A 66,450-nucleotide genomic window follows, 5' to 3' on the forward strand; every position below is an offset into this window, starting at 1 on the left:
CTTTGGGTCACACCCAAATTGTCCTCTTAGCTACGTTTCACTGATGACGATAGCACAAGAATGTCTCATTTGGAGGATCATTCATCAAACTCATCAGTCATCTGCTCTTCTAATTCAGTCCATTAAAGCCAGGATTTTCAAAAACAAGATCCTAAAATTAGGAACCTACATCCAGAGTTGGGCACTAAAATAAATGCCCTGAGTTTTAAAAGTGCTGAACATCCAAAAGTTCTTATTGAGGCTAACGGGAGCTGTGAGGACTCAGCACTATTGAAAATCAGGTCTTTGTCGTGCCTAAATAAGGATGTAGAATAGTATCTTTAGGTTCCCTTTTTATGGAAATCCTGGCCAAAGTTTAATTCAATGGCATATTTGATCTTGAAGAATCCATTGAAAATGATTTTCTGCACTTTTTGAGATGAGCACAAATTCTTTTTATCTTACTACTTGGCACTCTTGACAATAATCACCTTTTACCTTAGAAGAAATGTGTTTTCATTATATCAGTCTATTCAACAGTTTGTTTCCTATCACTTCCTTCATTTTTAGGCTTGTTGATTTGGACAAATTAATACACTGATGCTGGATAATCACTAAACACTAATAGCCCATTAGCAGTATTGTCCAGCAGATTTCACATTTTCCACAGTTAGAATGAGATACTACTACATCGTGAATTCAAAAGCATGAATACTAAAAAATAAGATGAGCTATAGCCAGCTTTATGAAAGTTATCAGAACCCCTGCTTACCTTCCAGAAGTTTCTAGATTTTAGAAAATCAAGGTCCTCTAATTGTTCAGGATCACCACTACTCCCTTTCTTCAGTATCCAATGGCAATTGATTCCATACTCTAGCCTTGTCGTCCTCACCAGTCAATAACAACTCTCTCTATTCCCCATTCCACTCTGGGCTTCTAGCTATTTATATGCTTTTCTGCTTGTGTCCTTAACCTTGATGTTCTCATCACTTTCTATTTAACTTTTTAGAACAGTTAAAGTTTCTATTCACAGACTGACATTAGAGCTTAATCATGTGTCTAGTATAGAAAAAACTTTCAAATATGTTTCATATTCATATTATTTTCTTCAGTGACATAGAACATAAAAATTAAAACAAAAAGCCCACATATAATCTAAAAATCCCCAGTCATTTTATTCTGAAGAAAAATAAAAGAGAGGGGGAGGTTTCATAATCTGACAATGTAACATCTCTGTTTTCACCTGTGACATTTGAAACGTCTCCAGGAGACATAGACCATTCCTCTTCTTATGCAATTAAGCAATTTCAGAGTCCTGATCTACGTGAGAAACATTCAGACCACAGTAATTAATTCTCAAGCTATATAACCAACAGCACACTGACTGTGTACCAGTGGCTAGCTAGACAAAGCAATTTTAACACACGTAAACCACAGGCAAAAGTGTCACATCAGACCACACCAAAATGGAACCACTCTCACATCCCTAGGGTAGTTAAAATCTGCATTGGTCAGTGTTTCTTCAACACTATACTTTTCTATGTTTTATACAACCAAATTGTCTACAATGTGGCGGGTTGAAAGAGGAGTAGAAGAAAACATGCAAACATTTCCTAATGTTAGTATTGCTTTTCTAAGATGGGAAAGCACTATACAAAATTATAGATGTAATGAAACAAGTGCTTCTGACAGACACAGAAAAATCCAAACTAAATAGTATGGGCCATTCTCAGCTGCCGTAGCTGTAGCTTCTTTGAAGTTCATGGGGCTTTGTGGATTTACACCAGCTGAAGGGCAAAATAAATTATGTGCTAAGCATTATTACCATGCTTCTGAAATCCATCAGTATAGTTACAGTTATTCCATATATTACTCACAAATAAATGTAATAACCCTAATTTCCCTTGTTTTCCTGTTTGCAAATCATTCACAAACTATATTTGCAATTCACAACAATTCGCCAAATAATGTAGACTAACAATTTTCAGTTTATGTGTGGTTCACAAATTGTGTGCATTGAGCACATAAGTTTGCAATTATTTGCATTGGTCACATAAATCACATGAGACTATTTCTAATTAGATGACAGAAGTTTTTCAAATAGGAGAATAGTGAATAACAAATACTCCAATTTATGCATGAAAACCCTTCTTCACATACAAATACAGGTCTTTGTACAAACAACAAAATAAGCCATTCTTCAAATACTCATGCAAATGAAACCCTATCTCTGCAAATGTTTGTGAACAGCATACACGGAGAGGCAGGAACATAACATGAACTGCTACTCAGGGCTTGAATTGAACTTTATGGATACTGAGTGAAATCTTGGTCACACTGAAGTCAATGGCAAAATTCTCATTGATTGCAATGGGGCCAGGATTTCACACACTGTATTAGTGGTATTCAGCCAGCTCTACATATAAACGAAGCAACCAAATTTTATTTTCCCCAGTTACTAAAAATCAGTTCACATTATTACATTTCCTCTATTCCAGATACCTTCAGACCGGATCTTCAGCTGCTGTGAATCAAAATAATGCCATATGCTGATGTACCAGCTAGGGTTCTGATGCCCGGCATGGTCAGCTGAGTACTATTCCCCTGAAGCAGAAAGTCTTGGGTGTGCAACACACAAAAATGGCTAAGTAGATATTAGCAAAAGTAGCTGTGGGTTGTTCAAAGCTAGAATAAACTTTTCAAGACTTAACTGTTGACTCAACTGTGTAAACAGGAAAACACAGTTTTTGTAAAGTTCCCTACCCGAACACCATTTTTTCATTTGTATATGCATGTGAATAAATCATCAGGAAACTTCAAGATGCTGCATGTGTTGGTTAAATACCACTTCTGTGACGGTGTAAACCACTGCAAGATAACAAAGATGACTGGGATAGTTTCAGCAGACCTATATGAGAAAAAGCTTTATGTTAGTGGCAAAAGCAGAATGAGACTATGTCGTGTTTTGATTCAGAATGGTTTTTCCACTTCACATTGTTTAGTGCTGTTTACTGTTACATATTCAAATTAAATTCAAATGCTGTGTCGTAGTTTGAGATGGATGAACTGGTTTAGAGAAAACAGAAATGCAAACTTTAGTTAAAAACGCAAACCAAACTTTGAGATTCAAAAAAAAAAAGGGTCTAGTTAATTTGTGTAGAAGTTATGTGAACTGCTGCACTTTCCGGTTTTAACCATAAGAGCATAAGAATGACCATACTGGCTCAGACCAAAGGTCCATCAAGTCCAATATCCTGTCTTCCAACAGTGGCCAATACCAGGTGCCCCAGAGGGAATGAACAGAACAGGTAATCAAGTGAGCCATCCTCTGTCACCCATTCCCAGCTTCTGGCAAATAGAGACTAGGGACACCATCTTTGCCCATCCTAGCTAATACCCATTGATGGAACTATCCTCCATGAATTTCTCTAGTTCTTTTTTGAACCCTGTTATTGTCTTGGCTTCACAACATCCTCTGGCAAGGAGTTCCACAGTTTGACTGTGCATTGTGTGAAAAAATACTTCCTTTTGTTTGTTTTAAACCTGCTGCCTATTAATTTCATTTGGTAACCCCTAGTTCTTGTGTTATGAGGCGTAAATAACACTTCCTTATTTACTTTCTCCACACCAGTGATGATTTTATAGACCTCTATCATATTCCTCCTTAGTTGTCTCTTTTCCAAGCTGAAAAGTCCCAGTTTTATTAATCTCTCTTCATAAGGAAGCCATATGAGGAGATGGAAATGAAAGTTATTATTATTACATATTTTTATTAAGCACAAAAAGTGTGCCCAGGACTGTACAAAATATGGAAGAGAACATGAGGTAAAATCCTGGCCCTACTGAAGTTATTGGCAAAAATCCTATTGACTTCAGTAGGGTCAGCATTTCACCCAGGCTCTCTGCAGCAATGGGATTACTGCTAAAAAGGCTGTTTTCATGGAATTTCCAGCCTGGACAGAAGTACAAAGTACCAGATACCAGAAATTTCACATAAAATCTGTCTGACATTTCTATCCTGATTTCTAAACCAAAGATATTCAGGATCATTCAGATCCTCATCCATATTGTTAGATGACTATCTGAACTGAACCTTCAGGTCTTTTCAGATCTGGTTAACTCTAATTCTGAAGTACAAGCTAGTAGGGTTAGAAGAGAAGACTGATAGACAGGGTGTTTGGTCCTGCTCCATACTCAGAGTTAACGCCTCTGTGACTCAGTTCTCCATCTGTGAAAATGGGGCTAATGATACTTACCTATCTCACAAGGGATTCTGTATTTATTTACTCAGTGAGCTATATTTAGAGCTGTTGTAAGCTAGTGCAAACTCCACTTATTGTATATGTGTAAGGTATTTATATTATTACATCTATTTCTGCTTTGCTACACTAAGGCAATGTCTACACTGCAAAGTTAAGTCGACTTCATGTAAGTCGACATTGAGCCTCCAATTTAAGTCAATCTTGCATAACCACATTATGCTCATTGTTGTCAGCAGAATGCATCCTCACTAGCAGGGCTTGCATCAACGCACGGAGCATTGCACTGTGGGTAGCTATCCCATAGTGCATTTAGCCAAGTGGAATTTTGGGTTAGACTTGCAATGCCTTATGGGACCAAAACATTGGTGCGGGTGGTTATGGGAACCTGGTCTTAGCCTCCCGTGAAGCACTTACCTTCCTCCTTCCCACTCTGAAATCAATGGCAAACAAACAAAGCCTTTTTCGCACCTTTTTTCATAAGCCTAGGTTACCCATGCAGATGCCATAGCACAAAAAGCATGGACCCCGCTCAGCTGTACACTATTGTTGTGAGCATGACAAACACTTTGTGCCTTATCCTGCAGTATTTACACAGTCAGTACAGGAGCCACCGCACAGAACAATGCGATGCCATGCAAGCAGCCCTGCTGGAAGACATTGAGCGGAGCAATTCACATTTACTGGTGACAGTCATGCATCACCTTGACATGGTTGAGTGCTGTTTCTGGGTCCGGGAAACAAGCACTGACGGGTGGGACTACATCGTTATGCAGCTATGGGATGATAAGCAGTGGCTACAGAACTTTTGAATGCATAAGGCCACTTTCCAGGAACTGTGTGAAGAGCTTTCCCCAGCCCTGAAGCGAAGCAATACTAAAATGAGAGCTGCTTTGACCGTGGAGAAGCGAGTGGTGATAGCTCTGTGGAAGCTTGCAATGCCAGACTGCTACCAGTCAGTGGGGCATCAATTTGGAGTGGGTAAATTTATAGTGGGATCTGTTGTGATCCAAGTTTTCAGGGCCATCAACAGATTTCTGTTAAGAAGGATAGTGACTCTGGGCAACATGCAGGACATAGTGGATGGTTTTGCCTTGATGGGGTTCCCTAACTGTGGTGGGGAAATAGACAGAATACATATCTTGGCACCAGGCCACCTCGCTAAAGAGTACATAAACTGAAAGGGGTACTTCTCAATGGTGTTACAAGCACTGGTGGATCACAGAGGCCGTTTCACCAACATCAACGTGGGATGGTTGGGAAAGGTGCATGAAGCACGCATCTTTAGGAACACAGGTCTGTTCAGAAACCTGCAGGCAGGGACTTTCTTTCCAGACTGAAAAATAATCATTGGTGATGTTGAAATGCCAATTGTGATCCTGGGAGACCCAACCTACCCCGTGCTCCCATGGCTTATGAAGCCGTACATAGGGAGCCTGAACAGCAGTAAGGACCGGTTCAACCATAGACTGAGCAAGTGCAGAATGGTGGTGGAATGTGCCTTTGGATGTTTAAAAGGTTGTTGGTGTTGTTTGCTTACTAGATTAGACCTCAGTGAAATCAATATCCCCATTGTTGTTGCTGCCTGCTGTATGCTCCATAATATCTGTGAAACAAAGGGAGAAAAGTTTCCACGCAGGTGAGGGGTTGAGCAGATCGCCTGGCAGACAATTTTGAGCAGCCAGACCAGGACAATAAGAGGAGCACATTGAGGGGCTCTGCATCTCTGTGAGGCTTTGAAAACCAGCTTCAGCAATGAGCCAGAGTAATCTGACACTTATCTGTGTTGTTCCTTACCAAACTGTCCCCTCCATTGCATTTTATCCCCTGTAAACTCCAGACCCACCAACCACTGTGTGTTGAATGAGTAAAGAGCCTTTTCTCCTCAATCCATTAAGTTTTATTATGCACACAAACACACAGAGACAGCAAAGAAAAGTAAGATAACCTGGGTCAAAAGGGCTGATAACACTGTGGGGGGGGGGGGGGGGGAAAAAAAAAAAGCTTGCTTAAAGATGCCCTGCAATAACAGTCAAAGGTGGGGGAATGGGTGCTTCTGGTCCTTGTACCCTCCTCTGCTGTTGCGTGCTTTAACAGGGAGCGGCTGTTTCCTGTGTACCTGGCTGACGTGCAGTGGAGTTGAAAGTGCTCTCCAGAGTGGTCACAGTGGATGGCCCTGTAGAACACTGCCTGGAGGCCAATTCATTTGAATTACACAACACAGTGTCTACTCTATCCGCATGTCGACCCGTGGATGGCAAATCAAGTGCTACACCTCTTGTGAAGGTGGAGTACAGAAGCCGACTTTACAGGCCACTTAGGTCAGTGGAAGGGACTTGGTAGTGTAGACACATACATTATTAGATCAACTTAACGTGGCTTATGTCGACCTAAGTTTGTAGTGTAGACCAGGCCTAAGGCGTAAAGAATAAGATTAAGGCCCCTTCTATCTGCTGCCTAATACTTCTGACTTCTCCTTTCTATAGATGTAAGCAGAGTCAGAATGGGCTCTACCCTGACATCTGGTGGTGAGCTGTGGAAAAGGACTTCAGGGGCTGATCTCGTTTGCATGGGCACACCCACCTGCCTAGCATGATGGACTGTTTGCCCAGATGGTCACTTTGGCTGCTGTGGGATCCCCAATCTCTTTGTTATTGGGGCAGGAGTAATAAAGGGTTGTTATCCTGGTTATGTGAATCAAGGACAGTAGAACTGTACTTGGCATTTTATGATGGAGGGACTCACCCTCAACTAAGTAGCACTCGCTAGGCAAGGGACAGGGGTTCCAAAACCCAGTGAATTGAGAGAAGCAGGGAACAGGTATGAGTGCCTGGTAGTGTGCTCCCCTCCCTCTTCTGAGGGCCCTACACACCCTTTGATCCCTCCTCTCTCTACTGTGTAATAACAGAGCTAATTTTGATTCCATTAGTTGTCTTGTTACATGCTGATTCCTAGACCTAAGCATTAGACCTACTTTGAGTGACTGGTTCTGAGTGTGCCAGCACAGGGGTCCCCCTACTAACAGCTGAAATCACTAAAGAGCTGGAGTTACTAAGAGCTGAAATCACTGAGGTATGTGCTAAGTAAGGGGGGGTAGTAGGACGGCTAGCGGAGAGGTGTGGCTAGCAGGGCGGCTGGCGGTGAAGACTGCAGCAGAACCCCATGGAGAGGCCTGGCACTCGGCCATTGAACTGAGCTGCAGAGCATATAAGATGCCCCCCATACCCACCTCCACTTCCACCCAGGCTGGGAGGTAAACTCTGCAGATGAACTTCTGAACTCTGGGGACTGCACTGACCAAGGACAGAAACTGTGGGTGGGGTGACTGTTGGGTTGCTGGACTTAAGACCCTGAGGGGAAAAGGACACTGCCAAACTTACTTGGGGGGTGGGTCTTTTGCTCATGGTTTGTGTTATGAATCCTGTTTGTGGTGTTTCCCCAACATAATGCCGCATTGTTTCCCTCCTTTATTAAAAGGCTTTTGCTACACTCAGACTCTGTGCTTGTGAGAGGGGAAGTATTGCCTCATAGAGGCGCCCAGGGGGGAGGTATGTAATTGTCCCAGGTCACTGGGTGGGGGCTCGAGCCGGTTTGCATTGTGTTATTGAAACGGAACCCCTAGATACTGAACCCGGCCCTTGTTGCTGTCAACTCTGACGGGCAGAAGGGTTACATAAGGAAGACATTATTACTCATGATTTCAGTACACAGTAGTTCCAGATGAAACCACTACCAATCCTGGACATTGCTCATAACAACTGCTGTGTGTACAACTATTTCTTGTAACTGCAAAATGAAAACATATTGTTGAAAGTTACAATGACAAACTGCAGTGACCATTAGTTCTGCTACAAGTAGTTAGGCAAAAGTACGGTAAAAATATGGAAAGTGTTATTGAAATGATAGTTTTGCAAGAAACAATGGACAATATTTTCAAAAATGGGTTCCTAAAGTCAGGCTTCTAAATCCATATTTAAGTATCTAAATAAGTGGTTTAATTTTAAAAAGTACTGAGTACCCAGCAGCTCCTCACCCAGAGCTGTAGGATGCTCAGCAGTTTTGAAAAGTGTGGATGTCTAACTATGGAGTTAGGTGGGGTCCTCAAAGCACCCAAATGACCTAAGTGACTTTCAGTGCTCCTAAATCACTTGAACACGGTTGAAACACCCACCCTCAGACTTAAGAGCCTAACTTTAAATGCCCAGTTATGAAAATTCAGGCCTACAATATCCTAAAATATAGGTGAGACATTGAAAGTTTATACATTAGGAAATGCAAAGTTATAGTTCCCCCAGCACCTGTAACTCAGCCCCCTGTCTACATGCACAGAGCTCCCCGTGTCATTTAGGGCACAGCGAGGTGAGTGGTGTTGCATGGCAAAGGATGATGCTTGTGGGAGAAAGAAGGCAAGACACTGAGGAACATGGATGACTATTAATCTTTTACATTTGATTTTGTTTGTAGACAGACATGTCTCTTGGATCACAGTATCACAATTCTACAGAATACAGACCAGCGTGTGCAGCATTACAGCAGTGGCTCTTTTATCAGACACCCATGTCTTCTAGTGTTTAGCACATTCTGTAGAATCATCCTTTGAGCTAAAATTTCTCATGCTTCTTCTTAGCACAGAAGTGAGAGTTGGGGAAAGTTTGGTAAATTCTGTGCAACGTGACACTCAACTGGAAAAATGTAAAAAGGAAAAGATATGCAAATGCCAAAGATATGCAAATGCCAAGTTGCTGGTGTGGACATATTTGGATCTTGCAACACAACAGAATTTACTGGGGCAGGGGCGGGAACAGGGAAACTATTGTTTAACATGGGGAATGCCTGAGCTGTACTAGAATATGTTAGGTGTTGCTTGTGTGAATGGGACCATATAGGTTATAGCAACATTACAAACCTGTAATGACCCAAATACACACACCCCCTGCACTTCTCTTTGGGCTAGCTTGTATCACAACAATCCTCCTCCTGAGGGAGGAGCAGCCTGCACTGGTGGTGCTGAGTCACAATTCATTCCCTGGCTGCTCCCATTCTCCAAGAGAGAAGTAATCTGTTGCTGGTCTACAGCAGGTGCAGATTACTTCCCTCTCAGTGCTGGCTCAGCATCACTGGCCAGTGTGCTGTGGGGACAGAGCTAAGGCTCTGCCTAGCCCAGCCCTCACCTCTGCTTCTGTAACGGTGACAGACCCAGGGCGTCAGTGGGTGGGATCGAACCAGGGACCTTTGGATTTGGAGTTTAGTGCATGAGCCTCTACCGCATGAGCTAAAAGCCAGCTGGCTATTAGCTAAGGCTGTAGAGCAGACTCATTTAATCTCTCTCTCTCTATGTGGTCTCGATGCCACTAGATGGGACAGAACACCACACCCAGGAGGTGTGTGGGTTACACTTGCTCACTCCATGCCTCCCTATTTGGGAAGGGGAGTAGCAGCTCCCTGGAGTCTGCTCTCCACCCCAATGTGTTGGTAGCCATGTAGGAAGTCAGGGAGCACCGTATGCCTCCTTGCTCCCTTGTACAGGCATTAGGGCAAGAAAAAAACATTGCCTTTTGTCTTTCTTTTCCTACATGCATCTTTGAATTCTACTTGCCTGTTTTCCCAGCTGACTCTCACACAGTAATGAACATGCTCATTTCAACAACTCAGCATCTGCTGCAGCTTGTTTGGCTTTTTTCTTGTTGGCTGTTCACTTTTTATATGTTATTTCCTCACTTTCTCCTTTCTCAAGCTAAGGTAACACAGTGCAGTTTACTGGAACATTATGGTTGCCAATAGAAATGCAGAGCCATAACGATTGCAGAAACTGTAAGTTGGCCACACTGACAGAGTTGTGTGCACGCAGTCTTTGCAGTGAAAAGTGAAACCAGGTGAAATTTGCCTGTTCTCATGTTTTGTTACAAACTGTCTCCAGCTCAGACCAAGGTCACCAAAGGGTTGGCCAAGCGCCACAAACAGTCTGAGCCAACTTGTGCTTGTTGTTTTGCATAAACATTGCTCCTGTTTCAAATGAACTGTGTCCCAGATTTGAATGACCTGGATCAGTTTATGGGTATGCTTTGAGATTTCCCCCTTCATTTGAATTTGAAATGTAAAGCAAAACTCGGGGCACTCGAACCACCATGGATCGAAAGTAAAGATAATAAATATTCTTTTCACAAGAAACTCACTAATATTTACAGCTCCAAGTAGTAAATCATTGAACAGCATGTGCAGTATTAAAGATTCTGTGCCTGATCCTCCTGCAGGTACCTAGGCTAGAGGGAAGCAAAAGTACCTTTCCTGTGTAAAGACAAGGAACAACTGCAGTCTCCATGCTTAGGGGAGAACAAGAACTGCTCCCGCCACATGTCCCTGTGGATACACTTTGTCCCGGACAGGATAGGGAGGGGCTGGGGCCACTGGAGAACAAGAGAAGCAGTTTACGCTATCATAAATCCCCGTCCACATTAAGGAGCTCAGACAGGGTCTAGGCGTCCTTAGGCACACACTCTTTCTGAATAACCTCAGAGCAATAAGTTCTGCTGCACACTCAGGCAGGGGTGCTGGAAAAAAATGTGTATAGTGGGGGTGCTGAGAGCCACTGAACCAAGGTGTAAACCCTGTATATGATGGAAACCACTTCAAAGCAGGGGGTGCGGCAGCCTCCCGCCCAGCACCCCTAGTTCCAGCACCTATGCACACAGGCCCAAATACACACACACGCCCCACTGAGTTCATTTGTCCTTCCTTTTCCATGGGTAATTTGTTCTTTCGCATTTGATTTTCACTCTGCACAGAATCTACAAAACTGTCCCAAAAGAATCAGCCTTACCCTACAAGAAAGCACAAGGAACTTTAGCCAAATGATGATTCTTCAGAAACATGAGATAATAATGATAGTGCCACTTCACCCATAACAGTATTATTGCGGGTTATGCTGACGCACATACTGAGAAGTAGTGTGTAAACCGATTACAGCATGATTATGAGAAACATGCAAGCAAACAAACAAACTGAACAGCAACTCAACCCTTTCAACACCCTCTTTGTTTCTCCATTAAGAAATGCCATATTTTTTTTCATGCCCCCCCTCCACGCTTGGATTGCTTTCCTTATTCTGGCCCACCAAGCTACTATCCTCTACTCATTGACACCCCAGTTTAGCAAAGCATTTAAGCCTATACCGAATGTTAACCCTGCTCATGTTGTTGAGAGGGAACTTGAACTTGGATACTGCTGAGTTTCAATGCTCCCCTTCTGATAGTATGGTCTATTGGTAGCTGTTGCAGCCAGCACAATTTTGAGCAGCCTTAAGGTGTCTTCAAATTGTGCCAGGGCCAAACTGGCCCCACTGTATGGGTCCATTACTGGGGGCTAAAGGAATTGGTAAAGCTGAGGAACGAGCTCAATAAGTTTAGAAAACTAAGGTGTTTATGAAAGTGGCAAGTTTAAGGCAAACTCCCTGCAGCTTGGAACCAAAATGTCCTGCTGACCCAGTTAGCATCCGCCTGTGGAAGGGGTCCAGTCTGTGGTGGGATCTCAGGGGTGATAATACAGGATATACTGGGAGATTCGATCTGGGATTAGTGGCAGATGGTGGCTATGTGGGATTGGAGCACAACAGAGATAGAGGCAAATTCTGGCACTGACTCCCTCTTTTGCCTTTAGACCTAACCTCTTTTCCTCAGTTTTCCCATCTATAAAGGGAGGGAAATAGAAAGGAAAACCAACAGAGGTGTTGCAAGGTTTAATGAATTATCTAAAGCATTTTGAGGAATACAAGTGCTAATACTAGGTGGATGGGATAGGTCATTAGGAATCAGATTCTGTAATTTATTAGGGACAAACCCTGCCCACCACCATGGACACAGAAGATCCAGGAAATAGTAGAAGTAATGTGGTGTCCCCTGCTTCAAGGGCAGCATGCAAAAAGCCCATGCAGGGGGAACACAGAGACACCAGCTTAACCCTCTTGCATAGCGGGATATGTGAACTTCAAGAACTACTATAGTCTTTGAGCAACATTGCCACTCCATGAACTAATTCATAGGGTGGGGGCTATCCCCTGATCCCTATCGAAGAACCCCTGAGTCAGTCCATTTAATCAGGTTATACATAAGGACCCGGATTCCTCCATTAGGTAGGTGAATTGTGGGGCCTGAAATGGTCACCATTGTCCCTTTAAGAATATTGTTAAATGCTGCTATGATAAACTGAATGCTACTTCTGTAATTCCAATCCACAGAAAAGTGACAGACACAGAAAATAGGGAGTGAAGAGAAAAAAAAAAGAACCACAAAACAGAAAACGTTGAATTTCAGGAGAAAAGACTTCAAGCTACTGGGAATCCCCCAATCATCCTATGCATAGAGTCCCACACACTGATAACTTGCTTTCGCATTCCATTGGTGAATTATACACACCCCCGCAACCTCAATGAGATTTTAGGATTCCCACAATGCTCTCTGTTTGTTAGACAAGCAATTCCTTCCTGTTTCTATTATTAGCCCTATCAGTGGTTCAGCAGGTTATGTGACTAACCACAGCCAGTGTTGCTATGGTCTGGTCCCACTCTCCAGTCTGCAGGACCATTCACTATACAAAGTGGGCAGATCCAGGTGTCAGATACTTAACTGTGATCCCAGGTTTGATTTATACCAGTGTCTACACTTACCAGCGATCGACGCTGTGGCGATCAATGCACCAGGGATCAATTTAGTGGGTCTAGTGAAGATCGCAGCTCACTCTCCCATCGACTCCAGGACTCCACTGGAACGAGAAGTGTAAGGTAAGTCGATGGGAGAGTTTCTCCCATCAACCCAGTGCTGTGTAAACACCGCAGTAAGTCGACCTAAGCTATGTTGACTCCAGCTACGTTATTCACATAGCTGGAATTGCATAACTTAGGTCGACTTACTCTCATAGTGTAGACAAGGCCTAATAAAGGCCCTCTAGTGAACCAAGCCTTCTAGTGACTTTCCTAATGTTGTACAATAGAAACCAGTTTTTACACTTTTCCAGCAGCCCCTGAGTGAGCTTTTTTCCATGGAGAGAAAATAGTACCATTTCCAGTAGTCCTACTCCAGGCTGAAGATGGAGATTTTTGGTGAACAGTCCATTTGTTTTAGATTTAACTGCTGTGACATTTTTCTCCCCCCTTTTTAAATGATGAATTAATTAACAAGGAAATACTTTTAGATTTTTTGACACAGATAAATTGTAGTCTTTTTCTAAAATGGGGAGCTAATCTTATGCAGCTTGATTTATCACCTGTTTCAGCCAAAATGGATATTAATCTGCTAAAAAAAAATACAGACGAAAATAGGGAATGAAGAAGAAACTTCTCCTATGGGCAGGCAATACTGTAGTGGTCCACTTTGGGGCTTTTTGCTCCTTCCTTGGAAGCATCTAGACGAGGTGGACTACTGGATTGACCAATGGCAATTATGTGTTCCTCTGTAATTAACCTCATATTCATGTATCTATTTTTCCTTTCTGCTTTAGAAAGCAAAATGAATGGGGTGAAGAAATGTGATTTGTTTTCACTGTAAATATAGTTTAGGGCTGTCTTTACGCCCACTCTTTTGTTTATTGTTAGGGATGCTTTCTTAGTTAATCACATTTATTTTCCTGTGGTTTTCTCGCATAAGGTATTTACATTTAGTGACACCTCAAATTTTAGTACTATTTATATAATTTATATGACTCACATGTGATGTGATTTGAAGAGATCAATATCTAAGATCATGAAATTCTCATCAGCTCAAATCACATATGTGTTATCTAAATTATATACATTTTTACACATATACATGATATTGTCTGCTTACAATTTGGTATTTTCATTTATGACTTTTTAACTTTATTTCTCTCTCTCTATTTTTAACAATTATTTTCCTTTTCTTCCAATTCTTAGAATTTTCACCAGAGAAGAGTTATTTAAATACTGAATGATTTTTCTTAATTTAGTCTCCTTTAATTGTGACCTTTGCTGTAATTTTTATGTAGCTCTCATTTGCTTCAATATTTAAAATATTTTCAAAAACATTTTTTGGAAATTTTAAGAGTTTAGCTTGGCTGACTAAACTATATTCAAACCACATTACCTTAAGCAGTAAGCTGTGTCATCAAAAAATACCAGTGTGGCTATGCATTACAGAGGCGCTGACTTCCTGAGTTCCGGGTGGTGCTCAACCTTGGCTCCTCCCGAGACCCTGCTCCCACTTCCCCAGCACCTCTTGCATGCTCCTGAACAGCTGGTCACCAGCATGTGGGAGGCGATGGGGGGGTGGGAGAGGAGCTGATCGGCAGGGACCGCCAGTGGGCGGGAGGGCTGGGGGGGGGAGAGGGAGGAGCTATTTTTTTCCCCTGGGTGCTCCAGCCCCGGAGCACCCATGGAGTAAGTGCCTATGATGGGTTAGTTGTCCCCCTTGGTATGGGTTATCTTTCTCTCTATTAGCCTACAGTAAGAGTAAGGTACTTATGAGCCATGTTTTTTAATGAAACCAGGCATAGAAAGAGACAGAGTCAGTCAGGGGGATGGGTGAGACAGGCAAAATTCCCTTTGTGTTTTATGATGTGAAAACTAACATAGCTGGATGGAGCTTTCCTCATCCATCTGCCTCTTGTCACTTGTCACTGTCACACTTGTTCAGTGACAAGGGTTAATTTTTGAAGGATAATTATATTCATTTTTTAAGTGCTGACCTGCTTTGGCGGCTTCCTGCACACTCAGTCCCCCCCCACACCCAGCTACATGCTGCGGGCCCAATACAGCAGCCAGGGCCCACTCCAAGCGCCTCCATCCTCCTTTTAAAGGGACAGCTCTCACTTCTCTCCTTGCGTAATTTCTGTAGATGTTACCAAAAATGATAACAATAAACAAACAATAAACTAGTCAAACAACATTCACAATTATTACTAAACATCAACAATATGAACCGGTTTCTGAAACTATCTGTTCCAGGCACCTGGCACTCTGGCGGCATTCAATTAGCATTACATCTTTGTAGGTTATTTCCACATCAATATTTCTTTTTCTGCTGTCCCTGTTCTATCAGATTTTTGTTCTGTAGGGTAGAGAGGCTTTAATATTCTTCTCTCTTAGGGATGTTTATTCCTTTTCATTTGGAATTTGAACTGGAGCCCAGCTAAACATAATGACTGTGATTATTAATTGTGTCCTAATATTTACCACCAGCTTTGGTTCTGTTGGCTAGGGGCCTAGACCTTCGACTTTCATTTTTGACACAAATGCAGACTTCTGGTGACAGCATTGCAGAAGTTATCGGAAACATTGGCAAGTGGACTGATAGCCACAGTACGTACAATCGTCACTCACTATTGTAAGTCCTAGTGAAAATGAGGAAGTTGGAGGACTGGCTGGGAAGATGGCCAGCCACAGAAACAAAAGGGCTTTTCCATGTGAGTCAGCCTATTGCATTGTCATTTTGGACCACAGAAAGCACAGGTGAAAGATAGATATATACTCTGTAAGGGAGCGTTCTCACATGGACCAAAAGACTCTTGTCACTTTTTCTCTGACACAGCTCTGAATAAGAGAAAGCTTCACACACTTCTCTCAAACAAGAAAATTATGCAAAGACTTAGAGGTTTAAAATGATTGCTTTACTGACTCAGTGTTATCAGCTCTTGTGATTTTTATAGAGAGTTTTGCTCTATTTAATATTTTTCTTAAAGCCCCAGTTCAGGTGAGCTCATGAGAATCTCAGGTTTCAATTTTTTTTTCAGGAGTCCAGTTCTATCCTGCTTAGCTGTGGAAAAGAGGTTGAAAACGTGAGTCTGCAGGCACCCTGAAGATGCAGAAACCAAAATGCAAATAAAAAGAACCCAAAATGTATTATTTAAAAAAAAAACCTGATTATTTTAAAGCCAATCACATGATTTTTTGGCACTGGACTTGTGATTTTTATACGCTTTGGGTTGTCAATACTGCACATGGCACAGCATCCACCACCTCACCCCCATCTTTGACAGAAATTTCCCCTAGAAATGGTTTAGATAATTTTACATATTTTTACTGGTACATTTTTCTTTTTATCCCTTCATCTATATGATGCCAACCATACAGGCCTTAGAGGGAAAGGACAATTAAAACTTTACAGACTAAAGGATATTCCAGGGCTAGCAGTAGGTGTTACATGGAAAGTTGGGAAATTTCCCTTTTCAAAACTATGAAGCTCCTATTTCTATCTCTGCAGTGTCATGTGGTATTTGAACCTTAAACCTGTCACTGAATATTGCTCATCCTGCTCGTCAGAATAATGTATTCTTCTTCAACTGTTCAGGGGAGAGGGATAGCTCAGTGGTTTGAGCATTGGCCTGCTAAACCCAGGGTTGTGAGTTCCCTCCTTGAGGGGGGGATTTAGTTGGGGATTGGTCCTACTTTGAGCAGGGGTTTGGACTAGATGATCTCCTGAGGTCCCTTCCAACCCTGATATTCTATGAGTCATGTAAATTCCAATCAGGTGCATGTGCACAGTTGTCAGAAAGTTTTCCCTTAGCAGCTCCTGTCAGGTCAGCTGTGGAGCCCTCTAGAGTGGCGCTGAATATATGCCCCTGCCAACTCAGTTCCTTCTTACCACCAGTGACGGTCGTTCGAACTGCGGCGGCTTGCCTAGCAAGTGCTTTCCATAGCGTAGTTAGTTTAGTTGTAGCTACTGTTAGTAGATAGTGTAAATAGTGTATATAGTGAGGTTTGAGAGCGGGGTTTCCCCAATCCATAACCCTCCCCCCCTTGGACTCCGGGGCATGCCGCGAGCCCAAGGCTTTAAACCCCGTGGAACCTGCAGTAAGCCGATGCCAATGAGCGACCTCCAGAACTCGTGTGTGAAGTGCCTGGGGGAGGCGCACCAGACAAAAAGGTGCAAGATTTTCAGGGCTTTCCACCCCAGGACAAAAAAGGAGCGAGGTTTCTGACTTAAGCAGTTGCTCATGCAATCCGCTCTTCGTCCCGTCTGCTACAGACTACCAGGACCTGGCACCAACCACATCCGTATGGAGTGCCCGGCATCAGTACATGACACGGTGCCGAGGATGGGCTCTAGGCACCGGCGCTCTCCGGCACCGCACGCTGAATAGACAACCTGGCACCACTCGCATTCACCAGTGCCATACAAGCGGCATAGAAAAGCTGATGGGGGCGCTCCCCGATGCCGAAAGCAGCGGGACTGGCAGGCACTGCACCAGTGCGTCCCATGAAGGAGCACTTGGCGCCCAAGCAGCAAGAGTCAGAGCTGTCGACTTCGGTTCCCATGGGGGGACTGTCGAGTCCGGTGCCCAGTGACTCCCCGGATGGGCAGTGCCAGGCGGAGGAGCTGGAGCTACCCTCCATCCCGGACACTTTTGAAGCCGCCAGAGACTTAATTGCCATGACGGTCAGAGATAAGCCCCTGGCGCCACCACGACCAGCGCCGTCTAGAGGCAAGCCAGCCAGGATGCAGCGCAGCGGTCACCCTCTTGTGCCTGGCACCATTCGCCTCGACACCGCTCTTGATCGCCATCGCCAAGGCACCACTCTCCGGCACTGGATTCCATGAGGGGTTCCCTGACTCCAGCGGGACATCGCTCCCCTTCCCCAGCACTGAGGAAGGAGTGGCACTGATTCCCGGCTCCAAGAGAGGACTGGTACTGATCCACAGCACCAAACCCTTGGCACTGGTCCCCAGCACTGGACCCCTGGCACCGGATCCTTGTCACTGGTCCCCGACACCGGATTCTCGACTTCGGTCCCTGGCACGGGCGCCTCAACACCAGTCCCCCGCATCATCAGCTCAGCACTGGTCCTCAGTGCAGTTCCCTGCGGCTCCACCGTGGTCATCACGGTCAATATCCGTCTCATCGGATTTGGACGGTGACTCTTTGTATTCCTGTCCCAGCTGACACAGATCTGACAGGCGACGGAGGGAGGCACCAATGGCATGGCACCCCCAGTGGTAGCCTCTGGCACAATGGCCCTTTTGGACCCCCTGGGCTTACCATCAGGCCCAGGGATCCTTTTCCAGGGGCTCCCGCTTGGTGACCTCTGAGCATCGACCACCCCAGCCAGCTAAGGACAGACCTACGCCCCACGGATCCGAGGCAACTTTGACACAAGCCCCACCGCCGGCCTAGGTTGCCACTGAGGCAACTCCGAGGCAAGACCCATTGCAAGGCCAGGCTACCATCACCATGGCAACGGTCGCCACAGGGGTCCCAGACGCTGACCAGGTGGAGGTCAGGGAGCCGGAGGGCCAGGAGGACCCCGTACCACCTCTAGCCTTCTCATCTTCATCCCCGGATGAGGCGGTGGCAGGAGCTTCAACCTTGGACCCTCCCCAATTGACCACAGGGCCCATCAGGACCTCCTCCAGAGGATTGCCCACAACATAGGGTTGTAGGCAGAGGAAGTGGTCAAACCCGAGGACCCTATGCTCGACATTCTCGCACCAGAGGGACCGCCCCGGGTAGTTCTGCCACCAAAAAAAACAATCCAGAGCAATATTAAGACTCTGTGGCAGACCCCTGCTTCAATCCCACCTACCGCCAGGGGTGTGAAGTGCAAGTAATTCATCCCCTCTAAGGGGTACGAGTATCTGTTCTCTCACCCGCAACCGTGCTCGCTGCTAGTGTCGGCGGTTAATAAGAAAGAGAGATGGGGGCAGCAGGGGCCGGCCCCTAAATCCAAGAAGTCGAAAAGGATGGACCTTTTTGGCAGGAAGGGTTTACGCAACTGGTGGCCTGCAGCTGAGGATCGCTAACCAGCAAGCTATCCTCAATATATATAACTTCAACTCGTGGGGCTCCATGTTGAAGTTTAAGGAGCTGATTCCACCAGACTCCAGAGCCAAGTTCTCAGCTTTTATTGATGAAGGGAAGGCAGTGGCACGGACCTCTTTTCAGGCTTCATTGGACTCGGTGGACTCGGCAGCCCGCGCCCTTTCATCAGGAGTAGCCATGAGGAGGATCACATGGCTACAGGTGTCCGAGTTGCCCCTGGAGCTGTAGCAAACCTTGCAGGACCTACCATTCGAAGGGGCAGGGTTATTTTCGGAGCAGACAGATTCCAAGCTGCACAGTTTAAAAGACTCCCGAGTGACTATGAAATTATTGGGCATGCACACTCCAGAAACCCAATGAAAACATTTCAAGCCCCAGTTGCAACAGCAGTACCCATATCTTCCTCCGCCGAGGCAGGATTTTTATAGGCGTAGGGGCAGGAATGGCAGGCGCAAACCTTCCAATCCCCCTTCTGGGTAGAATCAAGGCCCAACCAAACCTTTCTTGGTCTCTAAGCAGGCCTTTTGAAGATATGCCCGAGAATGGCGCACCTGCCATGACACTGAATCCTTCCCCGTTTTATGTATTGTCTTGTAACCCTTCTGCCCATCTAAGTTGGCAGCAACAAGGGCCGGGTTCTGTATCTAGGGGTTCCGTTTCAATAACGTAATGCAAAACCGGCTCGAGCCCCCACCCAGTGACCTGGGACAATTACATACCACCCCCCTGGGTACCTCTAAGAGGCAATACTTCCCCTCTCGCAAGCATGGAGTCTGAGTGTAGCAGAAAATGTTTAATAACATGAGGTAAACGACATCAGATAAAATTGGAAAAACACCACAAACAGGATTCATAACACAAACCATGAGCAAAACCCGCCCCAGCAAATTGGGCTGTGTCCTTTCCCTTTGGTTCTTGAATCCAGCAACCCAAAAATCACCCAGAGTCCCCAAAGTCCAACACCCCCAAAGTCTCTTGGGTCCAGCAACCACCCAAAGTCCCAAAAGTCCAACAACCCCCAAAGTCTCTGTCCCTGGTCAGTGCAGCCCCAAAGTAAAAGGGGGGGGCACGCAGGGTGTTAAGGGGCACCTTACGTGATCCGAGGCTGGCCAGCCGTCTGTTTCTCCGTGGGGGTTCCGCCGCAGTCTTTACCACGAGCCAGTCCACTTTCCTGCCATCCCACGAACTGCTCCGCTCTACAAGCTGCTCCGCTCCACTCCACTCCGCTCCGCTCACCGACCTGTGAGCCGTTCCAGCCGTCCCTGCAAACAGCTCCACTCGCCGTTCCTTGGGCCACTCCAACCGGCCCCGCAAGGCTCCACGCCGCTCCTCCAGTCGTCCCCACAAATTGCTCCACCAGCTGCTGAGCAATATAGCTTCAGGCTCCCCCACTAGTTAACACAGCACTCAGTGATCTCAGCTCTTAATAACATCAGCTCTTTTGTGATTTCAGCTCTTAGTGATTTTAGCTCATAGTATAGTAGGGGAGCCCCAGTGCTGGTGCACCATTGGCCCAAAGTGAATTCAGCTCCGCAGCCTGTAACTAGACTCCTAAGGGAATCAAAGTTCACTCTGATATTCAACCGTGGAGAGAGGAGGCGGTGCAATTGGTGTTTCAAACCCTCAGAGGGGGCCCATCCCATCAGGTACAAATACCTGTCCCCATCCTCTCTCAATTCACTGGGTTTTGTAACCCATGCCCCTTGTCAAGCAAGTGCTACTTAGGTAATGGTGAAGGACTCACTCAGTCCTTCTGTCATACAACAGATCCACTGGCCTTGATTCACAGAATCAGGGTAACAAAACTTTATTCCTCCTGCCCCAATAATAGAGAAACTGGGGATCCCACACCAGCCAAAGTAACCACTTTCAGTTGCTGTGTTTCATGCCAGGCGAGTGGGTGTGCCTATGCAAACAAGATCAGCCCCTGGAGTTCTTTTCCACACTCGCCATAATTCACCACCAGATGTCAGGGTAGAGCTCATCCTGACTCTGCTTACAGTCTATCCCACTTTTACCATGCTTGGGCCCAAATAACATCGGACCGCTGGGTTCTTTGCATGGTAGAAGTGGGATATTCTCTCCAATTCTGCTCCTCCCCTACCTCCCAACCTCTTTCCCTGTCCCTCTTCAGGGACCCCTCTCATGAGCAACTCCTTATCCAGGAGGTGCAGGTGCTCCTCGCTATAGAAGCAGTGGAGGAGGTTCCTCAGGACCTCAGGGGCAAGGGATTCTATTCCCGCTACTTCCTAATCCCCAAAGCCCAGGTGGGTCTCAGACTCATTCTAGACCTGCAAGGACTCAACAAGTTCATGGTAAAGTTCAAGTTCCGCATGGTCTCCTTCAGTACAATTATCCCTTCTCTGGATCCCGGAGACTGATACGCCGCCCTCGATATGAAAGATGCGTACTTTCACATAGCTATTCGGCCTGCACGCAGACGATTTCTACGGTTTGTGGCCAACCAAAAACATTATCAGTTCACGGTCCTCCCCTTTGGCCTGTTAACAGCCCCCAGAATGTTCACCAAGTGCATGTTGGTCGTAGCAGCCTTCCTCCAAAGGAGGCAGGTGCAAGTATACCCCTACCTCGACGACTGGCTGCTCAGGGGCCTCAACAGGGAGCAGGTGGAGTCTCAAGTCCGATTAGTCAGATCCACTTTCGAGAGACTGGGTCTCCTCCTCAATGTGAACAAGTCAATCTTGTCACTGACCCAAAGAATAGAGTGGTACTGGACTCGGTACAGGCAAGAGCGTTTTTGATGGAGACCCAATTCCAAGCCATGACAGTCATTATTCAAGGCCTCAGGCAGTACCCGATCACTACAGCAAGGGGATGCCTGAGTCTCCTCGACCATATGGCAGCCTGCGCTTATGTGGTCTGGCATGTCAGACTGAGGCTCAGGCCACTCCAGGCGTGGCTCGCTTCGGCCTACCACCCCGGGCGCAACAGCCTGGACTCAGTGGTCACGGTGCCAGAGCAAGTACTTGAGTTCCTCCAATGGTGGCTCGACCCTCGGACAGTGTGCAAGGGAGTCCCCTTCAACAGCCCCCAGCCCTTCTTGTCCCTGGTAATGGACACGTCAGCTCTGGGATGGGGTGCGCATTTGGGAGACCTCCAAACACAAGGCCTATGGTCACAGGATGAGCTCCCCCTTCATATCAATATCAAGGAGCTTGGGGTAGTACGACTAGCATGCCAAACCTTTCAGGCCCGGCTGCAAGGGCAGTGCGTGGCAGTGATGACGGACAACACCACTGCCATGTTTTACATCAACAAGCAAGGTGAAGCCCATTCCTGCCCTCTAAGTCAAGAAGCCCTCCGGCTATGGGAGTTCTGCCTAGCCCTCTCCATTCACCTGGAAGCATCGTATCTCCCAGGAGTTCAGAATGAACTGGCAGACCACCTCAGCAGATCGTACCGCAATCACGAGTGGTCCATCCGGCCGCAGGTCATACACTCCATCTTCCAAAGGTGGGGGTTTCCGCAGGTCGACCTGTTCACCACCTGGAGCAACAGAAAGTGTCCAACGTTCTGCTCCTTCCAGAATCACAGCCCGGGCTTGATCACGGACGCATTTCTGCTATCCTGGGGAGGCCACCTGTTGTATGCCTTTCCCCTGATCCCTCTCGTGCACAAGGTACTTCTCAAGGTCTGCAGGGACAGAGCAGAGGTAATTCGGGTGGTCCAAGCATGGCCTCGACAACACTGGTACACCACACTCCTGGAACACGCTCAGTGGACGCCCCAATTGCATTACCACTCCACCCTGATCTGATCATTCAGGACCACGGTCACCTTCACTACCCAGACCTCCAGTCCCTCCATCTCACAGCCTAGAAGCTTCATGGTTAAACCCATGGAACTTCTGTGCTCCGAACCAGTAAGGGAGGTCCTACTTGGCAGCAGGAAACCATCCACCAGGGCAACTTATGGAAAAGGTGGAAAAGGTTCACTTGCTGGTGTGCCCAGCAGCACACACCTCCACTCCAGGCACCTATACACTCATTCTAGAGTACCTTCTGTACCTGAAACAACAAGGCCTGGCAGTGTCATCCATCAAGGTACATCTCGCTGCTATCTCAGCCTTCCACCCGGGAGCGTCCAGATGTTCCATATTCGCTAACCCCATGGTAGGATGTTTCCTCAAGAGTCTGGAATGGCTACATTCTCAGATTAGACAGCCTGTTCCTTCGTGGAACCTTAATCTGGTGCTCTCCAGACTAATGTGCCCCCCATTCGAACTGCTGGCAACTTGCTCCCTTCTCTACCCAGCATGGAAGGTAACCTTCCAGGTCACCGTCACATCAGCTAGGAGGGTGTTGGAGTTAAAGGCCCTTACCCCTCACCCATTCTACACCGTCTTCCACAAGGATAAGGTGCAACTCAGGCCTCACCCAGCCTTTCTCCCCAAGGTAGTGTCACACTTCCCTGCTATCCAAAACATTTTTCTACCTGTCTTCTATCCTAAGCCTCAAGCCAGTAGTTGAGAGCAGAGGCTACACTCATTGGATTTTCGGCGGGCGCTAACATTCTACATCGAGCGCACTAAGCTGTTCAGGAAGTTGAACCAGCTGTTTGTAGCGGTAGCAGCCTGGATGAAAGGACTCCTGTTCTCATATCAAAGAATATATTCCTGGATCACGTCCTGCATCCGCATGTGCTACGAGCTGGCCAAGGTACCAGCCCCAGCACTTATGGCACATTCCAAGAGGGCACAGGCCTCGTCAGTGGCGTTCCTGGCCCAGGTCCTGATACAAGAAATTTGCAGGGCAGCAACTCGGTACATACGTTCACCTCTCATTATGCCATCACCCAGCATGCCGGAGATGATGCAGCATTCCGCAGAGCTGTGCTCCCATCAGTGATTCCTTAACTCCGACCCCACCTCTGGGGTGGAGCTTGGGAGTCACCTGATTGGAATTGACATGAACAAGTATTTGAAGAAGAAAAAATGGTTACTCACCTTCTTGTAACCGTTGTTCTTCAAGATGTGTTGTTCATGTCCATTCCAATACCCAGCCTCCTACCCCTTTGTTGGAGTAGCCAGCAAGAAGGAACTGAGGAGGGGCCGGGTTGGCAGGGGAATATATTCAGCGCCAGGAAGGCACCACTCCAGGAGGCTCCACAGCCGATCCGACGGGAGCTGCTAAGGGAAAACTTTCCAATGACTGTGCATGCAGCGCGCACACACCTGATTGGAATGGACATGAACAACACATCTCGAAGAACAACAGTTACGAGAATGTGAGTAACCATTTTATTTTGGAGATGGAAGAAGGAAAGAATTATCTGTCAAGTTGATTTCTTTAAAAAAAATAATGGTAGATGTTTTGAGGTTTGGAATGTAAGAAGTAATCCCATCAGAGATGGATTAGTGAGAAAAGTGCAGGTTAGTCAAAGGTACCTGTTAAATTGTGTCTAATCACATAAATCTGCAATTTATCAGAGGGCTATCACCACCACATGTGTGGGTCTGTGAACATACAATGTGGCACATATTGTCAAAAGTAACTAGTTATTCTGGGTGCCACCTCTGTTCTTGACCAATCTGAGACAATTTGGGAGGGGCTGATTTTCTTAAGGTCCCCCTAAATTTTCTCATAATGCTGAGCATGTGCACATGCACATATGAGCGCACACAGTTGGTCAACAAGAAATTTTCAAGAAATGAGAAAAATATATGTTCTGCAAAGCTTTTTTAAATTATTTCCTTCACCACCCTCCATTTTTTCTTTAGCCAGTCAGGAGAGTTCAAGAAAAAGAAATTCTGCATATATGTAATTCTATGGTCTGACTGAATCCTTTTTGTATAGGTTACACCTGCTTACCAAAGACCATTATTAATTACTATTACTGATAATGATCCTAGCCCCAATCAGGATTGTGCTAGGGACTGTACAAACACATGTGAAGATTAGCTCTATGGTGTTCAGAATCACTTTGGAACAAATGTTCTTGAAAGCAATACGCTTTATTCAGTGACACAGTTGCCAGCTGCCCCTACATAACAGAGCATGGGCTTCTGTAGCACTCCTCTCCCAGATTTCCTGTCTGGGATCTTAAATCACTTAAAGGTACAGTTCCCAATGCCACAAGCTTCCTGCCCAGGAAAGTTTACTCCACGCTGTTTTCCCGAACCAGCTCAGAACTGCATGAATTCCCCCACATTTTTTTTCCACCTTTTAGCACTCAAAGACCCAGGATTTAAGTTTGTCTCAAAAAGACAAATTTTCCTTTTTCTCAAAGAGTTTTTAACTTTTATCTTGAAGCTTCACTTCAATGGGACTTTGGCAGATGCTTAAGTACATATTGAATAGGGATGGACTTAAGTAGTTGCCTAAATGTTTTGGTAGATCAGGGCCTTAGTGAAGGGAGACAAAGTCCCAGAGCAGATGGCTTTTGAAGCACAGCTCAGAAAGTGAAACAAAATAGATGTTTGGTTTATTTCTTTATACATTTTTTTTTTCTTTTCTTTGTGGTCCCCGGCTTTCCCACCCAGAGAAAATACAACTGTGACAGACTGGAAATCCCCTGAACAACATTGTTCTGATAATAAGATTGCACAAGTTCAACCAAAATATTATGCCTAAAAAGCCTTTTTCTTTCAGTTTGCTTTGCCGAAGAGAGAGAGAGAGAGATGATCAAAGTGATAGTCCACTTAAATGATAAACAAGTAGAATTTAAAGAGAGATGGTGTCGTTTTTGTGTGATTCATGATCAGAATACAATTCATTTGTGAGGTCTGAGGCTTTAATAGTTGCATCTGGAAATGCAGCAAAAATTGGTATTAGTGAAGGGGTTCATGTTCTTCTAATTTTGTGCCTATTGTTGGGCCAGATTCTGGAATCTTTACACAATGTTTCCTAAGACAAAACACCCTGGACCTGGGCTGCATGTAGATTGGGGTTAGAGATATAAGAGGTTATCTCATCCAAAGGACCCGAGGAGGGGAGATTGCATAATTCAAGGTTGCTTGATTCAAAGACCATCTGACTTCAGTGGGCTTTGGATCAGCCCCATGGAAACCCAAAGGAGGACCTGGAATAATGGCTTTGTTGTCAAAATCCCACCGTGAATGAACTGCTGAGGCTGGTGACATCGCCAAACGGGGTGGAGACTCTTGGGGGTTTGCCAAAGTGACAATTGGAGGGAGGATCTCGAGGAGGGAGATCTGGGAATGGGAGTTGGAGGGTCAGATAGAATGGCTGGCTAGACTTGCCTGGAGAGGGGGTGTGACGTTATTGACATGAACTGGGACCGTATAGATCATTGTTGCAACCAAAGTCCTGTAGTGGCACCAAATCTTTTATAAAGGGGGTCAAATGAGGTGTCTAAGACAAGGTTATGGTTTGCTGGTTATGATTATGCTGTCTATATGTGTGTATCATTTTTGTAGTTGAAGTTATGACTATTGGCTCTATACTGTCTGTATTTCAAACTTATGCTATGCTTCTGGGTGACACCTCAGACAAGTTGGTGTCAGCTCTGCCTAGCCTGCTTGATGGCCCATTAAGGATCATCAGCTATACAATTGACTCATTGAGAGAAGACAGATACGCCTTGTAATTCAGCAAAGTATGCAGGAACTTGCCCATGTGACTCTAGACTCCATTTTGCTGTAATTTTCCACAGTAAGAACAAAGAGGTGTTCTTACACCTGGAAAATACTATAAAAGGCTGATGCCACATCTCCATCTTGTCTTCAATCCTGCTTCTTACCTCTGGAGGGACTTTGCTACAAATGGAAGCTCTACACAAAGGACTGATGACCCATCCCTGCGGGGGATGTACTCCAGAGACTTGATTTGAACCTGTAGTTTATTCTATCACTACTACAAGCCTGAACCAAGAACTTTGCCATTACTGTATGTAATTGACTCCATTTAACCAATTCAAGCTCTCATCTACATCTTTTTCCTTTTATGAATAAACTTTTAGATTCTAAAGGATTGGCAACAGCGTGATTTGTGGGTAAGATCTGATTTGTAGATTGACCTGGGTCTGGGGCTTGGTCCTTTGGGATCGGAAGAACCTTTTTTTCTTTTACTGGGGTGTTGGTTTTCATAACCATTCATCCCCATAACGAGTGGCACTGGTGGTGATACTGGGAAACTGGAGTGTCTGAAGGAATTGCTTGTGTGACTTGTGGTTAGCCAGTAGGGTGAGACCAAAGTCCTCTCTGTCTGGCTGGTTTGGTTTGCCTTAGAGGTGGAAAAACCCCAGCCTGGGCTGTGACTGCCCTGCTTGAAGCAATTTGTCCTGAATTGCCATTCTCAGTTGGGTCCTGCCAGAACCAGCATCGTTACAGGGGGGCTGACTGAAGAAGGGTTAGTAGAGCCCTGAGGATGGAAAACCTGAAGAGAGCTCAGCATGGTGTCCTGAACCCCAGCAACTCCTCTCCTCTTAGATCGTGATGGGCTCTGGAGGGGAGAGAGTCCTCAGGAAAAGTGAGGGACTCCCACAGCCATCCCAGTAACCCAGCATCAAGGGCTGGCACTGAGAGGTGACATCAGATATAGACGGGTCATGGCACGTTGTGCGTGTATATTTGTAAATAGTTAAGAAGCTCAAGTTAAACTAACAGAGTAAGATGAGAGGGTTCAGTGTATAAAACTATTTCTTTAATGCTTCTATGTTAGATTATATTTATTCTTAGCATAATAAGTAAGACCTTTCATTTTCATGAGCTCTATGCCTAGGCCTGATACAGGCTACTAAGTTATTTAGACTCTTGACTGCCACTTCTTAAAGTGAAGCTACATAATAATTACCCCATGCAACAATGTAGCTCTGGATTTTCCAGTTCTTGGGGATAAAAGGCTAAAATTGTTTAACTCTAAAAGTCTAGAAGAGACAAGGAGTTAATATATACTGGATGGTGGCAGCAACAGTACTAGATAAACAATCACTTAATAGATTTGTGTTTATGTGGAGGTGGTTCACGGAAGGGAAGCAGGGTGTCACAGAGGCTCACAAACACTAGCCCATATTAGTCAATGACTAGTCTGCCCCTGAATTATTTTGGTGTGTGTTGGTGTGGAGGCGTTGGAGACACAAAAAGAGGGGGAGGAAATATTTAACACCTCTTCTGTGTGTCTCTGCAGCTTGCTCGCTTTGCATCTGTCTTTTAAGTCCTGATCCTGAAAACTGCGAGTAGTTCCAGATTGCTTACAGACCAATCACATGAGTAAGGGTTTGCAGGACTGACCCTTCAGATTGCAATCTCCTTGGAGCAGCGACTGTCTTTATCTTTGTTTTGTACAGCAGCAAGCAAGCTGTTGGTGTTTAGCAAATACTACATAATTGCATTTATATTTATTAATAATAATATATAGCTCTTAACTATCACTTTGAATCTGGGAGATCTCACAGCACTTTACAAATTCTCCCTCCTGGACAACCATGTATTCACACTGTAACTGAGGGCAGAATTTAGCCCCTAGCTCTGTGGTGTGTCTGGCCTTCCTGGACCATAAGCCATCTCACAAAAGGGCCCTATCTTGCTCTCACCAAAATCACTAGTAAAAATCCCGTTGATTCAGTAGGAACCGGGTTGGGCCTTTAGGGCCTGATCCAAATCACACTGAAGTCAGTGGGAGTCTATTTACTGACTTCAGTGAGTTTTGGATTAAGCCCTTAGTTTGGAAGTGGGAGGCATTTTCAAAATAAAAGTTCCATAAGTATTTTCACTCTGGCTTCCTGGCTCGCTCTGCTTGTCATCCTTTTCAGTGTGTTTACACTTCCCCCTGCCTGCGGTTGCTTTATCAGAGCAGTGGGTTCACACTTCACCCTGGGTATAAAGCAACTGAGTGAGCTCCTCTCTCACACACAGGCACGCACACACCAAATATGCTCAGAATGACACGGACCAGCACAGCGTTTGGCATTTTACTCTTTTTCCTTCTTCACACCACTTCTGGAGAAAGTGGTTCTACCTCAGAAGATGAGTCTGGTGAGTCATTTCACGTTTGCCTTCAGGATCAAGAATAATTGAAAATGTGATTTTAATGAGATCCCCAAACTTCTACTACATGCAACTGCAGCCGTTAAACAGAATGGGTTAACATTTTAGCCGTTAGCTTTGCCTCTCTCATATTCTTTATGCATGGGATTTGTGTGATTCTGGTGGATTATTTACACAGATATCTATCTATACTTATGCCCAGTCTTGCATCCTTGTGCACCTCAAACTCCTATTAAAACCAGTGAAAGAGTGGGGTGCACAAGGAATGCAGGATAGGGCCTACTTAGCCTCTCTCATTATGGTTAGCTTTGTATAAGAATTACGATTGTTTAAGGCTGGTAAGTAAAGAATTAGTTCATTCCATTATGTTTTGCAAATACATTAAAGTGCCATATGAAAAGGATAAGGCACTGATTCTGCTCTCACAATCCTCTTAGGGAAAAATGTTTTAAAGTGCCAGAAACCGTCCAATCTGCTCCACCCCAGAGGCAAAAAGTTTCCTATTCAGAAGATTATTTTTGAGCCCCAGAGATAAGTTATCTCGAGCAGGGAGTGGCCCTATGATGCGAAGGACGCTCTCTAATCCCCCCTTTCGGCGAGGTGGGGCCAGGGGGCAGCATTTAAACAAGGAGCTTCTAGGAGCTACCTGCAGCACATCACTGATGTGTGTTTATCATAAAGGCACTCGAATGACATCAGGGGCATGACAGTAATAATGACCTTAGTTCAACAAACTCAGTTATTTTGCTTGGACAGTTAAAAGTATTTTGCAGCAGAAATAATCAAATTTGTAAATACTCCACTCAATTTAGACATTTTGTACATAGTTCTGCACTACATTCAGGAAAATTTCCCATTGCCATCAATGAGAATATTTTTCTGACATACAACTTGAGACTCAGATCCTTTAAATTGCCTAGGACCTGGTCCTGAAAACCTTTACTCACATGAATAATAATCCTCACTCATATGAGTCATCCTATTAACGTCAGTGGGACTGTGCAGATAAGGACTACTGACATAAAACTAGTCTCTCTCAATTACCGTCATTTAGGTTCCTAACATTTTGTTATTAGATGAGTAGCAGTATGGGTTCTGTTTTTAATGGTGAGGTAATTACTGTGTATCTATGCTAACTTTTAGATGTAACTCCATTAGTTCCCTCTGTTTTTCCCATCTGCAGTGAATTATATATTTATTACACCAGAACAAAGTGCATGGCAGTTTTACTGGTTAGAAGACTATAAAGAACAAACTGGTTTACAGAACTTAAACCTACTTATGATGTGTTTCCCCCCTATTTTCTTGTATTTACATAATTTGCAGCTGATCAGCACCTGATCCTGCAATCCCTTATTCAGGTGAGTGGTCCCATTGACATCAACATTAATAAAAATATATTGAAATCAATGTCTCTGAAATCACTGGGACCACTCAACTCTGACATATATTATTAACCCTGCTCCCTTTCAGTCAAAATCGCTTTGCCATCAACTTCAAAGGGAACAGGATTGGGCCCTGGTTAGAAACAGAAACAGATCCTGAAAACCCTTACTCATGTGTCCCATTGACTTCAATGGCCCTGCTCACAGGGTAAGTGTTTGTAGGGTGGGGTCAGCTCACATGAGAACTATTTTAATTTAAGATAACTTCTAAATACAGCAGATATTCAATCAGACGCCAACAACACCATGGCAATTTAAGGTCCTGATCCTGCAGCTATTTACACCTGTGCTTAACCAATATATATTATTGATATGACACATATTAATATGCATTAAGCCCACAATATCAATATGACATTATATTGTATCTATATTTCTAGCAGTTACATGGCCTGAATTGACCTATATCTTTTTATAATTCTGTTCTATGCTAAGCATCCCGTAACACTTGGCAAAGCTGAAGTCAGCTTTGGCATGCGAAAATAAGGAACTTGTGAACGGCAAAATACTTCAATGTTCTACTACGGTATAAGCTGAGGAGGTACCTTCATGGACCAGTCCCTGGAATGCTAGTATCCAAAACAAAGGAGAGGCACAGAAAAACAGGTTAAGGGGCTGGGACAAACTGGTGGGTTGGATTTAAGTGATGTGTAAAGAGTTTTGTAACTTGTAAAATCATCCTAAAAACACTCTTAGCTGAAACACACTTTCTGTGTAAGGTGAATTTAACAATGCTGCACAAGACGGCTTCCCAGAAACTGGTATCTTACTGAGCCTTTCTTCCTGTACGTTCTAATATTAGCTTTTAGCAAAAAACCTGACTGATATTGGTCATTTCGTCTCTTGAATATATTTCTTAATGGACTGAAGGTAGCCAAGCAATTGACTATACAGTTATCAGGGGTATGTACTGTGAGTAGTCCTATGGACATCAGTACACAAAGTTAAGAATGTAAATAAGTCTCTGCAAATATTTATATTGTGGTGGTGCCAAAGTCCTCTATCAGGATTGGGGCCACATTGTGTTGTGTACTGTACAAACACGGAAAAGAGACAACTGCCTTAAAGGGTTTATAGTGTAAGTGATTATGAGCCCAGTTCTTCTCCTATTGAAATTAGTGTCAAAGTTCCCCACTGATTTAAATGAAATCAGGATTAGGTGTTAAGTTTGAGTTACCTATGATCTAGGGGAAACGGTCATGATCCTGCAAATTTTTACTGATGTAAACAGACCTTACTCACATCATTAGTCATGTAGAGGTCACTGGGGCCATGATTAAGAGCTATTTGTGTGAGTTAGGATTGGCAAGTTCAGGAGTCAACAGGGAAAGAAGTATATTGTTGATTGTCAGATAGCAAAATTTAATTTTAAGCTGTTAGAATATGGTACATGAAAATTCCTTTTAAATAGCACATATCATGCTAATTGCTAATCTAATATTTTAACTGATCATTTTTTACTGTTACAAATACTTTTCATGACTCAAAAAAGTTGCATTCACAGTGCAGGAGTTCAGTGCCAGATAGGGTGACCAGATGTCCCAATTTTATAGGGACAGTCCAGAGTTTGGGGTCTTTTTCTTGTATAGGCTCCTATTACCCCCTGCCCCCGTCCCGATTTTTCACACTTGCTGTCTGGTCACCCTAGTGCCAGACATTGCAAGTCAGCTGCCCTCCTGCTTTAATGCTAGTCTAACATCTGACGGACCCCTTTACTATTTAAACATTCAACAGTTCAAATGCTAGACAAAGAAGCTCATCTTCTTTAGATTATTCAATCTTTAGGACAGCAGGATGGATTCTGATTTACAACTTCTGCCACTTTAGTCCCATTCTTATGGGTACTGAATAAATACAACTTTTCAGATAATTGTAGCAGCCGTCAAGAGGATTCTTATTTGAGAGTCTTACTTGTTGATGTGATACAATCCATGGATTTATACGTATTATGACATGGCCTTTATTTACATATTCATAGATTCATAGATTCTAGGACTGGAAGGGACCTCGAGAGGTCATCGAGTCCAGTCCCCTGCCCGCATGGCAGGACCAAATACTGTCTAGATCATCCCTGATAGACATTTATCTAACCTACTCTTAAATATCTCCAGAGATGGAGATTCCACAACCTCCCTAGGCAATTTATATAAACAACCATGCAAAACAATGTCACTATATAAGTAATAAACAGTAATAATAATTCACAACAATTTTAATGTTACCCATATGTAACCAGAATTATGAATAACTCAAGGTAAGTAATTGTATCAGAAGTCTTAAGAGTGCTGCATAGTCTCTGGTCATATAGGACATGAGTCTCTATATGTGACTAGATGGCTCAGAGGAATTGTGATAGACTTTCACCTCTATTAAACCAGTCCAAAGCCAGTTCTCGACTAGTACTGATTGGAAGCTGTCTCTCTTTAATAGTCAAGGTGAAATAAATGTCATGGTCTTGGTCCAGGTGTCCATGTAACAAAAAATATTTCTACTACAATTGGCACTAAATGACAACCTTGGAGTTTCAACAGAATAGAGTCTCAGGGTTGGAAGGGACCTCAGGAGGTCATCTAGTCCAACCCCCTGCTCCAAGCAGGACCAATCCCCAACTATTTTTTTTTTTGCCCCAGATCCCTAAATGGTCCCCTCAAGGATTGAACTGACAACCCTGGGTTTAGTAGGCCAATTTTCAAATCACTGAGCTATCCCTCCTTTTAGCTGCAAAGGAGCCAAAAATGAAATGGACATAGAGAATGATTATTATGATTACTGCTACTGATTGGCCAATTGCACCTACAAATTGGGTGCAGTGCTAGACTATGAGAAAATATCCTGTTAGTATTGTTACCTTGTCCTGGCCCATCTCCTTCCTGTCTGCATGTTTCTTTCATTCACCTGTGAGGGCTTGGCATTTAGTCTGTAAGCTCTTTGGAGCAGGAGCTGTCTTTTACGATATGTGTGTACCATGTCTAGCAGAATGGGGCCCTGGCTTTAAATTGAGGCCTCTAGGGCACTAGTGTAATATAAATAACCATGAATAATACCTCATCTCCCTCCAGTTCAGAGTTGAGGCACATTGGCAGGGCAGTGGAGTGATGCTTGCACCGTTGCGCCCAGGCTGTACCTGTTCGGTGGATAAAAAGAGAACTTCCTTCTCCAAGGGCATCAATCCTACATCTTTCTCCAGCATCCAATTCCCTTAAATATTAAAAGAAGATGGTGGGCCAAGGGTGGGACTTGGAGGATGGTGCGTCATATATCATCATTCCCATCCCCAGAAAGCAGTAGGGAACAGAAGTTAATACAGCCTGGCTTTCAGACAGCTAATGCTCACAGGGCCCATTACAGAGAACAGTACCGCTGCTTCTTACCCACTTTTCAGCTAGCTTCTGTGCAGAGGTGCTGAGGGGAGGAAGCTCCTTCCATTCTTCCCTGGTGGACCTGCCCTGGTGCCATTCACAATCTAACCCTTCATTATCAGTTCTGCTGAACTTGGAGTGGAAGTTGGGGTGGAAATATTTCTCTCAGTAGTTTGTTTATTTTGCTATCCCTGATCTGACATGCAAGAGCTTTGGATATGAAACACGCATCATCCAGTCAAACAGCAATTGTTTTATGACTCATCAAGGCAAACTTTGAAGAAATAGTATTATGTGACAAAGTTTGAGATTTCCCTGAAAGCCTGATGGTATGACATTTGACAGAAACGGATGGCACAGTCAAAATGTGCCGCAGCGCTCAAGCGCCTGTGCCAGCGTAAGGGGATTTGAAATGAGACCTCTAAAATTCTACCTTAATTTTCTAGTTCTTGTCAATAATCTGACAGCAAAGCACAAGTATCAGTTCCATTACACGTAAGTTTTGGGGGCATGAGCTATTGTGCAAAGACAGGCTGTTGATAAATTACAGAGGATTCCGCGAAGAGCCACAGGAACGATTGAAGGATTAGAAAGGATTAAAGAAATAGAAAACATGACAGTGATAGACTCAAGGAGCTCAATCTGTTCAGTTTAACAAAGAACAAGTTAGAAGGTCATTTAATCACAGTCTATAAGAACCTACATGGAGAATAAATATTTAATAATTGGCTCTTCGGTCTAGCAGAGAAAGGTATAACACGATCCAGGGGCTGGAAGTTGAAGCTAGACAAATTCAGACTGGAAATAAGGCATGGGGGTAATTAACCATTGGAACAATTTACCCAGGGTCATTGTGAATTCTTCATCACTGGCCATTTTAAAATCAAAATTGGATGTTTTTCTAAAAGATTTGATGTAGGCATTATTTTGAGGAAGTCCTGTGGCCTGGGCTATACAGGAGATCAGACTAGTGATTACAATGGTCCCTTGTAATCTATTAGTGTTCTCAGACAATTTGGGGCCTGTCTAGACAACTGCTATTTGGACCTGTTTAGCTACAATAATGTAATGACGCTGGTGTATCCTCCGGTGTAGATGTGCTGCACCAGAGTAATAAGGTGCTTAGCTTATTTGACACACCAATACCAATAGCCCCAGTACATACAAGCTTTAAGTCTTGGCCAGAAACTCCCCTTCTATTTCAGTCCTAAACTTCTCAAAGAGTAACTTTGATTCTTGCCAAACTGAGGGATGGGGCTATTGTGTGAAAAATGCAGTCTAGGATGCGTCAAGCTAACTTACCATCTAAGATTTATGTCTAGAGATTGATGCTATATTCTGGGAATCCTGGTTTGTTACTGGTGCTCCGTGCACATTTCTTACTATGCCTAGCATGTCATGAGATATAACACCTTCAAAAACCACAATATCATGATTTCTAGAAAATGCTGACAGTTTTTGAAAATGGATTAGTTCCCATTTTTCTCTTGGTATGAGGTTTGTACGTAGTTCTTACAATTAATATTTGGCTACCTGTGACTAATTTGGCCATCTCAAATTCATGCAAATTAACACTACATACTATAACATCACACTGCATGTGTATTGCATGCATCAAAGGGAGTTCTATGTACAGAGGGCTTCCAAGATCAAATCAATACTCCATCTTTTATACTATAATTAATGATAAAAGCCAAGACTGGCCTAGCTAAACCAATATATTAGCTCCTGAATGATGTCATTTTATAATTGATACACTAGCTACCCTGTGTGTCCTTGAGTATGAGTGTCAAAATGGATGGAATTCACCCTTTGTGCAGAGAGAGGACATTTAATAAACCCAGAAAAAAGAAAAAGAAAAACCCTTTCTATGATTTTATAAAACTGAAATGTTGGGCTTAGACTACTGGATGCTTCTCCTTTATAGCAACTTCTAATAAAAGAGCCTGTTTCATAATGAGACTGTTAAATTGTATTTCAAACAAACACAGTCATTTGCTTCATTAACATTCCGTATATTTCTCCTTAGATGATGAATTAGAGAACATTGATGTTGAGTGTTTCAGCCAGCTGGAAATTAAGGAAGACTGTCACTCCCTAACATGCAACTTTACGGAGTTGGACCTTAACAATACTAACATTAACCTTACAATATGGTAAGAAGCTACATACTATGTCAGCTATCACGGTACTATAATTCCTGAATACTAATAATCAATATGCCACAGGTTGGAAAGCATGGATGGAAGAACTGGGAAAAGTTCTGATTCTGAGTTTTGTACCAGTTTTGAATACAATATTCTGGAAAAAATCAAGAGTTTGGTGAGCCAGAATCCAAACTCCAAATAGGAAAATTAATCAGCTGAAAGGAATTTGTACAAAACACTCCAATAACTTTGTAATGTACATAATGGGTCTGATCCTGCTCCCACTGGGCCAGAGTCTACCTGGTCATTATGCAGAATGAGAGTATTGCAACTGACTTCATTGGGAGTCACTGTAAGTATCTTAGTAAAATTCAGCTATACAGACTGAAGAGGGTGAAGAGGAAGTGTCCATTATTTAAATCAAGACAGAAATTAACCAATCATCTCCATGCACAGAAAACATGCACTAGAATAAATATTCTGTACAAAATGTGCACAGTTATCAATGAAATCAGAGAACTTTGCTTCGAGATGGGGCCATAGCAATATTTTCAACCCTGTTTTTGTCACTGAGGCACACTTTGTCAGACTTTTCGTTCTGTGGTTTACTTTTGCTTTATCCTTTGGCTTGTTTTTCCTGAAACTGAAAGTATTGTAACAATCAGCAAAAGAAGGGGATTTTTCAGCATCCAATTCTTCTAATAGTTGCTTTACTTGTTTTCTCTTATCTGTTAGAATTTTTCTATTTTCCTGAGAAATGAAATAAAAATTGAGACATGGTGTTTCCTATCCATGGAAATAATCAGATTAAAAGGTATCATTTTAGAAAATGGAGGTTCATTAACTTATTTGATTAATAAGAAAAGTCTAGTAATGTACATTATATTTTCTTGTTTCCTACATACATAATCACTAATGCTGCATGACTTCAAAGAGTCTGCTGGAAATAATTTTCCAATGACGTCTGACATGACCTTCAACACCTATCAGACTGTTGGTTTGCCAAATTATTTTGTAGCTTCAGAACTGTATCTCATACTGTAGCTTGATCAAGTTCTTTCTCCTTGTGACGGGTTCGGTCACAGAGACCTCCTTGAGGCTGTCACCTGACATGCTGGAATTACCTCTGAGCCTGTTTGCCCTGCCAGCCTGGGATTCCAGAACCCTGCCTTGTTGAGCCAGACACTAGCCTGCTGCAACACAGACCCAGGTCTGGTCCATGCCCCCCAAAGCTGCAGACTTTAACCAAAAACTGCTCAGCAAATCCCCTATTTCCAGCACCCAGTTCCTAATGGGATCCAAACCCCAAATAAATCCTTTTTACTCTGTATAAAGCTTATACGGGGTAAACTCATAAATTGTCCGACCGCTATAACACTGATAGAGAGAGATGCACAGTTGTTTGCTCCCCCAGGTATTAATCATTTACTCTGGGTTAATTAATAAACAAAAGTGATTTTATTAAATATAAAAGTAGAATTTAAGTGGTTTCAAGGAATAACAGACAGACCAAAGTAAGTTACCAAGCAAAATAAAACAAAACACGCAAGTCTAAGCCTAATACATTAAGAAACTGAATACAGGTAAATCTCACCCTCAGAGATGTTCCAATAAGTTTCTTTCACAGACTAGATTCCTTCTTAGTCTGGGACCAATCCTTTCCCCTGGTACAGTTCTTGTTAGCTCCTGCTCAGGTGGTAACTAGGGGATTCTCATGACTGGCAACCCCTTTGTTCTGTTTCCCCTTTTATATATTTGGCACAAGGCGGGACTCCTTTGTCTAGATTGTGATTTGGACTAACCAAGGGAATACAGGAACCCATTACTGTCCAGCACAGCTTCTGAGTCTGTTGGGCAGCACAGCTGAGCCAGTGCAGGAATCGGTAATAATTGACAGAGTGGGCTGCAGGGAGAAACCGAAAACAGTTATTAATCCACTGGTTCTTTTGTATGCACTTGTATAAAGCATATAGTGCAACCAGAGCTTTGGAGCAAGACTGATACATTGAAACCAGTAGGAGTCTCACTGAAGTTCATATAAATAAAGATAAACAGCAGGTTTAAAACAAACAAAAGGAGGGATTTTTTCACACAACGCACAGTGAACCTGTGGAACTCCTTGCCAGAGGATGTTGTGAAGACCAAGACTAATACAGGGTTCAAAAAAGAACTAGATAAATTCATGGAGGATCCACTAAACTAAGGCCACTGTTTTTGTTTCTGGATGGTTAATCTTGTTGATGGGAGGCGGGAGAAGTGGAGCGGCCGCTGCGCTCGGAGAGGGAGTCTGAGCCGCACGTGTCAGCGCGCTGCCGGCAGCCCAGCCCAGGAATGCTGTAAAAAAAAATTGGGGGCACCGCTTTTGGGCGCCCCCAAATCTTGGCGCCCTAGGCAACCGCCTAGTTTGCCTTAACGGTGGCACCGGCCCTGTCCCCAATAGGCCTAGATCAAGTCTATAAAAGGCTAATGGAGACATCTAAAGAGCAGAACCTACTTAGGAAAATACCAGAGCATTAAATTAATCCTGAAATTAAAGTCATGACTGCAGCATGACTAAGTCAGTTTGCAGAGGCTAACCTCCAGGAACAAGGGGGCAGAACTAGAATATGTATCTTAGAAGACAATATGGACTCTGTTACGATCACAAGATCAACAATATCTGATCCAAAGGCTACAATATAGAATCAGTGATCTGGAGGATTGGTCCAGCAAAAATAATTTGAGGGTGGTCAGGCTCCCTCTGGAAGTGGAAAAGTGCAGGCCAATAGAATTATTGTCTAAGACCCTACTTCAGATTCTTTCCTTATATCTTGATACAGAGCTGAACATAGAAAGACCTCTCCACTCCCTAGCCCCCAAACCTTCAGCTAATGCCAAATATAGGATTTATATTCAAATTCCTAATATACAATGTGCAATAATCCAGCCTTTAAAAAGCCAGAGAAAAAGGAAACCTGAGTTGGAATGGACATAAAATAATATTTCCCAACTACAGCTGAGCTTTAGTTAAACAAAGTTAACAAAGAGCCCTGTTCAATATGTCCAGGAAGATGGTCAAGGAGAAAGGACTGACCTATTTTATAGCCTTCCCAGCTATTTTTAAAATCAAGCAGGCTGGCCAACTCCTTGGCTACTCCAAACCGGCAGAAGCAGAAAAAGATATTGCCTCCATATAATTAAACAGACAAATTAGGTGATTGATTTGCCTAACAAACTGTTCAAATTGGGATTGGTCATTTATCAATCCAAATCTTCTGTCTCCATTTCGAATAATGGTTAGGTTTTTTTTTTTTTTGGAGGGGTGGGGGAGGGTTGCTGTCTCTTCGTCTTACTCATAGTGTTTTTAAGAACAGCATACCAGTAATGTATTCAGTTTAAATTACGGGTGTTGATATTTGGTGACATACCCAAGGATGAGGGAAATATTTCAATTCTTATGGCTCTTTAAAGAGCCGGCAATTGGAAGGTCATACACTGAGATTGTGGACCCATTTGTCTAGAAGAGATGGTGCAATAGTTTCTTCTTGTTTCCCACCTCGCATATTTTTCCAGTGGATCCCCAAGCAGATATCTGTCTCTTAGACTCTAACATCCGATGCATAGTTATATGTATATTTTAGCCCAGAAACCCTATTCAAATGTACTCTGAAATGTTCATCACCTCTCCCCCATCCCTGCCTTTTGCAGGGGAGGGTAGTTGGGAAGATTGATGTATTTTGCATTCAACTTGGGGCAGAGGAGACGTGGTGGTTTGGGCTTCCCCTTCTCTAACTTCCTGATCTTTTGTCCTACCCTGACTCAAGAGCACTGCTTTCTCATACCTTTGCCTTTTCTTACACCCCCTGCCCCCTTGTCCTACCTTCTCTCAATTCTTTCTTATCCACTTAACCTCTTGCCACTCTAGCTTCTCTTTCCCCTCTAAACTCCTTATGAACTCCCCAAATACCCTTCACACTGAACTCCTCACCCTACCTATACCCTTCAGTCTCAGTGAGTATGGCATAAGATGTTTGTTGGGATACTTACCTTTGTGAGTACTTATGGCTAATTTAACAACAAGGAGTCTGGTGGCACCTTAAAGACTAACAGATTTATTTGGGCATAAGCTTTCGTGGGTAAAAACCTCACTTCTTCAGATAGTTAAAAGTATTTCTTGAAACATAAAAGGATTTGGTAATCCTATAAAAAGAAAAATATTTGTCTTGCTTAAGAAAGTTGAAAGCTGATATAACCTCCAGGAAACCCACCTCACTGAGTCTGAGGCTGAAAAGATTTTAGAAAGTGTGGACTGGTGAAGGTGTTTTTCGAAATTACTCAACCAGATCTTGGGGGTGTCAATCTTGTTCAATGAAAAACTGAACACACAAACCCTACCAACTCATAAAAGACACTGAAGGAACACCCTTACTTGTTGAAGTTTGTATTTCTGATGTTACATACAATCCTATATGCCTCCAACAAAGATGATCCCTCCTTTCTCAATCAATTATTTTCAAGATTAATTGACTCCTCCCTAAAAAAATTGATTATAGAAGGAGACTTCAATAAAGCATTAGACTTGCTTTTGGACAGATTGAGTAGACCCCAACCATCCCAATTATCTGCTAGGCAGACCATTGATGCCCAGATAGAAGAACTGGGTGTACAGAATATATGAAGACTGCAGCATTCTACAGGTAGAGACTACACCTTTTTCTCACCTCTGCATTCCACATACTCACAGATTGACTATTTTTCGGTAACATGTGGCTTGATGAGCTCTGTTATTAACAATGAAATAAAAGTGATTATGATCTCTGATCATGCACCTTTGCCATTGCAGCTCTCATCTCCTGAAAAGCTGCAGGCTGTCAGAAGATGGTGGTTAAACTCTAGTTAACCACTTTACTAGTAGACACACAATTTAAAAACTTTGTGAAGGAAGAAATACAATTTTTCTTTGAAACCAATGAGAACACCTTTGTCTCCTAAGTGATCTTGTGGGATAGTTTCAAGGCATACTTAAGAAGCAGAATAATATCCTACTCCTCCCACAAAAAAAGAACTAGACATACCACGCTGATGAATTTCAGAGGAAATCTCAAGGAGGCAGACCATCAGCTATGCTGATTTCCTCCTCTTCGGGTAAACTCCGAGAGAGGACTAATCTCAGGTACGAAACCAATAAAATAACTGCAGCTCAGGCTGAATTTGCTTTGTTTAGATTAAAACAGAGATACTGGAAATCAGGCAATAACGCTGGGAAATTATTAGTGCATAGACTTGGAGTGAACTCACTAAAAGCTAAAATCCCCTCAGTTCACTCAAGTCAGGCTGGATACTCACCCATCAAAAAAATATTAATGTACAGTTATCCAAATTCTACCAATGGCTGTATTTAGAGGAAGACCTTAGGGAGGAATCTGTCACAATGTTGGCCTTTAAGAAAGTGTGATAGCTGGTTGCTTCTAAGTTTAAATGCTATTCCTTCTGACATTCAGAGTCTTCAATTTGGGGTAACTCCAAAATTTTAATTGCCTGTAGATGCATTCTATTGCCTGATTGGATTAACAAAGGGATTTTGAACATAAACCACGTAACTAAAAATGATTCCTTCATGCCCTTTCCTCACCTTAGGGAGAAATCCCAACTGGACCCAAAGAAGGAATGGCAACAGCTTCAACTTAAACATGCTCTACGACACCAGTTTGACCTCCCTGCCTTTGCAACACCAGATCCCCAACCCATAGGGCTTTCTGAAAAAGTAAAACTACCTACCTATGCCACTGGCCAGTCTGTATTTCCACCTATGAAGCAAATTGGCAATCAGCAGTGGCAATATTAGAAAGCAATGGGAACATGAGCTATCAATTTCCCTTACCAACATCCAGTGAAATCAGACCCACCATAAAGCATTGCTCACTGGATTTGGGATTAAGATTGATCCATCAGAAAATCTTTTGGAGGATGCACTAGACTCCATGTAGATTTTTCAGGTCCTGTGCAGCCAAATCTGACAAATGCTGGTGCTGCAATGCAGCAGGCTGTAATTTATTCCACATACTATGAGATTGCTCTGTCATCCATATTTTTTGGACAGAGATAAATATTTAGGTCAATTTCTTTCTGTCCAACAACATGGAACTTCAGGCTGGCCATGCCATCTTAAGGCAGGCCAATCTATCTTGGAAATTGAAATCCTTTGACAAACTTTGGTTGGGTAGAACTCTGATCATAGCCTAATGTCTAATTCTACACTGACAGAAGTAAGTCCCAAGTGTGCCAACGATCAAAGAATGGTACTCTCACTTGTTCAGCCTGGTGACAGTGGAACAAAACAAGTTTTCCAATAGAAACAACCAAGATAAGTTTATGGATATATAATTTGGAAAAATGGGAATAATCTATTAACTTTCTCATTAATGCAACCTTTTTGTTTTTGCCGTCCCCTTGCGGCCCTAAGCCCCTCCCATTCTCCTCCACCCATTCTCTCCCTCTGTTTTCTTTTCCCTCTTTCCCCCTCTCTGACCTATCATTCCTCTGCTCTCCTCTTTCACTTACCTTTCAGGTTTTAATTTGGTCCTCTTTCAACACTCCTCTTTCTTTCCTGCTTCTCCCTTTCCTCATCCCAAAAGGGAATAATTCTGGAGATCAGTTTACGATTTTACTTGATAATGAACCCCACACTGGGGGTGAATAACAAAAATAGCATTATTATTACATAACTACACGGGCAAATCTCCTTAACCAGTTAACAATTGTCTTTGTTACACTATTCTTTGCCCTTAATAATGAAGAAGTTTGGTTCTTACCTACCTTGTTGTATAATGGTTCTCTACTCGAGGTTAGAGACCTTTCTTTTCTTTGTTATCTTTATTAGCTGTATTAAAATAAACAACAAAGAATGAATTTTAAAAGCCCCATTGTAGGGCCTGATTGTTCAAACCAATATTACAAAATTACTTACTATTGTGTATTATCCCTTTGGTTTCAAAGAAATGATGCTTGATTGCAACCACTTCACTAAGGGCTTAGTAGGGGCCTGGAGGATTGAGCTTGTGTTCTGCTCTATAGACCTAGATGTGCTTGGAACCTGAAAATCTGACCCCAAATATCAGTGGGAAAATATTTAAGAATTTTTTTCATTACGATTGAGAAGAAACTAACTCTGTCATGTTGAATTAACAGCAGCACCATCATTGAAAATCGTATATGTTCGACTATGGAGAAACAGGAAGGCACATACTTTTTATATTTCTACGGAATCCTCTCGCCTAAGGATGTTTGTGTGGTCCTTGAGTCAAACAGACCGTACTGCAGGAGTGTGGAAGTAACCCATATTGGTAAGATGCCAAGTGCTTTACACAGTATTAAGAAGTGTAAATGACTGGGGAAAAAATTGGTGCAAAAACCAACATTCACTCCAGATAAAATGGAGGAAATGATGGCTGGTTGAGGGATCAAGACATGGTGAGCTAAGGTAATTTGTGGCCCTAAGCCCAGAAAATATGTGGCTAGTCCTTACCAATCCCTCCCCCCAAAACCAAACATGATTGAGCTGCGTTCAGAATAGGGGGCTTAGGTGCTTGCCTATTCTACTTTGCTTTTAATCTACCCCATAACTGGAGAGACTTGTGGATAGCACAGGCTGCTCTGAAAAGGTTTGTCCTCCTTTGCCAAGAAGTTATGCAGTTTAGGGATGTTGTTGGATGATCAATTTCTCCTACAGTCCAGGGTGGCTCCAGTGACCAAGTGCCTTTCTTCCATCTGAGTTTGGTGCAATGACAGTAACCAGTTGGGATGCTTGCCTTCCTGCAGTTATACTTGCGTTATCACCTCCACATGGAATTCTGTAATGCACTGTACGTACAGATGTGCTTGGAGATCACCTAGAGACTCCAACTAGTGCAAAGTGCAGTAGTCCAACTACTGTAGTGGAGTTGGCAGTCAGAAGCACATTACAATAGTATTCCATATTCTCTATTGGCTTCCTGTTTGGTTCCAGATGCAATTCAAGGTTATGATATTTAGCGCTAATGATTTGGAGCCTAGCTTCCTGAGAAACCGGCCTCTTTCCCCAGGCGCCATTGGTACAATTAAGATTAGTTGATTCACTCAAGCTAACAGTCCCTTAAATATCTGGGGCACCTTATCAGAGTGTTCTCAGGTGAGGACCCTTGATTCTTGAATTCACTTCTATTCTATTCTGTTCAGCTTTATAAGCCACACTCTGCACAGCGGTGTATGAGAAAGCACTTAAGTGTGTTTAATCCTCAAGATACTGTGCAAATAATGGGTAGGTCAGACTTTCTTCTGAAGGCTAAGGGGTTTAAAGTAAAATTGTGGTCAGATATCCCTATTATTCATGTGCCTGCATATCTTTCTGAAATATTCTCCTTTGAGTCTGAAACTTTCCATGCTTGGCCTTAGCCCAGGGGTAAATTGTTTATGAATAGTTTGAGAGAGTTCCCTTTCCTAATTTTTCTTTTATGGATGGTGTGTGTGGGTGGGGTGGAGAATAACTTTTTCTGCTAAAACCCTTGTAAAAATATTAATGCTCATCCATACCATGAAAACAGCTACATGAGAACATCTCCAAATTTGGTATATGACCAGTCCACACTGACAGAGTCTCCCGGATAATTATGGGGGGAAAGAGTTAAAAATTAAGAATTTATTAGGCAGTTCTTAGCATGCTTAGTAGTGGGCTTCTGCTAAGTCTAATTAAGGTCTGTCCCCTCTTGGCTTCACTAGAGAATGAGGTCATATTATTACACAACTGGAGGTGTCATATTAACTAACATGACCTCATTTTCTAGTGAGTACAAGCCCCAAGTGATATCATTGCAAGAACCGAATATTCTGTCTGAGCAATGTCCAGGCTGGGACAGAAACTGCTGCTTCTCAGGCTACGATCAGGACTGGCTCCAATCCTGCTCCCATCAAAGTCATATTAAAAAACATATAATTTTTAATTCCAACAATAACAAGGAAATTGGCCAGAAAGAGTACTGAAGCTCTGAGATCAGCAAAAGAAATTTTGATCGAAGAGTCAAAACTTTCCCATTGTGATTGAGTAGCCCTGGTTAGATCTGGAAAGATATAGATTTTTTTCACCTTATACTTTAGAATACTTTGTCACTTCCACATTGCCTGCATAACTGCAAGCCTGTCACTAATGGACAGAGAAGCCACAAGTACAGTTATACTTACAACAGAAGAGACAGGCATAGCAAATTAGGACATATTCTTTACTGAAATTATATGGTATTTCAAAATCTGGCAAGGAGACACAATCTCATGACATTGATCAGGTAAAGCTCATACTTGACTGTTACGTGTTTTGAAGTTACTTTCCAATGATTCGATGTTACAGTGCAATGGGGCATTATCTCTACTCATAACACCAGTTACAACGCCAGATTCTCAGCTACAACTGAGAAGCACCCAGCACAGCTCTGGAAGGAAGTACAAAGCTGACATGAAGCTCACCATTGCATTCCCGCAATGCTGGGCCAGCCAGGTGCCAGGATGATTCCCTGGAGGAAGTGAGAACTTGTTAGCAGTTGTTTTGAAGTCTTTTTAAAATAAATATATTGACTTATTAGATAGTTACACATTAAGGTTACTGTTCACTGTGTGATACGTTGACTTGTTTTCCCCTTATCATCATTTACAGTTAAGCCCGAGACTCCATTTGGCATAAATATCACATTCCGAAAGGATGCAAACGAGTATTTTATTCAATACACGACACCGCATTCAAAGAAGAAATATCTAAAGGACAAATTAATACACGAACTAGCCTATCGGCAGGAAAATGGGACTTGGGAAGTAAGTGAAAATGTATAGTGATTTTCTTACTAATTGCTTAAGTCTATGTTAGTAGAAGTACTAATAATATATGCAAAAAATGTACATTTCTATTGTCCCTTAGCTGAAAACTTGGGAAACTGCAGTAATTGTTATTAGATCATTTCACTTCTAGGTCGCCATTTCAAATCCATTCCAGGCTGATAATGATTGAAAATAGTCTGAATCCATTAGACCACTTCCAATACCTCCTTCACAGGGGCATCTTGGATTAATTAATTATTTAATTAATTAATTAATTAATGCTTATTGCAATGAAAATAGAAAGTGTGACATCAGTGCTAAATTTAAGTAATTGTGATCATGATGTTTTTATTTTTATTTTATATACAGATCAATAGATCGGTAACATTAGATGTATGCTGTTCATTACCATATTTAAATGTGTACAGTTACTGTGGGCTAGATCGTGATTTGGACTAACCAAGGGAATACAGGAACCCATTACTGTCCCGCACAGCTTCTGAGTCTGTTGGGCAGCACAGCTGAGCCAGTGCAGGAATCGGTAATAATTGACAGAGTGGGCTGCAGGGAGAAACCGAAAACAGTTATTAATCCACTGGTTCTTTTGTATGCACTTGTATAAAAGCATATAGTGCAACCAGAGCTTTGGAGCAAGACTGATACATTGAAACCAGTAGATAATATAGCTAAATATTGGCTTGCTAAGTTACAACTCTCTTTGAGATATTTTGTGATGAAAGGCATACATGAATTAGGGAGATATTATTATATTATATGGTTATTAATTTATTATTATTATTAATTATTAATTAATTCTGGGGCAGAATTCTGTGATTCTCTGACTCTCAGACTAGGCCCTGGGCTACAGTCCCCTGTGGGCCAACTGTGATAGCTCACCAGGCTTGGCTGGGTTTCCTGGCCTGCAAGTCTTCCCTTTGGGAGCTGTGACCAATGGATAACACAGTGACCCAAATCAGCCTTCTTCAAACAAAGTTTTGTTTACTCTTGACAATAGGAACACAGAATAACAAGACAAAAGGATTAAAACAACAAAAGACGTATATGCATATCTGCTTTACCTAAAGCTTATGTAGGCCTAGCTTATCCTAGACACCCCCACTTTTAGGATTAGGATTCAGCCTTCTTCCCAGCAGGCTCTGCCCCTCTCACCCTTGTTCTTCAGGGCTTGTCCATTCATCCCCCCAAAGTTCTTTGTCTGCCGTCTGTCTCTGAACCGGTCACACCAGGGGGCGAAGGTATCGTATCGTAGCTAATAGTCCTGGGTGTGCGCTGAGGAGTAGTAAGCTGGGCTATTATCTAGCATCCTGGATAGTTTCCTGACCACCGAGCTATTGAATTAACTTAATATATGCATACAGTAAACATCTTTACAATACTCAGACAAACATAGAGCATGTAGAATTCATACATTAAGAACAAAAGAACACAAGAATGGCCATACTGGGTCAGACAAATGGTCCATCTAGCCCAGTATCCTGTCTTCCAACAGTGGCCAATGCCAGACGCTTCGAAGGGAGTGAACAGAACAGGACAATTATCACCCAGAGTATGGGGTTGCATCTCTGACCATCTTGGCTAATAACCACTGATGAACCTGTCCTCCATGAACTTATCTATTTCTTTTTTAAACCCAGTTATACTTTTGGCCTTCACAGCATCCGCGGTGACAAGTTCCACAGGTTTACTGTGCGTTGTGTGAAGAAGTGAGAACAGGCGCTCACATGGCACTGTTGTAGCCGGTGTCACAAGATTTTGGAAGGCACTTCAGATTCTTAAACATGAAATATATGGCAGAATGCGGGTAAAACACAGAGCAGGAGACATACAATTGTCCCCCAAGGAGTTCAGTCACAAATTGAATTAACACTTTTTTTTTTTAACGAGCGTCATCAGCATGGAAGCATGTCCTCTGGAATGGTGGCTGAAGCATGAAGGGGCATACGAATGTTTAGCATATCTGGCATGTAAATACCTTGCAATGCCAGCTACCAAAATGCCATGCTAACGCCTGTTCTCACTTTCAGGTGACATTGTAAATAAGAAGCGGGCAGCATTATCTCCCATAAATGTAAACAAACTTGTTCATCTTAGCGATTGGCTGAACAAGAAGTAGGACTGAGTGGACTTGTAGGCTCTAAAGTTTTACATTGTTTTGTTTTTGAGTGCAGTTATGCAACAAACAAAATCTATATTTGTAAGTTGCACTTTCACAACAAAGAGATTGCACTACAGTACTTGTATGAGGTGAATTGAAAAATACTATTTCTTTTCTTTATCATTTTACAGTGCAAATATTTGTAATAAAAATTTGGCCTCCACAACCTCTCTCTTACCTGTCTCTATGTCACTGATACCTACGCAATGGTGCAAGTATGGCGGTCCGGTCCAGTACGCCGTACCAGTAAGATATTTATAGCCGGTACTCTGCACAGGAAAGACACAGGAGGAGTACCGCCCCCAGCCCCGCCCCCAGCCCTTCCACGCAGCTGCGTCTCCTGAGTCCTGTCTGGGATCTGTACAGCAGCCCCGCCAGAGGATAGGACTGGGAGCGGTACAGCCGCGCTGGAGGAGCTGACAGCGTGGGACTGCCTGGCGGCCCCACATTCTGCTCCTTTTGCCACTGCAGTTCCCAGGAAAGCAGAACGTGGGGCCGCTGGGCTAGCTCTCCTAGGAACAGCAACAGCAAAAGGACCAGAATGTGGGGCTGCTGGGCGGCCCCACACCAGCAGCTCCTCCAGCGTGGCTGTACCGCCCACAGCCACGCCCACAGCCCTGTCCTCCTCCCGTACAGACCCCAGATAGGACTCAGGAGATGCAGCTGCATGGAAAGGTTGGGGACAGGGCTGGGGGTGGGGCTGGGGGCGGTACAGCTACGCTGGAGGAGCTGCTGGCTGGAGCTGCCCAGGAGCCCCACGTTCTGCTCCTTTCACCGCTGCGGTTCCACAGAGCCCTGCGGTTCAGAATTCTCTGGTGCAGCGGGAGGAGGACAGAGGCCCCTCTCCCCAGGTAATGTGGGATGGGTCATGGGGAGGGGACGGGGAGAGCATAGGGCTCCCGGGCTCGGGGTGGGGTGGAGTCACATGGGGGGTCATGTGGGGAGGTCACATGCCCCCCGTTTAGCTGGTGTTCCCCCTTTGTGTCCCTCCCATGAGTGCAGCGTACTGATAAGAAATTAATTCTACTTGCACCACAGTACCTACGTGTACTGTGACCACTCGCTCCTCCCCATTACTGCACATAAGTCTGTCTCGGAGAGATCCGCAATTCACCATGTGGTTCTCTCAGTCATCGCAAACCCATCTATCTATATTTCCAATGACCAACTCTGCCATACTATTACCCATCTCTTCCTAATAACCGAGATTCCCTCCCCCAGAGAGGTATCCTAAGTGCGAAAGGATACCATGGCATCATCTGGAAGGAGGGTCCCAACTATTGGATCATTTCCCTCTGCTTCAGTTTGATGTTCTCCTTCCCTGAGACTTTCATCCTTCTCAACAGCACGGAGGCTGTCTACTGGGGGTGGGACCACTCTACTGTGTCCCAGAAAGTCTCATCTGTGTACCTCTCTGTCTCCCTAATCCTCCAGTTCAGCCACTCTGGTTTCAAGAGCCTGTATTCGGTCTCTGAGGGCCATGAGCTCCTTGCACAGAATGCACACATACACCACCTGCCCACAAGGCAGGTAATTGTACGTGCTGCATTCTGTGCATTAAACTGAATAGCCCCCACTCTGCTGCTGGACTTCTGCCTGCATTCGTTTTACTTCTGCAGCTTTTTTGTTTGGTTGGTTTGGGTGGGTGGGGAATAGGATGTTCATTAGTCTATGTTTAGAGAATGTTGGGTGTATCTGGCTTTCACGTTCTCTCTCTAAACTCCCTCGCAAAACTCCCCTGTTTGCTGCTCCTGTTTACTAGCTCAATTATTCCAGGCAGCTTCAAATCCCTCACGTATGAATGTTCTGAGTAGCTAGCATTTTGAATAAAATTTGTCATATAAGAGCAGAGTCCATTCCTCCAGCCCTATTGTCCTGCCCTTTGGAAATGCTCAGGCTGGGCAGTATCTGCAGGAATAGGCTCTGCCCTGTGAATAATTGATTGCGTATGGCTCTCCTATGCATATGCATTTCCCTGGGCTGCTACTGGGATGCACTCACATATAAAGCAGGGCAATTGTCTCTATGAGATATCTAAGGTTTCAGAGTCTGAAAATCTTCTCTACAAACATGATTTATATATATATTCCCTTACTGAATCTGAAAAATATAATTTTCCATTCTGACAAAAAATAATCAGCTCTTTCTCTGTTTAGACAATACAGTCTCAATATCTTCGGGTAAAATTACTGGGCAAAAGCCTTCAGATGGGTGCAAGTTATGAAGTGAAAGTGCGATCAAAGCCCAATGGAGATTATTTCAAGGGTATCTGGAGTGAATGGAGCTCCTCCGAATACTTCCAAATTGCAGCGGAACACCCCATAAAGAAAAGTAAGCAAAGGGAAACCACTTTCTTAAGTTTGCAAAAAGCCTAAAACCTGACCAAGTCACTTGGTACAGCAGATCAGGTGTGGGGCTAGGCAGAGTATCAGGGGCTACTAATGACTTCCTGATTCTCTACTTGGCCTCAGCTCTGCTGCCTGTGCCAGCTGCCAATGGTCCTCCAGGGATTATCCACGTGCTGAGTATAGCCAGAGTGCTGCACACTGCAGCCACCTCTTCACCCTTCACATGCCCCGCCTATTCCCTGCACCAGCGGCTGGAGAGAGGGTGACATAGGAGCTGGCTGCCCCAGTTCTGAGCCTGTTGGGGAGGCCCCAAAGCCAGCTGAATTCCAAGCAGCGGCAATAGGGCCAGAGTGCATCCTGTTTATACTAACAGCATGGCACAATATGGACAGAATGGGGCAGAGAATCTGGCTCATTCCATTTTGCGGATGACTCTGAGCCTCCAGAAGATAAAGAGCAGTTTGCATCAAACATTTTAGCCATAGCAGAGTTAGAGCAGTACAAAAGGATTCATTTTAATATTGCCAATTGTAACATGCATTTACCTTATTTTAATCACAAACTACATTTCAGTTGTGTACAACAGCAAAGTTTTTGATCACTATGGACCTGGGACAGATACAGACCGGTGACCTACATACGGAAGGTTGAAAATATGTCCTCAGGCAAAGGGTCTGATCCTCAGTTTTGGCTGAGATATACTCAGTGCAACCCCTAAGGCAGATAAGCAAAAGTTGCTATACCCCCACCTTCAAATTCCCCAGGGCAGCCAAGGCATAAATCAATGGACCCGTAACTCAATGAGCTGGTGATGCTTCCCTGAGGCCATCGGCAGCCAATGCAGTTTAGAACAGCCCTCAGGCTATTCTAATCTGGACTAGGAGACTAGCCTGGTGTTTAGTCAAGGATCAAGGGACTGCAAAGCCACCTTTTCCCACCTTCAGACAGATGGGAGAAACAAGGCAGTTAAATCAATACATCACTCCAAACTGTATAAAATTTGTCAATATTCCCCAGTAATAATAGGTTGTTTTTTTCTTAAAAGAGTATGTCATGATAGCGGACAATAATAATGCATATAGAAACAAACCTAATATGGTATTTATTCTTTACTTTTTTGTTAGGCACTGACCTGGTTGTGGTTATAACTACTGTGGGCTTCATTTTGCTCTTTGTCACGCTTGTTCTGATCCTAACGTTTTGGAAAACCAGGTAATTTTAATCTCTTTTCATCAAAAGAGTATTAAGCCAATCATACTGTGGCAATCCCATCTCATCCTTTTATACTATCCAACAATTCTCACCCCATTCTCTGGCCTCTCCCGCAACATGAACATGTACAAATCATAGAAGAATTGAGAATGGGAGAAAGGCAAGAGAGGCGGTAGGCAAAAGGAGACTGCCTAGTGCCTTTGTCACCTCAAGATTAGATTGCTGTCACATGGTCTACATCCTGGGACCATTCAGAAGCTGAAGCTGGTGCAAAATGCTGAAGGCTGTTTATTGAGTAATGGGAGCGCATTAGACCAGTACTCTGTGGTCTGGCCTGGCTTCCAATAAGCTTCTGAGAGGAAATCATGGTGTAGGTTTTAACCTATAAAGCCCTGACCTATCAAGTCAGGTTTGGGAGCTGGTTACCAGTGAGATTACCTCTCTTCTCATGATATATTGCCACAGTTGAAATCAACAGAAGTGGTCAAGCTGGAGCTTGTAGATCAAACTGTTCAAAAGTGGCACTAATTTTGGTTGCCTCAAACTTGGTGCCCAACTTGAGCGCCTGATTTTCTGTGGTGCTGCATACCTGTGGCTCTCATTAACTTCAGCTGAAATTCCAGCAACTGAGCATCTTTGGAAAAACAGGTCTTAGATGTCACAAGTTAAACACCTCATAAAAGAGGCATCCAAAATTCATGGTCACATTGATAAAGTAGGCTCTCTGCCTCCAATCCCTATTGGAAAATACGAATAATATGTACCTAATTATCTCTTACTATGGTGTTTTGTGGGTTAATTAGCCAATGGTTTGTGAAGTACATTGTGGATGAAACGTTCTATCCACATAACAGTAGAATATTGTTATCATTCGGAGGCAGTGGGATAAGACATATATTCCACACCACTCACATCCTTCCTCTACCTTCACCGTTGGAATAAGAGTTCAGAAATGGCCGTCTTAGAACAAATATCTCATGCGGGATAATGCAAAACACCCAGATGGTCGACAAGAACTAGTATGATGATATAAAATCTGTTATTGCTACTCTAACACTACTAATATAGTGCCTTCGATTATGGCTGTTGCCATAATCCCTTCTTGAATACTTTTATTGTTGCTACGTATCTCATTTCAGAATCAAGCCAGTTTTGTGGCCAAAACTTCCGGATCATAAAAAAACTTTGGAGCAATTGTGCAAGAAGCCAAAAAAGGTATGTGCTGCCTCTGCTGTGACTACCTGAGTCTGTGTACAGAAAACATAAATAATACTCATACATTAGAGTTAGGACCCTACCAAATTCATGGTCCATTTGGGTCAATTTTGCAGATATAAGATTTTTAAAATTGTAAATTTCATGATTTCAGCTATTTAAATCTGAAATTTCACAGTGCTGTAATTGTAGGGATCCTGACACAAAGAGGAGCTGTGAAGTGGTCGCAAGGGTATTGTAGGCAGGGTTGCGGTACTGCTACCCTTACTTCTGCGCTGCTGCTGGCAGAGGCGCTGTCTTCAGAGCTGGGCAGCTGGAGAGCAGCGGCTGCAGGCCAGGAGCCCAGCTCTGAAGGTAGAGCTGCTGCCAGCAGCAGCACAGAAGTAAGGATGGCATGGTATGGTATTGCCACCCTTACTTCTGCGCTGCTGCCTGCAGAGTTGGGCCCTCAATCAGCAGCCGCTGCTCTCTGGCCGTCCAGTTCTGAAGGCAGCGCAGAAGTAAGAGTGGCAATACCGCGACCCCCCACTAAAATAACCTTGCAGCCCCCCTGCAATGCCCTTTTGGGTCAGGACCCCCAGTTTGGGAAACACTAGTCTCCCCTGTGAAATCTATATAGTAAAGGGTAAAAGCACACAAAAGACCAGATTTCACGGGGGGAGACCAGATTTCATGATCCGTGATGTGTTTTTCATGGCTGCGAATTTGGTAGGGCCCTAATTATAGTATATTTGCTGTATGTACTGGGCCATGTTTTCAAAGGGCCTTCTAAATTTGATTCACAAAAACTACTATTTGCATGTGTAAATGGTATTTGCATATGCAAATGAAGTAGTCAGCCATCTAACTATTCGACTGGCAAATTGAGATTTTGCTTGCGCAAAACAATGATGGCCCTTGATGGCAATGAGTTGTGATCCCTTTGAAAATTTGTACCATGATATCCTTCCACTTTTATGTAGTCAATACGGTTACTCAAAGTGTGTAAAGTTAAGCATGTACATTATCCTTTGGCAGACTGGGGCCTAACAGGCTACAGTTCCAGCTGTAAGGTGTGGAATTAGCTCATTGATTTACAATTATCTATACTATTTTTCCTCACTGAGAAAGTTAATAGTGCTGTTTTGTAAGTGGAATAACATGCTCCAGATAGTGCATTGTTTGAAAGTACTCAAAAGTCTGAGGCATTTAGCCTTTGGCCTCACATCTCATATTTACCCTAGGTCATAGCTGCTCAATCTGGGGTCACAAACAGATGTCAGGGGGTCATGACTAGCCTGCTCTTTCCTTGTTGCTAAAGTGGAAGGGGGCCTTGACGATCCTGGCTAGTTGAGAAGGGGCTGGGGTGTGTAAAAGGTTCAGAGTCACTGACCTAGATGAATCTCTCATAAAGGCTAGTCAGTCTGTTATGTGTTAGTTCCCAGAATTGCACCTGGGACTGATTTTGATTCAAGATCTTTTGTTGGGTTGGTTGGTTGTTTATTAGGGGGAAAGAAGTTAGTTCTCTTTTTTCTTTATGAAAATTTTAAAGTACAGAAATAAAAATTCTTCTAAAATCTGATGACTTATGGGAGTGTCTTCCCGTAACTTAGTACCTGTAGTTAACTGAACATATTATCCTCTTTGTCACACAGAATTTTGATATAAGCTTTAACCCGGAAAGTTTTGGGTATGTTCATATTCATAAAGTGGATGGCATTCAAGCCAAAGCAGAAGTGGAATGTTTTCTACAGCCATCGGCTCCTCTAGATGCAGATGTTTCAGAAAAAGTTTGCAATGGATCAGATATGAAGACGCGCCTCTCTGCTGTAGACAAAAGCATCCTAAAGCTTCCTGTGACTTATGGAGGAATTTGGCCATCTGACACGTTGAGTGGGCACTTATGTGAGACTCACCCTTCCATGTTAAATGAATCCAGCAATGGCATCCCATATAAAGTGTGCAGTAGCAATGGTACACAACTATATAATTGTGGTCCTATGACCCATTCCAGCTCTTCAGAGGACCCCACTGTTCAGCCCAGATCAGGACCCCTAAATACCAATACAGTGTCCCTAATACAGCCCAATAATGGAGTTAGGTCATCAAATAAAGACGAAGCATATGTCACAATGTCCAGCTTTTGCAAAAATCAGTAAACCTCAAAAACCATAGGAACATAGGATTTGCTGTAACAGAGCAGACTATTGGTCCTTCTTGTTTGGGTCTCCTGCCTCTTGCTGGTTGACTCAGTGAATAATAAATTCAGTGATAATGTACCTATCCCCATTTTGCAATGCTGTAATCAATGGGGTTGGATTTTTCTTGGCCTCCAAGGACAATGGCCCAAATTCCATTCTCAATTACACCAGCGCCAATGTGGAGTAAATCCAGTGTAACTGAAAACAAATTTAGTTCAATCGGTTTAAGACCTTAATCATGGGTGGTGATTAACCTATAACAATAACATACTATTACATTGCACTTCTCTACTGCCCTCTATCCAAGCATTGGCGAGTGCTTCACATTTGTTAACGCTCCTATCGCCATCTCAGTTTACGCAGCTACAGATTTTGTTAATGGTCATAAAATCCCTATCATGAAACATGGCTGCAAAGTCTAGATAGGTTAAGTAGATTCTGATCTCACTTAAACTGGGGTGAATGAATCCGGAGTAACTTGGCTGAAGTTAGTGGCATTATACCAGGTGTTAAAAAACAGAATAAGTGAGATCAGAATCAGCTTGTATTAGTTTGGGATTCAGGATCTGAGCTTGGTAACTCATTCCCCATCAAGCACTCCACTCCCAGGGGAAAGAGTGCACACATAGCATCACCTGCTAATGAGTGCTGACACACTCCCAAGATAGCAGCACCCATCCTACCACAGCCACAGCAAGGGCTGTGCTGATGCATGGCATGTGAGACTGTGTACTATAATGAGCAAAAATAGATGTCTTGGTGCTCAAAGGCTGCAAATAGATCAGCTAAGCCTGCAGCTTGTGTGTGTAAGAGGATAGAAGGTGGAAGCAGAAGGCCGGAGGGAACCAGGGCCAACAAATGTAAACAGTCTCATAGCGGTTTTATGTAGGGATGGGACCCCAACAACCTCCCCTGGACACTGGGAAAGTTCAGACCCAGAGCCAAACTTAGCAACTCAGGCCCAGAGCCAGTTTGCTGTATTTTCTGTCTTCATTACTACTGCATCAACAGTTTTTACTGGACAAAACAATGGGCCAGATCTGCAGCTAGTGTAAATTGGCTTAGCTCTGTTAAGTTCCAACGACCAATGCTGATTTGCACCCGCTGAGGGTGTGGCTTATTGCTCCATGCCTAGGAGATAAAAAGGTACCTGGGGATCTGGTCCCTAGGGCCAATTAAAACACAACTACAAAAGATGCAGCATTTCAGCGCAACCAAGTCACTGTCCTATTTTTTAACAATCTAAACAGAAAAATACATGTAAAAACAGAGTAGTACAAATACAGCATTAAGCCAAACACATGGCAAGTTATTAAAGGGGTGATTCTCAGCTATGTTTATGTTGATCAGCATTGATTGTACATTACAATGTGGGGCCAGATCCTCAGCTGGTATAAATAGGCATAGCTCCCTTGAGGTGCATAGGTGACATGCATGACACCTTTTTTCTCTGCCTTCTCATGCATACATTAGTGTGGCCTGTGAGTATTTCCCAGGGCAATCGTTTTGTCATGGGTACCTGACATATCCTTATTTTTTCATTATCACCAGTCATTGTGGGTAAGAGTGAGTCAATAGATTGTGTGCCTGGGCTGGCAAATTTTCCTGACTACTTTGCAAAGCTGGTACCACTGTAAGATCCATTTTCTTGTAAATTATCCAGTAACAATGTCAGAGGAGTGCTCAGCTTTCTTCGCTAAGGGGAAACCTTGCCCCGCCCCCTCTTCTTACTCCACAGCTCCATGGGGTTCCTTATATTCTGTCACCAAGGGATGGTTGATCCACAATGTAGTTCCACTGACCTGGCCATTACCCATTGGGGACCAGGTGCACATGGGAGTTGCAGAAGCTGCTACAGCCTCATGGTTGCATGATAGCCAAGGAATATGGCCTGAAGAGAGAAAAGCTGCTTTGCTGTGCTCTAGGCTAAAGGTTTGCCCCTTTGTGAGGTATCATATCCTCTAGCTGCTTTAAATTCCCCTTTCGGGAGTGATGGCCTGATTAGTGCAATAATAAGTAACCTCTTCAGGCTGTTTACTTTTTAAATATTAAATACCATGGGAAGGACTAAACAAACATCTGTCTTTTATCCGTTTCTCAGATTAAATTAAAGAAACAGAAAAGCAGTTATTGTTCCACTCCAGCGATGCCAGATTCTAGACATCTATGTTTAATTTGACCTGATGGTCCTGATTCCGCTTTTCTTCCAATACAAATCAGGATAATTCCACGGAAGTAAATGGGCTAGAACCTTTTGGTCTGGGTGAGTCATGCTTAGCACAGAACCACAGGGATGGAAACTGTGACTCCAAGCTGCATGGCTGCTCTAACTTGCATGGGCTAGTCACAGCCCCTGAGAGGCTATTACATTAGCCAGGGACGGCTGGAGCACAACAGCACTCCAGTCATGAACCCCGTCTTCCCACCCATGCCCTGTAACAACCCCGCACTGTGGGAAACTTCAGCCAGGCACAGCTTTATGGTCTGTTTACTCAAAAGGGCCAAGGATGTGGACCGAAGTAGTCAGTGTATTACAGTATTTTTTTTATGACTGTTTAGCACATAGTAGTAAGATGATATAGTCTGATAAAACTGAACTAAGCACTGGACTTTAATTCCTTTGCTTTATAATGCTTCTATTTCATAAAAACAGCTGCTAATGCTTAAAATATGCAGACTTGCACAGTGCAAATCTAGATGCAAACAGATTGAGTCAGGAAGCTATTCTGTTCTTTTACCACATTACCAAACATGAAAAAGAATGCCATATAAAATAATAGATTAAAATAAGTATAACAAGACTTACATACAAACTCACACATACACAGTGTTAAAAGGTAAAAGGATCATATAAGCATCTATCTGCAATTTTAAACAATAATGCACGTATGAAAGAATAGTCTTACTATTCATACTAGAAAACCATGTTGCTATTTTATACTGTAAGAGTGGATTATTGTAAACATTAACCACTACTCTACTTAACAGCAAATTCTCGTACATACCTTCCATATGCATTAGATATATTTTTTGCATAGCTGCTAATGTCTGAGTACTATCATATTTCTGTCTTATTTAATGAAATAACATGTAAACCTGTTTTGTAATGATTTAGCATATTAAAAGGATGTCTATTTGCATTATATATTTGTGGCTCTCTCTCATCTTTGTCATGATATAACTGTCTGCCACCATACAAGCTGTTGCGTCTGTTTCTGCACTTATTGAAACTAGTTTTCTATGGGTCTAACTTCACTGAGCCTGGATCTGATCCTACTTCAGGCAGCATAAATCAGGAATAACTCTAGTCAAGTCAAAGGAGTTAAACCACTGTGAGATCAGAATTGGGCCCAGTATGTAGGTCCTTACATAGTGTCATGCACTGCCTGGTTTTTAAATGTGCATTATATCCTATTCATTGTCCAATAAGCAGTAAGAGAAAATGGGCTTTTTAACCCTGTGAAACCTCCCACAAACTGGTTTTACAGCAGTGTTACTGCATGGAGTTCAGAGTCCTTACTCATGCTTTACATCCTCGTGAGGGAACCTGGGCTCTATAACTGTAAAACTTCTCTATATAGAATATGCTTTGTGTCTAATATTGGTAACAATCATGGGCTTGATCCCTGGTTAATGCGGGTTGAGGACACTCAGCAGCTTTCACCTCATATTTAGTAAAAGTCTTTGGGTTGTGAACCGAAGGTTACCATGGTGGGAGTGGGGGGGGGATGACCAAGGTGAGCGGTACAGAGAAGTATCTGGGTTGTGCTGGAAGGAGACATTTTGACTTGTCCAAGGAGAAATGATATCTTTGACTTTTAGACTCTGCACAATCCTGAAATGTATGGATTTCAGTCACCACCACTGTGTCCATAGTCTGTTGGCAGCAGAATTGTATATTTGTGAATAATCATTGGTGAATTACAATGATTCATTAATGTTATGGCTCTGTCCTCTCATTTGCCCTCCTAAGAAAAGAACACTCACAAGTCTAATAATCTTTCAGTGCCATGGCAACATATTAGGGACTGTCACAATTTGGGATGCAGTTCTGACAAGTGAGAGTTTGTGTTGCAGCTTGTCCTGTAACCTGAGTGCCTTAATATGCGCGCTGCTGCTGTAGATCCCTGTATGGAGGCTCCCAGCCAGCATACAAGCATGCACTGAGTGTCTCTGTGTTGAGCAGCTCAGATCCAGTAACACCGGCTCCAGCAGTCTGATTGTTACACCACAGCCACATTCTGGCCTCCATCAACCTTGGTTACTAATAGCCAAAAGAGCCCAGCACACCCTCCAGTCCCAAATTCCCCCAAAACCATCTGCCCTGAAATGGCATGAGGCCTCTTCTGGAACATTCAGCAGAGTAATAAGGTCCTTTGTTCCTTCAAAGAGGCAAAAGCACAGCAGCTTGTTGCTTTAACTGGAGTTAATAATCATCTGAAGTCAACACAGTACTGGGTTGATTGATTTAGAATAAAAATAACACACGTTTATTTAATCAATAAGAGGGCGGTTTTAAGTGAGGCCAAATATAAGGAATAACGTTAGAAATGGTTAAAAAAACAAAATGCTGTCTAATGACTAAGACTTAACAATGCTATGGTCTTGGTTCAAGGTAAGATTCTTACCACACCTCCTTCCAGCAAGATGACTGACCTCTCCCTTCGTCAGGATCTCCCACAAAGTCCAAAGAGCTCAGTTCCTTTGTCTTCGTAGGTGAAAGATTACTTGGGGTTCTTTGCTCCTTTCTGCTATAGTCCAGTGAACTTTTGGAATATATCCTTCTCAGCGTTCAGTGCCTCTGCTGTGAGGCAAGGTGCCCTGGAGTCTGATGAAGAAGATTTCTTCTCCACTGGTGCTTTCTACAATGCAAATTGATCTGTTCCCGCAGCCTCCGATGTGCCAGTGAATAGCCACTTGACTGTGTTTGCACCTGGATGGAGGCATTGGCCTCTCCTTTGTCTGGAAAAAGCCTGTTTACCCACTCCCCAGACTTACCTGGTTCAAACACATTTTAGTCCCATGTTTCCTTCATATTTGTGCAGTCCTTTGAGCATGTACTGTACCCGCACTGTGCAAGAACATCAAATATCAGTGTGTTACTGGTTTTCCAGTGGTACCTTGCACAACACCCATTGGATACAGATGATGACGTAAGTGAATTTGAGTGCACTGAATTGGTCAGGCCAGCTGAAAGTCACTACCTGATACCAGTGAGTCTCTTGCCCTCTGGCATTGCAATGCTCCTAGGGGCACAGTGAATTATGCTTGGCTTGCTTATTAAATGAAAAAATATCATAGCTGCCAGTGATGCAAAGCAGCATATATAGATTAGCATGATCATTGATTGGTGCCACAGTTCCATATATATCCCTTTGTGCTGATGTTGGCATTCATATTCTTAATTATATAACAATTTTATACACTTAATATTCCTGGGGGAATTCTGTGCCAAAAAATTAAAAATTCTGCACCAAAAAAATAAAAATTCTACAAAATTCTGCATATTTTATTTGTCAAAATAACACAAAATAATCATGCCAGTTTCAATTAATGTTGGTGATTTATTTAAAAATACCTGTCAGCAAGTATGTCTGTAACAATACAGACAACAAAAAGATTCAGGAAATGTTTTTTGACAAACAGATTCCTTACTAGGCATATTAATACAGAATTCTGAGTAATAATTCATTTAAACTACAACACAGAAAAGTATTTCCCGCATCCCTCAGAAGCAATGCAAAGGCTTGGAGGCGTCAGGGATAATGGAGGAGCTGAGGGAGAGGGAAGTAATTTCTGGGAACCTGGGAATGAACCTGGAGGGTTGTTGAGTGTGGGGATGGAGAAATATAGAACAAGGTTTTATTGTGGGATGGGGAGAGATTGTCAGAGAGTTAGGAAGCCTCTCTCATGCAGACTCTGGCTCAGTGGTGTCACCCCACTAGCTCTCCCATTCATTCAGGCACATCTGCCCCATCCCTGTCTTTCCCTAAACCACCCTTTCCCTCTGTCCCAATGTGTCTCTGACCCCCTTCCCCCCATCCTCATGTGTCCCTGCACCCCCACTGTCATTCAGCCCCTGGTTCAATGGGGTAACCCCACTAGCTCATGTGCCCCTACCCCAGTCTGTCATCCCCCGCACTAGCCCTTCCAAACCCCAGTCTATGTGACACCTCCCCAGCAGCCCTGTGTGTCCCACTCTGTCCATCCTCCACTCCTCCCCCCGATATCCCGACTCCCTTCACCTGGCCCCACAGCCATGTTGTGGTGAGAAAAGCAGCAGCTGCTCTCTCCCTCTCCTAGCTGGCTGCTCTGGCTCATGAGCCGGCTGTCCTCTCTTCTCGTGCCACAGCAGCCCCTGGTAGGCGAAAGGTGTAATTGCAGCACCTCGCCAACATAAGAACATAAGAATGGCCATACTGGGTCAGACCAAAGGTCCATCCAGCCCAGTATCCTGTCTGCCAACAGTGACCAATGCCATGTGCCCCAGAGGGAGTGAACCTAACAGGTAATGATCACGTGATCTCTCTCCTGCCATCCATCTCCATCCTCTGACAGACAGAGGCTAGGGACACCATTCCTTACCCATCCTGGCTAATAGCCATTAATGGACTTAACCTCCATGAATTTATCTAGTTCTCTTTTAAACCCTGTTATAGTCCTAGCCTTCACAACCTCTTCAGGCAAGGCGTTCCACAGGTTGACTGTGCACTGTGTGAAGAAGAACTTCCTTTTATTTGTTTTAAACCTGCTGCTCATTAATTTCATTTGGTGGCCCCTAGTTCTTATATTATGGGAACAATAAATAATTTTTCCTTATTCACTTTCGCCACACCACTCAAGATTTTATATACCTCTATCATATCCCCCCTTAGTCTCCTCTTTTCCAAACTGAAAAGTCCTAGTCTCTTCAATCTCTCCTCATATGGGACCTGTTCCAAACCCCTAATCATTTTAGTTGCCCTTCTCTGAACCTTTTCTAATGCCAGTATATCTTTTTTGAGATGAGGAGACCACATCTGTATGCAGTATTCAAGATGTGGGCGTACCATGGATTTATATAATGGCAATAAGATATTCTCCATCTTATTTTCTATTCCTTTTTTAATGATTCCAAACATCCTGTTTGCTTTTTTGACTTTTGCCCAACAATTTATGTTCTTCTATGTGTCTGACAATTTTATTCTTTACTATTGTTTCACCTCATTTGCCTAGTACTGACGTTAGACTTACCGGTCTATAATTGCCGGGATCACCTCTAGAGCCCTTTTTAAATATCGGTGTTACATTAGCTATCTTACAGTCATTGGGTACAGAAGCTGATTTAAAGGACAGGTTACAAACCATAGTTTATAGTTCCACAATTTCACATTTGAGTTCTTTCAGACCTTTTGGGTGAATGCCATCTGGTCCCGGTGACTTGTTACTGTTAAATTTATCAATTAATTCCAAAACCTCCTCTAATGACAGTTCAATCTGTGACAATTCCTCAGATTTGTCACCTACAAAGGACGGCTCAGGTTTGGGAATCTCCCTAACATCCTCAGCTGTGAAGACTGAAGCAAAGAATTCATTTAGTTTCTCTGCAATGATTTTATCGTCTTTAAGTGCTCCTTTTTTATCTCGATCGTCCAGGGGCCCCACTGGTTGTTTAGCAAGCTTCCTGCTTCTGATGTACTTAAAAACATTTTGTTATTACCTTTTGAGTTTTTGGCTAGCTGTTCTTCAAACTCCTTTTTGGCTTTTCTTATTACATTTTTACACTTAATTTGGCAGTGTTTATGCTCCTTTCTATTTGCCTCACTAGGATTTGACTTCCACTTTTTAAAAGATACCTTTTTATGTCTCACTGCATCTTTTACATGGTTGTTAAGCCATGGTGGCTCTTTTTTAGTTCTTTTACTGGGTTTTTTTAATTTGGGGTCTACATTTAAGTTGGGCCTCTATTATGGTGTCTTTGAAAAGTGTCCACGCAGCTTGCAGGGATTTCACTCTAGTCACTGTACCTTTTAATTTCTGTTTAATTAACCTCCTCATTTTTGCATAGTTCCCATTTCTGAAATTAAATGCCACAGTGTTGGGCTGCTGTTAAATGTTATTATATTATGGTCACTATTTCCAAGCGGTCCTGTTATAGTTACCTCTTGGACCAGATCCTGCGCTCCACTCAGGACTAAATCAAGAATTGCCTCTCCCCTTGTGGGTTCCTGTACCAGCTGCTCCAAGAAGCAGTCATTTAAAGTATCGAGAGATTTTGTCTCTTCCTTTCGTCCTGAGGTGACACGTACCCTGTCAATATGGGATAATTGAAATCCCCCACTATTATTGAGTTCTTTATTTTGATAGCCTCTCTAATCTTCCTTAGCATTTCATAGTCACTATCACTGTCTTGGTCAGGTGATCAATAATAGATCCCTAATGTTATATTCTTATTAGAGCATGAAATTACTATCCATAGAGATTCTATGGAACATGGTGGATTAATTTAAAATTTTTACTTCATTTGATTCTACATTTTCTTTCACATATAGTGCCACTCCTCCCTCCCCTCCCACCCTGCACCACCTGTTCTGTCCTTCCGATATATTTTGTACCCTGGAATGATTGTGTCCCATTGATTGTCCTCACTCCACCAGGTTTCTGTGATGCCTATTATATCAATATCCTCCTTTAACACGAGGCACTCTAGTTCACCCATCTTATTATTTAGACTTCTAGCATTTGTGTACAAGCACTTTAAAAACTTGTCACTGTTTATTTGTCTGATGTGTCAGATTTTTTTTATGTGAATGTTTCTCGTCTGATCTGGCCTATACTTTATCCTCTTTCATCCTCTCCTCCTGACTAAAACCTAGAGAATCTCTATCAATAGACTCTCCTCTAAGAGAAATCTCTGTCCGATCCACATTCTCCTCTGTAGCAGTCGGCATTCCCCCATCTCTTAGTTTAAAAACTGCTCTGCAACCTTTTTAATGTTAGTGCCAGCAGTCTGGATCCACTTTGGTTTAGGTGGATCCCATCCTTCCTCTATAGCCTCCCCCTTTCCCAAAAGTTTCCCCAGTTCCTAATAAATCTAAACCCCTCCTCCCTACACCATTGTCTCATCCATGCATTGAGACTCTGAAGCTCTGCCTGCCTACCTGGCCCTGCACATGGAACTGGAAGCATTTCTGAGAATGCCACCATAGAGGTCCTGGATTTCAGTCTCTTTCCTAGCAACCTAAATTTGGCCTCCAAGATGTCTCTCTTACCCTTCCCTATGTCATTGGTACCTACATGTACTACGACCACCGCTCCTCCCCAGCACTACACATAAGTCTATCTAGATGCCTCAAGAGATCCACAACCTTCGCACCAGGCAGGCAAGTCACCATACAATTCTCTCGGTCATCACAAACCCAGCTATCTATGTTTCTAATGATTTTAGTTTAGTTTAAAGGTTTTAAAGAATGGCAAGTGTACCTCACCCCCTTCCCAACTCCCTCTCGAAACTCCCTGTTAGCGACCCCTGTTCGCAAAGCTTCCTGGTCGCTGACTCACTGCTTCATAAAGCACTGGCCTCCTTGATAGCCCCGCCCCCTGAATGTATAATTCTGCTGAGAAAAAAAAAATCTGCAGGGGACATGAATTCTGTGGCAGGAATAAATTATATTTGCAGTAAGCAGGCAGATTCTTGCTGGACACTGACTGTGCATTTAGGAAATCCTCATGTGTATTTTTTTTTATTTGAGTGAGTACATTGAATCTATTGTGCTGATTAAATGTACTCCTGCCTCATTTGTTTCAGGCAGATGAAAGCAAATGGCTGCTATGGAAAAATTCAACCTTTGCACTAGTAGTTAATTGCTCTATAGCATTCCTCACCGTATAATTTCCCCTCCACACACATGCTTTTTTCTTTCCTAATTTTTTTTTTTTTAATATAAATGTGAAACCAAGGAAAGTTTTAACAAACTTTTAAAACACTAATCAAAAGGAGCATGCATATAGAATTCTTTATTTACAAAATGTATGTAAATGTAGCAAACATCCTTATTTGTTTTTAGTTTTGTATTAGGAGTTAAATTCCCTCCAGCCTTGGTCTTTAAAAATGGTAGAAAGACCCTTATGAAAGTCGTGTTTAAACTTTATGTCAATCTCCCTTATTCCATCTACTTAAATAATGTATTTTATAGCCTTTGACATTTATTGGAAATTAGCACCTGTTGACTTATGCTGTAAGCGGGCCTTTTAATTTAAACTTTGTAACTCTGGTTTACAGGATAGCCTTTGTAAAGTGTGAAGATTTGCGGGGGTGAATGTGATATTCCCATTGTTTACAATAAAAGTTTTAAAAGACAAAAGCCATGTAGTGAGCAACTGCAGGTAGGAGAAAGATAAGACTACCCTCCCCACCCCAGCCCGCGCCCACCCTTGTTATCCGAAGCTGTTAACTTTTGCAACAAAAGAATTTTTGGTTAGAGATAAAGATCTGTTAGCATGCTTTTATATTGGCTCTAAACAGGACACTGAGAAGTTAGCATTTTGAAACAAAGAGGTACCCCTTTGTCATGAAGCTATATTTTTCTAATTATACAAAGGAGTAAGATAAAGACTAGCCCTGTTTACCCTTGTTATCTGAAGAAACAGCCTCAAGGCCCTCCCCTCCCCCAACTCCCTCCCCCCACCTTTTTTTCTTAATTTAAAACTATGTTCTTTTGCTAACATACCATTTTTAATCATAGCAAAATCTAGCACGAAAAAACCAGCATTGATCATTTTTGATTGAGAGGTACCACAACAAAACGATCTGTTACAGGGGTGTTTTGTAGAAGTTTAATGCAATAAAAATGTTTAAGAAGCACTACCCTATCCTTTTAAACTGCTACGCAAAAAAGGGCCCTGCCCTCATGGATGATTGCAAAGTCAATAAGGCGGCAGGAAGCAGCTTTGTCTGCCTGAGGAAGCCTCTGATGAAGTGAACAATGGCCCCCAAAATTACAGGGAAATAAATCACTTGCATTTTAATGTTGAAAGTATTTAAATTAATGTATTTTTACTATGGAATTATTTTATACCTGCTCAAAATATTAAAATTCAAGACACATAAATAAGGTTCACAGCACATTAGCCAATCCCTCAAAAACAAAGGAAATCTGAAATGAGGCTAAATGTTATGTTTGAAAGAAGCTAGTTTTTTAATTTAGTGTATATATATATACACACATACACACACACACACACAGCCAAACAATCCTAAATTAGTATAATATAACATTCTGTTATATACAAAAAAAGATCCTAACCTGAACAGGATAAATCTGAGAGAAAAACATGACATTAACAAAAGACTGTTGAGCTGTAATAATCTAATCTCCCCCAACCACCCTGCACACTTTTGTCTGACTCCATTTGAGGGGAAATCTTATCCCAGTCTCTGTGGGATTTGCCTTTAAGAAAAACTTTGATTTTAGGGTTTATGCTTAGGAACCTTCTCACCCCAATCACAGATGAGGGCAGGGTGAGGGGTTTCCAGTCCTGATAGGAACATCAAACACCACACACACACACACACACACACACACACACACACACACACACACAC

At 43.1% G+C, this 66,450-nt stretch overlaps 1 protein-coding gene across 1 annotated transcript; it reads left to right on the top strand.

Annotated features, from left to right (window-relative positions):
- The first annotated feature begins 28,847 nt into the window (after window positions 1-28,847).
- Window positions 28,848-57,902, top strand: IL7R (interleukin 7 receptor). The gene is made up of 8 exons (XM_026649258.1): window positions 28,848-28,956; window positions 35,802-35,928; window positions 43,087-43,241; window positions 45,578-45,732; window positions 50,068-50,242; window positions 51,384-51,471; window positions 52,611-52,686; window positions 54,321-57,902. The coding sequence occupies exons 1-8, from the start codon at window positions 28,854-28,856 to the stop codon at window positions 54,822-54,824; spliced, it is 1,383 nt and encodes a 460-aa protein (XP_026505043.1). The 5' UTR covers window positions 28,848-28,853; the 3' UTR covers window positions 54,825-57,902.
- Window positions 57,903-66,450: the final 8,548 nt, after the last annotated feature.

Source organism: Terrapene carolina, unplaced genomic scaffold, assembly GCF_002925995.2.
Source record: "Terrapene carolina triunguis isolate 2854851 unplaced genomic scaffold, T_m_triunguis-2.0 Scaffold69, whole genome shotgun sequence".
In the NCBI taxonomy this organism is placed as follows: domain Eukaryota; kingdom Metazoa; phylum Chordata; order Testudines; family Emydidae; genus Terrapene; species Terrapene triunguis.

What these genes read in the sequence shown, in the direction of transcription:
- IL7R (XM_026649258.1), top strand. Translation starts at nt 28,854, where the DNA reads ATGCTCAGAATGACACGGACCAGCACAGCGTTTGGCATTTTACTCTTT. An exon ending in TACCTCAGAAGATGAGTCTG is followed by an intron (nt 28,957 to 35,801) that starts GTGAGTCATTTC and finishes ATTTCTCCTTAG; the next exon opens with ATGATGAATTAGAGAACATT. An exon ending in TGTGGAAGTAACCCATATTG is followed by an intron (nt 43,242 to 45,577) that starts GTAAGATGCCAA and finishes CATCATTTACAG; the next exon opens with TTAAGCCCGAGACTCCATTT.